A 72,089-nucleotide genomic window follows, 5' to 3' on the forward strand; every position below is an offset into this window, starting at 1 on the left:
CTAAGTCCACAATCAAACAAGAACAGGAAATAAGGTGAGCTATTAGTCCTAAGTCCTTCAAGTCTTATACAAATATATTAGTGTAGATATGGTTTGAAGATAAAAGTAGTTTAAAAGAGTTTTAGAAATAGTTTTATAACAATTTAATATGAAATGAGTTTGATAAACATTTGAAACGGTTTTGTTGGCAAAGCGGTTAAAAACATAGAAAATCCTTTTTGATTGTAAGTTATAAATCACATGTGATTGATATTACAACTTGTTCGATTCAACTTGTATTTGTTGGATAAGGTGTCTAAGTCCATAACTATTTCTGGTAAATACTTGACCCGACCCGGCATGGTCCATTTGGGTTGCATGGCACCATGTAATTGGATAAACTAAATGAGAGAAATAAAACATATGGTTTATTAATATATTATAAGTTCTAATATATTAATAATATTATTTAATTAGTTTTGATCAAGAATTAATTTAGAATTAATTAAGTGATCAAAAGAATAACTAATTAAATATATGGGTAGATTATGTAAATCTTCCATATCTTATATAGTGGGCTAAAAGGCTCCATGGATCATCAAGTTGGGTTCCACCCATAGGATGCTCCATGGATGCTCCATGGAGTTAACCCATGGATTGAGAAATGAAGAGTCATGTTACATTAGGGTTTTACCTAATGCAACACACTATATAAGGACCATGTCTCTCCCCAAAATCGGCTACACTAGTGATACACGAGAGAAACAAGTGGGCTTGGCCGATTTTGAGTGTGTTAAAGTATTCTCTCAAGTTTATACTTTGCATTTGGTGTTTTGTGAAGCATTTGAGGCATCACACTTGAGGTGATAGGCTCACAAGGTTTCAAGGAACACTTTCAACAACAAGGTATGTAGTTCTATCTTTTATACAAAGAAAATTGTACCCCATGTATGCTAGATAGGTTCATAACCTTGGAAAACAACTTTGCATGATTATTAGACTAACATAGATCCAAGGTTATTAGGGTTGCATGTACACTTAGGAAGTGTTAGAATGCTCAAAACCCATCAGTGGTATCAGAGCCTAGGCTTGCTTGTCTGATTTTTGTGCAAACTGCTTGAAAAATCGAGTTTTCTGTTTTCTGCCCGTATGAACTCGCCGAGTCCATGGGGGGACTTGACGAGTCCATGACCAAATGCAAGCTACTCGTCGAGTCAGTTCATGCACTCGACGAGTAGAGGCTGCGGTTTTCAGAATTTCGGTTCTTGTTGCTGGAAATGGACTAGGAATATTACCCTAAACTGTTTTGGTGTTTTAAAACTTGTTTTAGTTGGTGTAATGTTCATGTTAATCCATCCACAACAACAAGTTATCAAAATTACAAGTTTTTAAGTGTAATTTTTGATTCATGAAAGTGTTCATATTCATGTTCTTGATCTTATGATGTTTAGATGATCATAGGAATTATTTGTAACCTATGTGGTAGTTTAATTCTTGATCATAATGTGTTTTAATGGAGTCCATAACTTGTCCTAAAGTTATGAAAAACCAAGAGTCTCACTTGAATTAAAACCATTAAAAGAACACAAGAGTTAGAAAAATGAAGAGTCTTCATTTTTATTACTCTATTTAACTCATAAGTTACAAGAAATGAAAAGTTTTGAAAGTTTACAAAACTAGACCTCAAGTTTTGGAACAAGTAAAGTCATATTAAAAACTTTAGTTCCAACCCTTAGAGTAATATGACTTTACTTAGTTACTTTAGGAAAAATGTGAATAAGGTGCTAATCCATGAAATTACACTTTACACTTTGTCTAAGTCGTTAGTGGAGTGTGTGTGGTTAACCGGCACACTAACTTGGACTTAACAAGGTAGTTAAAGGGTGACTTAATATTTATCATAGTATCGATGGAGCGTGTGTGGTTAACCGACACATCGATTGTGGGGTAATTTATTAAGGGTACCAAGTAATTTGCATGGTTACTTCACACCTCGTTTTGTGATCCTCGGCATCCCAGTCACAAAACTTGGAGGGCACACTCGAGATTGAAACATGCCTTTGAAAAGTTCATTGAATCTCAAAAGAATCTAGGAGTTTCTAAGAACCAAATTAAATATTTTAATATTTCGACTTTGGTGGAAATTGGTGAATCGTCATTCACCTACCTTTCAAATATGTTATTACTTAGATGACGACATACCTCTTCTAAGTATAATATATTGTGATTGGGTCCTAGCCTTAATACTACATTTGGGTGTTTTATTAAGGACTATCTCTTTTTCTAAACTAAACTTTTCTTCTCTTCAGATGTCTGCAAACACTGCTGCTTCTGGCTCTAATCCTAATGGCTCCTTTTCTCTTATGAACTTGTGTGGGAAAGTCACTTTTGATGGATCCAACTTTAATGAATGGATCAGAAACATCCGAATGATTACCCGTTACGAGGACAAAGAATATGTCCTCGATAAGGAGCTTAAGGAGATTGATGAGACAGTTGCTACTCCTCAAGAGATCGCTGACTTTAGGGCACATGAAAGGGATGCCACCAAGGTGGCATGCATCATGATGGCCACTATGACAGCCGATCTTCAAAAGTCCTATGAGGACAACTACCCTTTTGAGATGCACCAATATTTGATGGAAAGATACCATCAAAGTGCACGACAAGAGAGGTATGAAATCATCTCCTCCATGATAACAACTCGCATGAAGGATGGAGAACCCATCACGGGCCACATGCAGAAAATACAAAGATTTGTGGACCGTTTGCTGAAGCTTAATGTGAACTTCCCCGAGGAGCTTGCAATAGATATCCATTTGCACTCCTTACCTTCATGTTATGATCAATTCCGCATGACATACCACATGAACAAGGAAGAGGTCACACTCAGCAAACTTCAAGGACTCTTAAAGACCGTGGAAAGTGGTCTTAAGGGTAAGGCGGTTGTTACTACTCCTACTCCTATCAACTCTGCCCCTGTCTTGGGAATCGGGAAAGGACGAGGGAAGAAGAGAAAGAGTTCTTCGAAGGGTACCAAGGTTAGGACCCTTGATGGCTCTTCTTCAAGTGGAACCAAGAAAGGTTTTGTCACTCCTTCTTCTGACCCGAAAGAGGCTGAATGCTTCTATTTCCATGAAAAGGCACATTGGAAGCGGAACTGCCCAAAGTACCAACAAGATGTGCAGGATGGGAAAGTTAAACCCAACCATGCAGGTATTTACACTATCTTATCTAATAACTCACCCCATTCTAATTCTTGGGTCCTTGATACCGGTTGTGGTATTCATATCTGTTCTAATTTACAGGGACTAAGAAGAAGTGAGAATGTGGAGCAAGGAAGGATAAACTTGATCATGGGAAACAGGAAAGCTTCACCTGTCACCAAGATTGGAGTTTATACTTTATTGCTAAGTAGTGGGTTTAGTTTAGATTTGAATAAGTGTTGTTATTCGCCAGAAATGGCAAGAAATATTATTTCCTTTCATGCATTGTATAAACAAGGTTTCACCTTGTCATTTGATAATGAAGTTGGTTCGATTAATGCTTTCTTTAAAAATGTTCTTTATTTTAAAGCATTACCTTGTGATGGCGTGTATGAAACAGTATCCGTGGTTGATAACTTAGGAAATAATGTATTGTGTATTGATTCTGTTAATAATAATAACTTGGATAAAGCATCATTATGGCATTGCCGTCTTGGACGTATAAGCAAGAAACGCATAGGCCAACTCCAAAAAGATGGAGTCTTGGAGTCGTTTGACCTAAAGTCAGATGATAGTTGCGAATCATGCTTACTTGGAAAAATGACAAAGTCACCCTTCACAGGTTCTTGTGAGAGGGGTGAAGGTTTGTTGGACCTTGTACACACAGATGTGTGTGGACCATTCAAACATGCCACAAGGGATGCTAATCGTTATTATTTGACTTTTACTGATGATTACAGTAGATATGGATATGTCTACTTGATCAAGCATAAGTCAGAGACTTTCGAAAGGTTTAAGGAATTTAAACAGGAAGTCGAGAATCAATTGGGTAGGAACATTAAGATGCTTCGATCCGATCGAGGTGGTGAGTATCTTAGTTCAGAGTTCCTTGACTATCTTAGGGAATGTGGGATTGTCTCACAATTGACACCTCCCAGGACACCACAGTTGAATGGTGTGGCTGAGAGGCGTAATCGAACCTTGTTGGATATGGTTCGTTCCATGATGAGTCGAGCTTCGCTACCAATTTCATTCTGGGGTTATGCCTTAGAGACTGCCGCCCATATTCTTAATCTAGTCCCTACAAAGAAAGTTGCCAAAACTCCTCACGAGATGTGGACTGGTAAAGTACCTAAACTAGACCACATCAAGATGTGGGGTTGCGAGGCTTTTGTGAGGCGTGAGTCTCATGATAAGCTAGAACCCCGAAGCGAGAGGTGTATTTTCATCGGCTACCCTCAAAGATCCTTTGGTTACCTCTTCTACAGACCTAGTGATAATGTGGTCTTTGTAGCAAGGAGAGGAGTCTTTCGAGAGAGAGAATTTATAAGCCAAGGAGACAGTGGGAGGCAAATTGACCTTGAAGAACTTCAAGAGTCAAGCGGTGAAGGAACTTCCAACCCTAGCCCTCAACTTGAGGAGGAAACTCCTGTTGAGCCAATTGACGAGTCTGTATCTCTGAGGCGTTCCACGAGAGTTAGGAATGCACCTGAGCATTACTATGGTTTCCATATTACTGCGGAAAGTGAGACACTTATTAGTGATGAGACACTAGTAGGTCTGGATGAACCTAATAGCTACACGGAAGCCATGGCAGGCCCTGAGGCTGCTAAATGGAAAGAGGCTATGGATAGCGAGATACAATCCATGTATGACAATCAAGTTTGGAACTCGGTTGAGAATGTACCAGGTCGTAAGACTGTAGGGTGCAAATGGATCTTCAAGAAGAAGACCGACATGGATGGTAATGTACACACTTATAAGGCTCGGCTGGTTGCAAAGGGCTTCTCTCAAATTCCTGGAGTGGATTATGATGAGACCTTTTCTCCAGTAGCCAAGATTAAGTCTATTAGGGTTATGTTAGCCATAGTTGCATTTCATGACTATGAAATTTGGCAAATGGATGTCAAAACCACTTTCCTTAATGGAAAGTTGACTGAAGATGTTTACATGAGTCAGCCAGAAGGTTTTGTCAGCAACGAGTACCCTAATAGAGTGTGTAAGCTTGAGAAATCCATTTATGTATTAAAGCAAGCACCTCGCAGATGGAATCTTTTCTTTGATGAAAAGGTCAAGGAATTTGGATTTTCTAGGAGTGAAGATGAATCTTGTGTGTATGTCAAGGCTAGTGAGAGTATAGTTAGCTTTTTGGTATTGTATGTGGATGACATACTACTCATAGGAAATGACATCCCAACATTGCAGGAAGTTAAGTCCTGGCTTGGGAAGTGTTTCTCTATGAAGGACCTAGGAGAAACTGCCTATATTCTAGGGATAAGGATTTTGAGAAACCAGAGTAAAAGACTAATTGGACTTAGTTAAAGTACATACTTGGACAAGGTGTTGAAGAGATTCAGCATGCAGAACTCCAAGAAAGGAGAGTTACCCATCTAGAGTAACGCCAGATTGAGTAAGACACAAAGCCCAAATACCGAGGCTGAGATAGTAGAAATGAGTCAAGTACCTTATGCTTCAGCAGTAGGGTCGATCATGTATGCTATGACGTGTACTCCACCTGATGTAGCCTTTGCCTTGAGCATGGTTAGCAGGTATCAGGGGAATCCTGGCAAGGCACACTGGACTGCGGTAAAGAATATCCTCAAGTACCTACGGAGGACTAAGGACTGGGTCCTTACACTCTGTGGGAGTGATGACTTGAGAGTCATAGGGTATAGTGATGCTAGCTTCCAAACTGATAGGGATAATTTCCGCTCTCAGTCGGGCTGGGTCTTTACCTTAAACGGAGGAGCAATCACTTGGAAGAGTTCCAAGCAGGAGACAGTGGCTGATTCCACTTGTGAATCAGAGTATATAGCAGCGAGCGAGGCAGCAAAGGAGGCAATATGGCTGAAGAACTTCATTTGAGACCTTGGAGTTGTACCAGCTATAAAGGAGCCCATGGAAATTTTCTGTGATAGTGAAAGTGTTGTTGCCTTAGCCAAGGAACCAAGGGATCACAGTAGATCCAGACACATCGACATAAAATATCATTTTATCAGACATCGCATAGAAGAAGGAATCCTCGTGGCAAAGAGGGTATCATCGGATGAGAACCCAGCAGATCCCCTCACGAAGGGACTGAGTAGGGTTAAGCATCTCCAGCATGCTCGGAGCATAGGGCTGAATGATGATATAAGTTTTAGTAGTTAGATAAATTATGAAATTTGTAAAGTGTAATTGACAATTGATTATGAATAAAAGTTGTGTTTATTTATGAGTAAAGTGTTACTATCTTTTGTCAATCGTTTACAATATTTCTTTTGCATGTTTTGACTTCCAGAATAATTATGTTTGGTATATCATATTATTCGAACCTCCACAGTCGGTCATATGTCGGAAGTAGGTATGAATCAAGACTGTCATGATTGGTTGCAAAGGTCTAAGATGTTGGACATGGCTAAAACAATCATGAGTGCTCATAAGTTTTGAGTATTGGAATCAACCCACGCTCGCTGGAATCACTTCATGGAATTTTATCTTGAGTGATCGTGAGACGGTAATATCATATAAGTCTTCAAACCTAGAGATATGATTTGTTACTTACGAGTTGGTTATGCATTGATTGTATGAAAACGCATTGGTAACTCGATGTTATAAAACGTGCTTTTGTGTATAATTCAATGAGTGGTAGAACAAACATATGAGTCGAAGTTTATTTGTTCCTTATTGGATTAGAAGCTGATATCTGGGCCCCTCGATGATTTTGTTTTGACCTATGTATCAGGCCCGGTCAGAACTAAGTTGATGTGTTAAATTAAGTTCTTAGTCAAACAAATCGGAAATCGGGAAACAAACTGCTGGACAATAAGTAAGACATTGTTCCATGTATTTTTCCGACTGATATCTAGAACAGAGGATTATATGATCACTTATCTTAAATGGCGTAACAACATCTTCTCAGTTTCGAGAGACCTTGAAAGAGCTACGATTGTCGATCGGTTCCTGAAGTATTGCAGTTATAGTTATTAGACTTATCCAAGTGGGAGACTGTTGGATAAGGTGTCTACATCCATAACTATTTCTGGTAAATACTTGAACCGACCCGGCATGGTCCATTTGGGTTGCATGGCACCATGTAATTGGATAAACTAAATGAGAGAAATAACACATATGGTTTATTAATATATTATAAGTTCTAATATATTAATAATATTATTTAATTAGTTTTGATCAAGAATTAATTTAGAATTAATTAAGTGATCAAAAGAGTAACTAATTAAATATATGGGTAGATTATGTAAATCTTCCATATCTTATATAGTGGGCTAAAAGGCTCCATGGATCATCAAGTTAGGTTCCACCCATAGGATGCTCCATGGATGCTCCATGGAGTTAACCCATGGATTGAGAAATGAAGAGTCATGTTACATTAGGGTTTTACCTAATGCAACACACTATATAAGGACCATGTCTCTCCCCAAAATCGGCTACACTAGTGATACACTAGAGAAACAAGTGGGCTTGGCCGATTTTGAGTGTGTTAAAGTATTCTCTCAAGTTTATACTTTGCATTTGGTGTTGTGTGAAGCATTTGAGGCATCACACTTGAGGTTCTAGGCTCACAAGGTTTCAAGGAACACTTTCAACAACAAGGTATGTAGTTCTATCTTTTATACAAAGAAAATTATACCCCATGTATGCTAGATAGGTTCATAACCTTGGAAAACAACTTTGCATGATTATTAGACAAACATAGATCCAAGGTTATTTGGGTTGCATGTACACCTAGGAAGTGTTAGAATGCTCAAAACTCATCAGTATTCCCCCCCCCCCCCCATAAAAGCATTTAAAAAAACATTTAAAAGGTTAATTAAGGGTGTATGAACTCACCAGATGAGGATGTGCCGGGGTAGGACTCTAGGTGTCAATTTAGGGCTTGCACACGTGCGAGGATCCTACGTAACATGAAGTGATACACAATTGTATCTAATTAGACATTGAACCACTAATTAAGTAAGATAATACACTCCGATGCGCGAAACACTTTATCTCAAGTGTTGGAAGTGATACGGGTTGCATCTAAGGAGTGTAGGGCCTTGATAAGGAATCTACTCTTCAAGTGTAAACCCTTAGGGGTGTTTACGGCCCAAAGACCATATCCCCACATGTGTTTACGGCCATAAAATCTTGGGTGGGGTGTTTTTGGGTGCTAAGAGGTCTTATGCTTCACAAAGGAGGGTCCTAGGGTTGATTCAAGGGTTATGGAAGTGTTTGGAGCTTGGAAAGACCCTTGGATAGAGTTTACAGTTTATGAATGTGTTCTTGGTGAGTTTACTGCCGTAAACACATGAGTTTATGGCCGTAAACTCATGCTTGGCCCATTCTTGCATGATTTTGGGTTTCAAATGAAAGGGTACAAGGTTCTAGGCACTTATGCAAGCTTTTGGAGGTGTTTAAGGGCATTTTAACACCTTAAAAAGGTGTTTACGGTTCATGAATGTTCATGGACCATAAACTCATGTTTACTCCCATAAAGACATGATTTTGGGGTTCTAAGTTCATGCATGCAAGTTTCTAAGTCATATAAAAACATTAGAAGGGTTTTGGAGGGGTTTTGGGGCTTCAAAACCCCCTTATGGGAGTTTCGGTTTTGGGAGGTGTTCCCCTACCGTAAACACAAGTTTTTAAGGTATTTGGATTATTCAAACCCGAATTTGCATGGATACAAAGTTAAACAACAAGCTAGGAAGGATTACTTACGAGTTTGGAGCTTGAATGAGGTCTTTCTTGACCAAAATCCAACTTGTAGAGAGAGTGTAGAGAGAGAAAGCTTTAGGAGTGGGAAAAAGGCTCAAATGAAGGTCACTCAACCCTTATATAGGGTTTGAGTTTGCAGCCAGGTAGGGATCCACCCAATACCAATGTTAAACGGAGTTTATGGTCGTACCCGATTAAATGGTTGTAAACTAAAAACTTTTCCAAATGAATTCGAGGGTGTTTCACGTGTTTTTATTTTGTTTCGACACATATGAAAATGAAAATAAAATAAATTAAAAACATTAATTGATTTTGCCTAACCCAAAAGTTAACGGAAAATTTCAATAAAAATAAATTTTATTAACGGAAAAGGGTTACAGTGACGGAATAAATTTCAGGTTGTCACATCATCCCCCCGTTAGAGGAAATTTTGTCCCGAAATTTAGAATTAAGATACAAATCATGGATTTGGAAAGAGATGCAGATATTTCTGCTTCATTGAATCTTCGCGCTCCCAAGTGAATTCGGGTCCCCGCTTAGCATTCCAGCGAACCTTCACAATTGGGATGCGGCTTTGCTTTGTTTGTTTGACCTCCCGATCCATAATTTCCACAGGTTCTTCCACGAAGTTGAGGCTCTCGTTGATCTCGATATCATCTAGAGGAATTATGAGAGTCTCATCGGATAGGAACGTTTTCAAGTTCGAGACGTGGAAGGTAGGATGTATGTTACTGAGTTCGTGGGGTAGATTGAGTTTGTAAGCTACAGGGCCGATTCTAGCGATAATCTCGAAAGGTACTACGTATCTTGGATTCAGCTTTCCACGCTTCCCAAAGCGTATCGTGCCCTTCCAGGGTGAGACTTTCAAAAGGACTCAGTCTCCCACTTGGAACTCCAAGGGTTTTCTCTGTTTGTCTACGTAGCTTTTCTGTCGATCTCTAGCGGCTTTTAAACATTCACGAATCTGTACGATCTTCTCGGTCGTTTCACGAATGATCTCCGGACCTGTGAGAGAGCTATCTGGAACTCAACCTTTAGCTAACTGAGTGTCACCCACCTCATCCCAGCACAAAGGGGACCTGCACTTTCGGTCGTAGAGGGCTTCGAATGGAGCTGCTTTGATGCTCGTGTGATAACTATTGTTGTAGGAAAACTCGACAAGGGGTAAGTGAGTATCCCACGCCTTACCAAAGTCAATCACACAGGCTCGCAGCATATCTTCCAACGTTTGGATAGTTCTCTCACTTTGTCCGTCGGTCTGTGGATGGTAGGCCGTACTCATATCCAGCCTCATCCCTAAGGCGTTTTGTAGTGATTGCCAAAATCTCGAAGTGAATCTGTTATCTCTATCGGAGATTATAGATATAGGAACACCATGTAGTCGTACGATTTCCTTGATGTACATTCTTGTGAGTTTCTCCATCTTGTCTGTTTCTTTGATGGGCAGGAAGTGTGCGGATTTGGTCAATCTGTCGACGATGACCCATATGGTATCAAGCCCACCTGTTGTCTTGGGTAGCTTGGTTATGAAATCCATAGTGATCTGCTCCCACTTCCATTCAGGTATCTCCGGTTGCTATAGTAGACCTGACGGCTTCTGGTATTCGACCTTGACCTTTGCGCAAGTAAGGCATTTACTCATGAAGGTAGCAACCTCTGCTTTCATGTTAGGCCACCAATATGACTTTTTAAGATCCAGATACATCTTATCTGAACCTGGGTGAACGGAATATCGAGTGTTGTGGGCTTCCTTCATGACCAAGTCTCTGAAACCACCGTGTCGCGGTGTCCATATTTGGTCCATGAGATATAAGGCTCCGTCACCCTTAACTTCCAGGTTCTTATCCATTCCTCGCAGGAATTCTCCCGTTACATTTTCAGGTTTCAAGGCTTCGAGCTGAGCCTCTTTAATCTGTGCCGATAGATGCGAATGGATAGTCATTGTTAATGAATTGACTCTACGACCCGAATATTCCTTCCGACTTAGGGCGTCTGCTACTACATTGGCTTTTCCCAGGTGATAATGAATCTCGCAGTCGTAATCATTTAGTAGCTCGACCCACCGTCGTTGTCTCATATTGAGCTCCTTCTGGTTGAGTATGTGTTGGAGGCTTTTGTGGTCAGTGTATATCGTGCTCTTCGTACCATACAGGTAGTGTCTCCAGATCTTTAGAGCAAACACCACCGCACCTAATTCGAGGTCGTGTGTGGTGTAGTTAACTTCATGTGTCTTCAGCTGTCTCGAGGCATAGGCGATGACCTTACCTCGTTGCATCAGGACACAACCGAGCCCCCAACTGGAAGCATTGCAGTATACCACAAAATCTTCTGTCCCTTCGGGGAGGGATAGTATCGGTGTGGTGCATAAGGCTCATTTCAGGGTTTGAAATGCCTTCTCTTGTTTCTCTCCCCAGTCAAAAGCCACGCCCTTCACGGTCAATGTTGTAAGGGGTTTTGTGATTCGGGAGAAGTTCTGTATGAACTTGCGGTAATAGCCAGCGAGGCCTAGAAATTGATGAATTTCTGTAGGCGTCTTTGGTGCTGACCAGTTCTCAATAGCTTCAATCTTGGATGGGTCCACGTGGATGCCTTCTTCGCTAACCACGTGTCCTAAGAATTCGACTCTTCGGATCCAAAATTCACACTTGGAGAACTTCGCGTATAACTTCTCGGATCGTAAGGTTTCCAGGACTTGTCGTAAATGATCGCTATGCTCCTCCTTACTTCGAGAGCAGATAATTATGTCATCAATGAAGACGATGACGAATTGATCCAAGTAAGGACGACACACTCTGTTCATCAAGTCCATGAACACTGCTGGTGCATGGGTCAGTCCGAACGGCATCACAACGAACTCGTAATGTATGTAACGAGTTCGGAAGGCTATTTTCGGAACATCCTCCTCGAGCACTCGTAACTGATGATACCCGGACCTTAGATCAATCTTGGAAAAGTAACTCGCCCCTTGCAGTTGGTCAAATAGGTCATCTATACGAGGGAGAGGGTAGCGATTTTTGACGGTCAGCTTGTTGAGCTCCCTATAATCGATGCACATACGGAACGATCCGTCTTTCTTTTTTACGAACAAGACCGATGCTCCCTAGGGTGAGAAGCTTGGTCTTATAAAGCCCTTGATGAGCAATTCGTTGTGTTGACCGGACAGTTCTTGCATTTCAGCAGGAGCTAAAGGGTAGGGCGTTTTGGCTATAGGGGTCGCTCCTGGAATTAAGTCGATTTGAAACTCGACTTGACGTTGCAGAGGTAAACCCGGTAGTTCCTCAAGAAAGACGTCGGGGAAGTCGCATACTATGGGGAATTCTTTTAGATCTTTCGTTTTCTGACTCGTATCGACGACGTGTGAAAGGAATGCACGATATTCCTTATGCAAGTACTTCTGGGCTTTTATACTTGAGATGATGTGAAGGCTCGTACTGGGTTTCTCTTCGTAGATCATCAATGTTTCGTTATTCGATAGGTTTAGACGGATGGCTTTGTCGAAACACAGGATATCGGCACGATGGAGACTCAACCAGTCCATGCCTACGATGGCATCGAAGCTCTTGATCGCTACGGGTATGAGGTCAATAGGAAACGAATGATTATCTAGCATGAGGGTACAACCGATGTAGATCTCGTGAGAACTCTCTATCTTGCCATTAGCCATTTCCATGACAAAAGTTTCTTTCAGTGATCGGTGATTGTTTGACTAAGTGTTTAAAGTTCTGGTTCACGAAACTTCTTTCTGCCCCACTATCGAATAGAATACAAGCATAAGATTTATCGAGAAGGAACGTACCCGTGACTACGGTGGGGTCTGCCATGACCTCATTGTGGCCAATAGCAAGTAGTCTACCTGCTCCTCCCTTGTTTCCAGCCTTTAGACAGTTTCTTTTGAAATGTCCTACTTCGCCACAGCCGTAGCAGGCCTGGCTTGCTCCTGAACTAGGGACCTGGGAGATGGGTTTGGGAGGTGCTCTGCAAAACCGGGCAGTATGGCCCTTCCGGTCGCAATTGGTGCAGTGCATCTCACGGCAGGGGCCGTTATGATGGAAAGAGCACTTATTGCACTTGGGTAGATTTCCAGCATATGTTTTGGCTGGTACAGGGACAGTGGGAGTAGTGGCAGCATGGACAGCTACGATTTGTTGGTTTTTGGAAGAGGATTGAGTTGATTTGCCCTTCTTTCGATCCCAATGCTTCATCTTGTTGTCAGTTGTTTTGGGCAGTGCAGTGGCAATCGTCGGGGTTGTTGATGGAGTGGAGGGAGTTTCATGATCAATCAACCTTTGGGTCAATTCCTTGGCGCTGTCGAAGGTTGTATGGCATGATGCTAAAACGTTCCCTCGATACGGGGTTACTAAACCCCAGATGCATCGTTCAATCTTTTTGCCCTCAGTGGGGATGATGTTAGGACACATAGTTACCAGGTCGCAGAACCTGGCCATATAAGCCACTACGTCGTTCCCTTTCATCTTGAGGTTCCAGAGTTCTTCCTGAAGTTTCTAGATTTCACCCTTAGGGCAGTACTCCCTCGTCAGAAGGTCTTTTAGTGTATCCTAGCCCATGGTGTTGGCTGTTACCAAGGAGAGTGATTTGACATGGCCATGCCACCATGTCAAGGCCCTTTCGATAAAGGTGGCAGCAACGAACTTTATCTTGCTCTCCTCGGGGCACGATCACATTTCAAAGACGGCTTCAGTTCTTTCGATCCATTGTGACAGTGCAATGATCCCTCCGGTTCCATTGAAGAATGTTGGTTTGCAGCTCATGAAATCCTTATAGGTGCACCCTTGTGTACGTGCATGGATTTCACCATGTCTAGAGTTGGTGCCCATTCCGGCTCCACTTGCATCGCCATAATTCATTTGGGTCATAGCTGCAGTTACAGCTGCGGTTACAGTTGTCTGAAACATCACTGGATTGAACTACAGAGGAGGAGGTGGTGGAGGTGGAGTTTGAGTCATAGGTCTGCCTTTGTTTGGGCGCTTGCGAGGAGGCATCTTTCGCTAAAAGTTTACAGAGATGATGACAATAGTAAGAATCAACTGCAAACATGATGAGATCATTTCTTGGACTAAATCGATATAGTCCAAATATCAGAGAGAGTCATAACAACAGAGTAGGGAAAACACGAAAACATAAACTTTCCCATGAAGTAGGTAACTGCCAATATTACTGGTATTACTGATGCAATATGAGTTTCAGGAAAAGTGACCTAACAGCAGGTCTTACATCAAACATAAAGGGAAATGTTGGCAGTCTAGGAGCCTAATTAGAGTACTTTTAGGAATGTTTACAGAAAAGTGCTCTACCGAGCATAGAAAAGAAAAGGCTATTCCTTAAACAAAAGGGGAAGATAAGTTGGCATCTTCTACTGGTGACGGGTATCCCTTGGGCGAACCCTAAGATCAGCCAGTTGGCATACAACTTCTTGAAGATGTCGTTCCTGAGCTCTCTGACGCGCTCGGAGTTCCCTAACTTCAGCTCGTGATGCAGCTAGCTGTTGTTGCAGAGCCTCATTGGTTCTCCTAGTCCTATCCATGGCTTCTTCCAGCTGGCGGATACGGACAGTGTTAAGGTTAGAGTTGGCATCAATTTCCACAACTCTATCGATGGTTGCATGGCTTTGCTCGACGTTTCTAGCAATCCTCCGGACCATGACGGGTAGGGCTCGATAATCCTAGTCACCCTCGTTTATGTTGTAAAAGCTTCGGTCTCCGTTGAAAGGTAAGGGATGACCCTGTTCATCGCTCCATCAATCCAAGGTTGTTGCCTACATGGGAGTAGGACCTTGGAATGTCGGACGGGGGTTGGGGTTTGGAGCTACAGGGGGTAGGTTGTTGACTTCGGGTTCGGAGTCGGAGCTATCCGAAAAGCCTTCTGCACGGTGATCATCCAAAGGGATCGGGTGATCATCTTCTGGCTCTTCATCAAGCCATCCTCCAATGCCTTGGTTCGGGTAGTACGGATCGTCGGGAAGGTGGAAGCCAGCCATGCTATCTACGCGAGAATGGGGAAAGAAAAGTTAATAGACGTGCTAATCTAAGATACTTATAAGATGATCGTTATTACCCGACCTAATACTTGCATAGTGCATACGAATTACATGTAACCGAAGCAGGATAGACCTTCGAATAAGTGACCCTAACTCTAAGTCCACAATCAAACAAGAGTAGGAAATGAAGCAAGGGTCACAGATTCTAAGTCTATAGCGCCTTAGTCATATGTAACCATGGTGTATCCACTTAGCAACTATTGCCCTATTAGTAGCGACCCTTTTTAGTTCTCACATATGTAGTTAATAGAATGCAGAATACTCCTATAGTATTCTTGTTCAGATGTTCTTGTAGTAGTATTGATAAGTTTTAGGCTTGTTGCAACACCACAACCATTCTTAGGCACATGCTAGTCACTCCTAGGACAATGTAGTTGATCAGGCTACATCCACCCAGATTTGACTATATGTCTCTAAGTCTAATCGTGTTGTTCAACCATCTTAATACTTTTGTTCAGTTCTAGCATGATACTGACTCTTTGTATGAATGAATGTACATATATACTTAGTTAAATATTTTATTATTTAAAAGTATATATTCTTTTTCAGAGTGTTTTAATCCCGATGTGTTTATAGTTCGTATATCTTTTATGGGTTGATACACTTGATTCACTATAAACAATGTTCTGATACCAATCTGTCACACCCCAAAACCAAGAACGGCGGAATACGTTCTGGGGTGGAGGACGTCATGTACAGTATCATAACAATGCATAATAGTAAATACAAGTAACAACATCCATTGCATTAAGATAATAATTATAATACAAGCGTGTTCTGTACAGTTTGTTAGACACCAAAAGTATAATAAAAATAAAGATGAGTCTTGTATGTGTTCCATCTTCTAAAAAGTTGCATCTGTACCTGCCTACTAATGACCTGAGAATACAAGTTATTTTGAAAGAGTTTATCAGCATAAAGCTGGTGAGTTCATAAGTATTTAGTGTCATTGCTTGTATAAAAATGTTCATAACAATGTAGTATAAAGGAGAAGTTCGATCTTTAAAAAAATAGTATAAACCCTAGAAAACCCTATGTTTACCAGTAAAAAGTAGTCTTCTATCAAGACCCGGTTGTTTGTTTGTTCCTTTGAAAATGTACAAGTTTTCCCAGTAACTATTAGTGTGAAAATACAGTTTGACTTTATTCATGTAAAGTGATGGGAAAAAATAATGTTTTACCCCAACAACATCGCTGTCGGCTATATGTAATGAAGTGCAGGCTCCAGGTAGTATTAAATGTACAATACACCTCGGGGAGTCTGTTTTGCCTTTAATTCTTAATGTATTAATTAAAGGTTTGAATGTGAACTCGTATGTAACCATGTTGATTGACAATCGAATCCAGTTGACCCTCCGAGTCATATGTAGTAATGACATTTGTCACCCTTTGGCCTTTCGGCTCGGACTGTAGCTAGCAGTCAGGATGTGGGAGTGTCTGTCCCGTATAGATCTATACACACAATGCCCGCTCTCCCTCCAGGAGACTCTGGTTACAAAGTGATATCACGGTGACGTGTCGTATCGAGAAATAGTATGTCACATCCTAGTTATAGTATATTCCATTGTATAATGTATAATGTATCTTTCAGTTATAATGTATGTAGAGTGCTCTTCTTGCATAGTATATGGTATTCCCTTTATATAGTATTTACTGTTCTTTTTGTATAGTATTTAGCATGTATTAACTCATAATTGTACTGACTCTTGGTAGTTACCCTGGCAATAGTACTAATGAGTAGTATTCCTTAACTATACCTATTATAATTAAATAGTAATGTTGGTTGCATGCCTTTAATGCACAAAGGCACTGAGCTGAAATGAAGACTTTTATATCTAACACAATTATATATGATGTATAAGCAAGAATTCAACGACATTTAGACTAATAACAAAATACCCTAAGTCCACAATCAAACAAGAACAGGAAGTAAGGTGAGCTATTAGTCCTAAGTCCTTCAAGTCTTACTTATACAAATATATTAGTGTAGATATGGTTTGAAGATAAAAGTAGTTTAAAAGAGTTTTAGAAATATTTTTATAACAATTTAATATGAAATGAGTTTGATAAACATTTGAAACGGTTTTGTTGGCAAAGCGGTTAAAAACATAAAAAATCATTTTTTATTGTAAGTTATAAATCACATGTGATTGATATTACAACTTGTTCGATTCAACTTGTATTCCCCCCCCCCCCATAAAAGCATTTAAAAACATTTAAAAGGTTAATTAAGGGGGTATGAACTCACCAGACGAGGATGTGCCGGGGTAGAACTCTAGGTGTCAATTTAGGGCTTGAACACGCGCGAGGATCCTATGTAACATGAAGTGATACAAAATTGTATCTAATTAGACATTGAACCACTAATTAAGTAAGATAATACACTTTGATGCGCGAAACACTTTATCTCAAGTGTTGGAAGTGATACGGGTTGCATCTAAGGAGTGTAGAGCCTTGATAAGGAGTCTACTCTTCAAGTGTAAACCCTTAGGGGTGTTTACGGCCCAAAGACCATATCCCCCCATGATTTTACCGCTATAAAATCATGGGTGGGGTGTTTTTGGGTGCTAAGAGGTCTTATGCTTCACAAAGGAGGGTCCTAGGGTTGATTTAAGGGTTATGGAAGTGTTTGGAGCTTGGAAAGACCCTTGGATAGAGTTTATAGTTTATGAATGTGTTCTTGGTGAGTTTACTGTCGTAAACACATGAGTTTACGGCCGTAAACTTATGCTTGGCCCATTCTTGGGTTTCAAATGAAAGGGTACAAGGTTCTAGGCACTTATGCAAGCTTTTGGAGGTGTTTAAGGGCATTTTAACACCTTAAAAAGGTGTTTACAGTTCATGAATGTTCATGGACCGTAAACTCATGTTTACTCCCATAAAGAAATGATTTTGGGGTTCTAAGTTCATGCATGCAAGTTTCTAAGTCATAGATAAGCATTAGAAGGGTTTTGGAGGGGTTTTGGGAGGTGTTCCCCAACCGTAAACACAAGTTTTTGAGGTATTTGGATGATTCAACCCCGAATTTGCATGGATACAAAGTTAAACAACAAGCTAGGAAGGATTACTTACGATTTTGGAGCTTGAATGAGGTGTTTCTTGACAAAAATCCAACTTGTAGAGAGAGTGTAGAGAGAGAAAGCTTTAGGAGTGGAAAAAAGGCTCAAATGAAGGTCACTCAACCCTTATATAGGGTTTGAGTTTGCGGCCAGGTGGGGATCCACCCAATACCGACGTTAAACGGAGTTTATGATCGTACCCGATTAAATGGTCGTAAACTAAAAACTTTTCCAAATGAATTTGAGGGTGTTTCACGTGTTTTTATTTCGTTTCGACACTTATGAAAATGAAAATAAAATAAATTAAAAACATTAATTGATTTTGCCTAACCCAAAAGTTAACGGAAAATTTCAATAAAAATAAATTTTATTAACGGAAATGAGTTACAGCGACGGAATAAATTTCAGGTTGTCACAGTTGGTGCATGAAAACCAACATGATTCGCAGAAAGGTTCATGGCAGGCACATTGAAAAAACCACAAAGTTGATCTACATGAAGTTGGTAAGTGTTGCTAAATCAATGGAACGTGAAGTACCCGTCATGAATAACTTCACTAAGAGTAGATAGAAACTCTCTGTTTAACAGAGGTGATGTCGGGAAGTCAAAGTCCAAAAGCCTCTCCCAACCAATGTTAGCAAAGAGAGTGTGAATCCCCTCAGAAATGTGCAGCTTCTCAAGAAGAATAGGACTGGAAGCCCAGGTCTGAGCATCGACTTATCTGGAAGGAAACCGATTGTACTATTCTAGTGCAGCATGGGAGTTTAGATTTACCACTACACCTTCCTCTTAAATGATAAAGGGCTCGTCTAGAATGTCAGCGTCATGGCGACGATGTTGGGTTCTTGGAGGCATGTTTCAGGTAAGTGGGGAATAGGGACAGGTCTGGTACATATTTTCTCAGATAAGTTTATATCAAATAAAAATAACTAACTAACTACTCCTAAGCGAATACGCAAGGCCGCACATATATATTTTGCAGAAAATAAAGAGTCTTGATATCAAAACGAATATACCTGACCGCGCGCTGAGCAACAATGTATTTTTCGTTTCTGAAAAAATTTTGATTTTTCGATTTTTGATCCAATGAAACACTTCTGTTTAGTGTCTAAAACAAACGATCCAGTTTCTAGCTCCTGATATGCTCTAAAAAGGTGTAGACCTGAAAAAGTAGTTTAAGGAAAATTCAAAATGAAGAACAAGGAAATGTTGGAAAATTTCGACCTTGGAATCATGTTTTCAGAAGCATAGAAGCTTAGTAGAAGTAAAAAAGGAAGATTTAAATACCTTTTATGCTTGATTCGGACAATAAACGAGAATTTTATGACTTTTTGAGTGTATTTCGAGTGATAAGGGAATCCAGAGAGAATTTTCGGTTTCTAAAAGTGTGTGAAGTAAGGAGGAAACGCGAATTTAAATGCTTTTTTTTTCAAACTGTGACCATTATGCGGTCGCATTTTTTTGGTTTTCTTCCATTTCCGTTTTTGCGAGCCTCAACTTTAAATGTGAACGTTTTTTTTTATAAAATCTGCGATTGCAGATATGTTTATGCGATCACATTTTTTACTTTTTTTTTTTTTGAAAATGAGTTTAGCAATCCTTGAATAACAAATGCGAACAAAAAAATGAAATATGCGATCGCATTGTTAAGATATTCGATCACATTTTTTATTCTCCGATCACACATTCCAGCTTTTCTCGAAAATCAGTATTAAAAACCTCGACACATTTATGCGATCGCATAAACAGAAAATACGATCGCATTTTTGAAAATTTGACCTGATTTTTGAAAAAATTAATATGTAAACTCTCTTTGTTTCCTACGTTGGTAAAACACGATTTAATTTGAAAACCCACCTAATAAAGTTCTAAAATAACACACCAAAAATAAAGAAAAGTTGCAAAAGGAAATAAAAACTTCAAACACCCGGGTTGCCTCCCGGTAAGCTGCCCATTTTTACTGTCGTTGGCTCGACGTTGTTACTTGATTCCTCCAATTTTGGTATGTCGGGATCTCGAATACCTCCACTTCTTCGTTCGTGACTTGGAACCCTTCATAAAAAAGTTTGAGCCGATGAATATTAACCTTGAAAAATCTTCCGTGTTGTTCGCTTTTGATTTCTATGACATTACAAGTATTGTTTTGGATCATACATGGTATCGGTGACGACCCTAAGGGTGTGCGAGTGGTGTGGTCGTACGGGGCCTTCGATTTTAAGGGGCCTCCAAATTTAGGGAAAAAGATATAGTAATGGTGTTGGTATTTTCATAAAATATATTTTTATAAGTTTTTATTAAAAAAAATTAGCAGCTAACTATATACATAATGTGACATTTGGTTGCAATCTTTAAGTAATTTTTATTTTGAAAAAAAAGACAAAGAAAATCAAAAAATCAAAATATTATCATAAATTCTATATTTATAAAAAATTTAAGGAAAGTATCTATATAAAAAATACATATATGTTTCTAGTATAAGTTCACACAAATGTTATAGGTTTGATAAAACTCACCAAAAGATCAAATCCTAACAAACTTAACAACAATACAAGTAGATTGTCGATGTTGCTCGTCTCTCTTTAAATTTCTCAAATCCCACCGGTGCTTAATTTCTTTCTCTCCTAGGCTAAATGCTCATTCTTTGAATGATTTATTTATGAATTCATAATGAAGTTAAAGAATAATAAAGTAGAGAAAGTAAAAAAACAATGTTCTTGTTTTTCCTTACATATAGTATAGTGTCTTGTGAATTTTGTTTATCATTATATCACTTAGCTTTATAGCTTTAGCTTTTTAATATTTGGTATAAAGGGGTTAGAATAGAGCATTAGCAAATTTTAGGGTGGGGATGGGAGAGGGTGGCAATGACCATCCCATTTTTTGTATTTTAATATTAATATAATATAGTCTAATACTTAGAACGGTTAGAAAACAAGAATTTTGTTTGTTGCTCGAACTATTTTAAACATTAACTTTTGATAATTATTACAAATATATATATATATATATATATATATATATATATATATATATATATATATATATATATATATATATATATATATATATATATATATATATTGTTAAGTTATTAACAATGATTTTTTTTGTTAAAAAAAATTGCCTCTAACTAGAAAATTTGAGTCGGGTGTTCTAAACGTAAAAAGAAAACAAAAAGAATAACAATTTATTCATAGTTAAAGAGGATCTATAAATTGATTCATCGTTAAACAAATGTTAAAACACCATTGTAATGAGGAATTAGTTATGTAAGAACATAGAGAAGAAGAGTTGAATTACATGTGCTAGAAAACATGGATGAAGTTCATGAAGTTGTGGAGAAACCTAGAAAAGAAGTTCATGATGTTGTGGAAGAACCTTGAGAAGAAGAATTTGAACTGCAAGTTCCAGAAGAAATGCCTTGTGTAGATGAAGACATAGCCACCTTGAATGATAATGATGATGACAAAGAAGATACTCCAATGAACATGTATGATCCTAGAAACTATAACATCTAATGAGTGAATACATGATGTTATGGTCATGAATTTACGAGATGTTTGATAGTAAGTTTGATTTTTGAATTTAATGATAACAAATTTACTTAATAATACTTTACATAAAAAATTATAGGTTTCATTTTGATTTTTGCATAAGACCTTCGAAATGTCAGGATTGAGCCTACATGGTATGATCATAGTCTCGTTCTTCCAAGAGAATTGGTAAATGAGTGTGGACCAATTCTTTTCAAGCCTTTTTAGTTACTTGGTGGAATGTTTTAATGAGGAGGTTGTGACAACTTGGGATGATATTGAACTTGATGAGAATGGAAGCAAGATCATTGTTTTTAAGAAAAAAGATCAGTGTTTTTAAGAAAAAAATTACATTTTAAAAGATAAATAAAAAACGGCACACGAGTTATAAGAAATATAAAGGAAGTAAGAAAAAAGATTTAAAGATTAAAGTGGATGATTTTAATATACACATTAATTTGGGGACGGCATCACGTTATAACATAATTTTACGACTCGAGTGATATCAAAGAGTTAGGTGAAATTGAAAACGTAGAGGATTTGGATGTAGTTAAAAAGGCTATATTACTTGGGATGAAGGGTGATGAGAGTTCTAGGTTCTTTCATGGTATGTTGAAATATAGAAGAAGGAAATTATCATCTTTGGAAATCATGGTGTATGGAAATTGGGTTATCGATTTGGTTGGTGTTAAACATGAGTTTTTTTTTCCATTTTTTTAATTTAAAGTCTGAAGAGTTGGAGAATTAAGTCTAATGTTCTTATTTGCATGTATGGCCACACCCACATGATATTGACATGATGTTCAGTTAAATCTAATGTTCTTATTTATATTTATAAATCAAGAAACATATATTGAACTAATATGAGAATGATTTGATTTATACCTCATGTTTAATGATATCCGAACGAATGGGAGATTAACATAACAAATAATTTACCATTAAGTAGCTAATGAGTGTATTGTGAAGAACAAACATACATGTATGATTAGGGGCAACGACGTGTTGTTAGACACTTAACACTAAATGTATTGTTTATTACTTTTGTCCCTTGCACAAGTTGGAGTTTGTAGGTTCTAATGTGCAAGAATAAGGAATTTAACGTTGATGCTATGTGACATCTTGGTTAATTAGTAGAAGGAAATAAGCTTCCTCCTGACTTCTGGGTAAGTAGTAACGTATTTAAAATGAAGAGAATCTGGGTCAAAAACATTACCGAGACTAGCCCTAATAATCCCCTTTAATGCCCAAGTTAGAACTTGGAATCATATTGCTAAGATTTTTGAGAGGCAGGTTATCCTTCCTGTTGAGGTTGAACGGATATTTAAACAACCATGAAAGACAGGTAGTTATTTCTCGTGCCCTCACATTAAATCTCTCACAATACATTCCAAAGTGCCAATAACTCTCTTTGGCACTTTAAAGATTGGAAAAATAATAGATAAGAAAATTACCAAGTATTGATTTTAGGAATCTCAAGAAAAGAAAAAGAAAGCTTTTTCAGGATCGTCCTTCTTTCATGGAATCCTTAAATGGCTAGTTGATGGAGACAAAACTCACACTTCTTCATGGAATCCTTAAGAATAATCACCGCAAAAATAAAATTCACGGGTTAACCATAAATGGTGCTTGGAACATTGATCCTATCGCGATTAAAGAAGAAGTACACAACTTTTTTAGTTTGAAATTCCATGAGCCCCGGACGAATCGCCCTAAGTTCATTAGTGGTCTATTCAAGAAACTATCCACTGACAAGGGCCTATTTTCAGAAAGTAATTTTGAAGTAGATGAAATAAAACTTGCAGTTTTCGATTGTGGAAGTGAGAAAGCGTCGGGACCGGACGGATTCACATTCAAGCTCCTAAAATCCAAATGGGAGACTATAAAAGATGATATAATTAGATTTGTGAAATTCTTTGAAGAGACGGGAAGGATTTCAAAAGGCTGCAACTCATCTTTTATTACTCTTGTTCCAAAGACCAAAGACCTTGTCACGCTTGGAGACTATAGACCCATCATCCTCAGTGGTTGTATGTACAAAATCATCACCAAGGTTCTCGCTTCTAGGCTAAAGGTGGTGATTAGTAGCATTATAGATGAGACACAATCAACATACGTGGATGGCGGGAACATTCTTGACATGCCTCTAATTATGAATGAAGTAAGTACTTGGGCAATAAAGTCGAAAAGGAAAACTTTTTTTGTTTAAAGTTGATTTTGAAAAAGCTTTCGATTCAGTAAAATGGAGTTTCTTAGACTCAATCATGGAGCAGATGGGGTTCAGAATCAAATGGAGATTATGGATTCGGGGATGCTTCCAATCTGCTAGGGCCTCGATTATTGTTAATGGCTCTCCCACCTGTGAATTCCCGCTATCAAAAGGAGTCTGACAAGGTGATCCCCTTTCACCTTTTCTCTTTATTATCGTAATGGAGAGTATGGATATTGCCATGAAAACCGCATGTTCAAAGTCCATTTTTAGCCGCATCAAACTTCCAAATAATGGTCCTTTGATCTCACATCTACTCTATGCCGACGACGTTATATTTGTGGGTGAAGGGTCTCATACTAATATCAAAAACATTTCCAGAATTCTTAGATGCTTCCAAGTCTCATCGGAGCTGAAGGTCAATTTTCACAAATCAAAAGCAATTGGGTTATGTGTGGAGAAAAGTGAAACAAGGAGTTGGGCGATCGAACTGGAATGTCTAGTGGAGTCACTTCCATTCATGTACCTCGGAGTTCTGGTAGGGGCAAACATGTCACGCAAGAAATATTGGTAACCCGTTATTGAGAGATTTCAGTATAAGTTATCGGACCAGAAAGCTAGACATTTATCTTTTGGTGGAAGAGTGACATTGATCAAAGCGGTTCTTGGTAGCCTGCCAACCTTTTATTTCTCATTATTCAAAGCATCTACATGTGTTATTGAGGAATTAGAGAAGTTGGGAAGAAATTTCTTATGGGAAGTTCAAATGCTGGGAGGAAGATTAATTAGATAGCTTAGGATAAGGTTTTATCATAAAAAAAGAAGGTGGTCTCGGGATTGGGTCGCTCAAAACAAAATTTGGCACTGTTATGTAAATGGGCTTGGAGATTACACAATGAATCAGGCTCTCTATGGAATTCAGTCATTTGTGGTATCCATAATCTAGAAAGAAAACCATGGCAGAACTTCTCGAAAAAACCTTATTAGGTGTGTCGCATAACATTTCCAAAGTTTTTGACGATCTTGTTGTGATGAATATTTATGCTGGCGATATCTTTCAAAAACGTGTCTTCTCGGGGAACAAAACGTTGATGTGGAAAGACAATTGGTTAGCCCACAACACACTTCAGGAACTATTCCCAAATTTATATGCTTTAGAATCCCGAAAATCTTGGTTCATTTATGAAAGGAGAGAGGGTGGAGTCTTTAAATGGAAGTGGAAATCAACTCCAAATTCTGATCAGGGTAACCAAGAACTGGTCAATTTGAATTTAGTTTTATGTGGTTATAACTTTTTGCAGGAACATGATAAATTCTGGTGTAAGTTTAACCCAGACGATAAGTGCATAATGGAGGCTTTGCGGAGACTTGTGGATTCAAAAATCACGAACAAAGGAGGCGAGCCATTTATATGGTTCCAAATAGTCCCGATAAAGGTGTCCAACTTTGCATGGAGGGCGAAGCAAGGGAAGATTATGGTAGCAACTACTCTATCAATGAGAGGTGTTTAAACTGACTCACTGATCTGCAAACTTTGTAATATGGGTGAAGAATCTGTAGACCATCTGCTTACGAGCTGCTCTTTTGCTTCAGAAGTCATTAAAATGACTCTTAACCGGTGTGGAATTTCTCAAGGGCAATTTACAAAGATGGCGGAGTTGCTAGATTTTGGTCCCCGATGGGGAAATTGCCCTAAAAAATGCAAACGACTATTAGTCATTCTATATGAGCTTATTTGACGAATCTGGAAGGTTAGGAACAACCAAATCTACAACAACATGGTTCAATCCCCTGTGACGTTAGTTGATACAAAATGTACAACAACATGGTTCAATCCCCTATGACGTTAGTTGATGATGTCATCTCATTGGTTTTCTCTTGACAAAAATTTAAGAGGTTGCATAACTAATGTAAATGGATTAAGTGGTGTTGCTTTCCTTTCTTATGGTGTAACTTGTAAACTCTTGTTTTTGTCCTCTGTCTCGGTCTAATTTCTTGCTAGTTGCTAGATCTTTTTATATATTATTTGCCGTTTAAAAAAAAAAACAAATTTGTTTAATTAAGAACCTAACAAGAATGTAAATCACTTCTAAAATATCGTATGTCATTATACCATTTACATGGAAGCAATACATTTCCCAACTCATACAAATTAGACTAAAAATATGCATCCATTAACAAATTCCATTCGTTCATTCATCAACATCGTCAACGCCACCACAATCAACCTCCCTCAATTTCAACAACACAAATAACACAATCCCACACACAAATCCTAACGCAGCACTCGATCCCGTCAAAGATACAGCCGCACACACCAGCATCACAAACGACTCTTCTTTCGTATTCATATCCTTCGACGCCATTGCCAATTCTACTCCGGCAAACAAAAGCAACGCCCCCAAAATCCCCACCGGAAACTGATTCAAAATCCTCACAAACGAGTTCCCAAACAACAATCCCAAGATCAATTTCCCTACTCCCAAAAGCACCACCGAAGCTCCGGTCCGGCCACCGAACCGGTACTGACCGGCTAACCCACCTGCCCCATGACACACCGGCATCGCTCCGAACCAACACCCTACCAGATTCATTAATCCCACACTCACTGATACAGCTGTCACCGATGCTTCATGCTCCGGGAACAAATCATTCGACAATTTACAGACTGCAATCACGGAGTTTAAAACGGAGAGTGGGATTTGAGGCACCGCTCCCCGGAGAAATCCAGTTTTCATGTCGTCCCAGGTGATTTTCAAGACGTGAAACTTCGACGGACCTAACTGTAAATCCTTGAAAATTGTAGGGTCTATAACGAAACATAATATTATTCCGATCAGAAACACGATCAGGGCAGCAGGGATGGATGAAAGAATCTGTAGCCTCCGGCGGACACGACGTTTCCCGGAAACAGATTCGGGGTTTTCATAGGTTTCGCCTGAGCCGGTGGTAATGATTAGAAAGATAATCGCAGAAAGTGCTAGTATAAGTCCGTCGAGGCCGAGCCATGATCGGGCGTCGCCCTGTTTGTTCGCGGCGAAGTCCTGGTTATACCGAACGTATTTGATGGCGGTGAAGGCGAAGGAGAGGCCTTGAGAGAGCTGAACGCCACGGACCACCGGAAGAGGGATGAATCGGTAAAGGAACGACATGAGACCTGTGGCACCGAGGAAGAGGAGAACAGAGGCGGTGCCGATTCCGGCGGCGGCGATTTGGGAGAGAGTTAGAAGTGGGGCTTCGGAGATGGCGACGGCGGCGATGGATTTCATGGGTTGGACGGGCATCGGGATGCCGAATAGAAGACCGGTGGCGATGTTGTATAAGGCGGTGAAGATGAGAGTGGTGCCGAGATCGAGGTTGGAAACGAGAGTGAGTGCTAACACAATCGGGATGTAGGTGCCAAGGTCGCCTACTGAGCCGCCGAGTTCTGACCATATGGTGGTTTTGTGGAGGCGGAGGGAGGAAGAAGCGTTGGATGGGATTTGGCGCCACCATTGACGGCGGTGACCGAGGAGTGGGACGGTGGTAGTTGGCGATTCTTCATCCATATTTTCCGGTGACAGATTTCCCCTTTGGAGAGATAGGTTGTAGACTGTTGCATAAGCACTTTTACCCGTTTATAGTGACAGTCACATAAATGACCCTTGGAATATTTCATAAATAACAATTATTTGCTTTCAAGTTTTAAAAAATACAATTATAACCCTCTTAGTAGCATCTCATCCACTTCCTTTGAAAAAAATTGGAGAGTGCATATTTTTTTAATGGTCCGAGATACACAAGAAAAAAATGAGCAGCTTTAAGTTTACAAAAAAAAAAAAAAAAAAAAAAAAAAAAAAAAAAAAACACCAAATCAATTATATTGAAAATAATTAGTTATTATGATTTCAAATCATTGTAATATGCAAACAATCCTAAACACAAACCAAGGTTGTATTTTAGATTATAAGAGAACGTAAACTTACAAGTTGAATGTTACCAAAGAGGATCTTACTTTTTACATCAAGGAGTAAAGTGTATAAATAATAAACTTTGATGGGTCTATTTTGGTTGGTCATAAAGACTAAGGGGTAGAACAGAACTTAAAGATGGATAACGTCTTATCGATTAGAGCAAACATACATAAATAGCTCCTTCATTGTATGAAGAGTCAATTGGCTTTTGGGACACGAAAGTATAGTTTATGCCGACATGCAAGCCCTCGATGGAGTTAAGGCAAGGCTCATTAGGCTTGACAGAGTGGAGTTCGGCGAAGCTCAACACATTCGATGTGGCTTTGGTATACACACCATCAATTCGGCATGCCGAGTTCGTGGTCAAACTCGATGACTAACTCAAGCCCTTTCTTCTTTACCTTCTTCTCTTCTCCACTCCGTACCCACTCCCTCATATCTTCTTCCTTCCTTCTTTCCTTAGCCACGTGCAGTCGGCATCACACCCCTCAACCTTATGTCCATAACGTTGCTCAATGTAGAACCTTTTTGAATATTTGACCATCTCTAAATATTATTAAAAGATAAACCTTATGTCTCTAAATATTATTAAAAGATAAACGTTATGATATCATCTAAAACAATATGGACTGTTGATTGTGTTTTCTTTATAGGTTTAACACCCTTAGATCAATTTGCTTATGTCACATTGATCAAACAATAAGTCAACTCGTTTGTTTTGAAGCCTTACGCAATGATTTTAAAGTTTCCAAAATCAGATTTCGTTACCAATATTAATTTGCATCCGTTATATTAGGAAATTAAATTTAGGAATTGAGTGAAAATAATACTTGAATTCTTTTCAAACTTACAACTAAAAAACTGGTTCATTATTAATGTAAACCTTAAATTTAGGCTCTATTTCCATTCAAAATTGTTTTCCAAATATATTATATGTTGAAATTTCGGAAACTATTAATTTCAAATTTCAAAAGTTTCGGATATTACTATGAACCGATACATTTTCAAGCACGATATCTTCTAATTTAAGTTTAAATGGGATTTCAATTGATTACATGTTAATTTTCATCATATTGACTTGTATATATATTTCAAATCTTTTAATAATTGATTTACACAAACATTCTGTCATAATCCCTCTGCAGAAAACAAATGCAAAAAAACTTCAACCTTCCCATCAGTCTAATTAGTCGAATAAGTGTATCTACTTCTTCCTAAAATCCTTTTAATATGTAATTTTGATATTGTTTTCGAATTTATATGTTTTTACTCATTCATATGGTTCTTTGTCGAATACTTATAATTGGGATGTAAAATGTCGTTTTTGAATTTATATTTTTTTGATGTTGTGTTTGTTTCTTGGTTCCATCTTTTTAATCGGTAAGTATGATCCTGTTTTCAAAAACAGTAAACTCAATGTTAAACTTGGATGTTATATATAATAAAATTATGATGTTACATGTATGTATACCTTTGTAAAAAATCAATAGACAAGACAAGAGATGACATGGTATAATATAATAGACGGGTTGTACAAAAGACATGAACGCCCTCATTAAAAAAAAATTGTGTCCGGTAGTAACAGAATAAGAATAAAAAATATACATTCTCAACAACTAATGTGAGCTTTAGAGTTAAATATAAGCATGTTGTCAAAGATGAAAAGAGGCTCCCATATTCTTTGTTCAAAAAGAATTGGTACCATACATGGGCATGTAAGAATGCACGGTATAATAAAAGTGTGTGCTCAACGGGCGTCAGCATTTGACCGTAAAATACCAAAAACGCCCCTTAGAACCTTCTGAAAAAAAAAAAAATCAAGTATACTCAAGGACCAAAAATGTAATCTACTCTGAACTTAAGTAAAAAAAAAAGAAAGAAAAAATATAAATTATGTTGTTGTGCTATACTTTTTTTTAGTTTTGGTCCAAGGGCAAAATGGTCATTTTTAAAAATAAACTAACAGCTAGGCTACTAACTTAGGCAATCATAAAAGTTTTATGAAACAGTGAAACAAGGTCCAAAAACTACAACCTGATTTTTGTAGGGACCAAAACAAAAAAAAATCAACTAAACATAGGGACCAAATATGTAACTTACTAAAAATAAATGAAAACTTTGGTTTATAGTGATCGCACCACCACAGTTTTGAGGTCATGGTGGTGGATTGATCTTCATCAATTCTGCCTCTAATTTGCTCTTTGCTTTGTAGTAAGGAATTTTGTTTACTACCACTGGATCATTTTTTGCACCTTCAAGATCCATTGATATAATCCATGTTGTATTTCAAATTCAATAACAAAACTATAATTAATTAATTTCTCATTGAAGTTAATAAATTATAAATTTATCTCACTTCTTGCCCATCCAAGTTTTCTCATTGCTACAGCATCACGAAGTTGATCATATCGCATATTTTTCTAAATAAGAAACACTAATATCAACAAAAGAAGCTATTTAAATTTCGGAATAGAGTTGACTTAAAATAAATAAATAAATAAGAAAAAGAACCTTGTATTGCCACCATATTTTATGTTTGACATCGTCATCATATTTAAATCCTCTCATAATTTGAGACATTGTGATTAACCAAAATGCAACAATGTTTGGATCTTTCATGCTATCAATAATATGTTGAAACACAAAAACTAATGTTTTGAAGTTTTGAAGTGAGATAATTGTTACAAGAGGAAAAGGGGTAGAATCGTAATCGACATTTACCTCATAAGGGTTTTTTGTTTTTTTTCATTATGTTGTAAGCTTTGCATGGAGAGACGAAGTAGAGGGAAATGATTAGCTTCGTTGCATATTTATTCATTAGAGTTTCATTATATTTAATATTGTGGAGGTTTTATGTGGTTCATTTTGAAGGAACATAAATAAGTTGTTATTTTTTGAAATAAAGAGTTCTATTTCGCAATATAACCATAAAATAACAATGTATTTTGAAAGTACATTGTCAAATGTTGGATTATACTTGTGTAGACCTATTTTCATGCATGGTTGGTTATATGTAGTTGTTTCCTGTGTCACAAGTAAAAAAATGTTTGAAGGTACTTATATGTGACGAGCAAATGCATTGAACTAATAAAAACAAAAAATGTTGTTTATAAAGAGGTCCTTCAACGACTATATATTTATCGATTTTAGTGTAATTACTACACATTTCAATAATACTAATAACCCTGCTTTTTTTTAATAATTATTTTGTAATATCTATATAAAATTTTATTTTATTTATGCGTTCCCCACGTTTAACGCGGATCATAATCTAGTTGAATGGTAAAACGCAATAAAAAATTATATATTTTTATTATAAATATAAAACAATCTTGTACAGTTTTTACGAGAGAAAACTTCATAAATGTTCTTATATTTTAGTCTCATAATCAATTTAAATTTTATATAATCTTTTTATTCAGTTAAGTCCTAAAAATAAAAAATTATATTTTGACCATTTTACATGATCTACGGGTCATCTCATTTCCAAAATCTATACTTTTGGCCTTTAAATTTTATTACAAAGTTGGTCCAAAAGTTACACTTTTGCCTATATTTCAAACTTTTGTTACGATTTAATCATAAATTTAGTCTTTTGCATCTTTTTTTTCAAAATTCTGTATGGAATATGTGTTTTTTTTTTTGTATAAAATCATATTTACAAAAAACAAACATATTTTCACTTAAAAACCTTATTTTTTCTATATAAAAACCTTTTATAAAAAAACAAAATATGCAAAATACATATATAAAAACTTTTTTTTTCAAAAACATATTTATATGCAAAATATCAATTTATAATTTTTTTTTTTTATTTTTAATACTTATTTATGAAAACGTGGTTATGTGAAAATAAGTGAAATAAAATTATGTAAAATACATTATTATACCCATATATATCCTAAAAACTTTTATAAAATAGGTATTTATTAACTACATAGAAATATTTTGTGCATATAAATACATAAATATATATAAATATGATTTTATAAAAAAAAAAAAGTATACAAACACGTATTTTATAAAAAAAACAGTGAATACAAACACCTATTTTAAAATAAATGTTTTTCTATACAAACACGATTGTATAACTTTTTTTATTTATAAAAACATGGTTGTATAGATTTTTGTAAAATACGAGCTTGTATACTGTAACGTCCCAAAAATACCAATAAAATTTTCATTTATAAACCATCAAGTTCATAAAACCATTTGTTCCGAAACCAATCAGAGTAAAATGTATCTTTCAAACATCAGAGAAACAACAATAATCAGTGTTGAAAAAGTCATCATGAGATGTCGTGCAGTCAAGCTGGACCATTTTCTTTGGAACTGGAAGTACCTGAAAATGTTTAAACCACAAAATTGTAAGCACAAAGCTTAGTGAGTTTCCAAAAGTACCACATACCATACATATCAATGGGCCCAGCCCTACGTGAAAGCTATGATCCAATCATAGTCTTACAGTCACTCAAGATTAAAGCCTATCCGTAACCTTTATGCCATGATATAACCATGGTCTTCCATGAAAGTCACAAAGACAAACAAGTGCTGTGATATGACCAGAGTCTTTCATACAAGTGTTGTAACCCAACTATAATATTTCATACAAGTGTTGTGATCTAACCATAGTTTTCCTACAGGTGTTGTGATCCAACCACAGTCTTTCATGCAAGAGTCACAGAGGCAATCTAGAAACCTATATAGTATAGTGAAAAGACTCACTTTGTCGACGTAATCAACAGCTAATAGCTCTCACAACCAACAAACTGGTGATATACACCTCCTAATCAACTACATAAAGTAAACCCTTAGTTTACCTTCTAAAACTAGAAATTTGACCAAAAGTCAACCCATGCCAAAAGTCAACGGTCAAGGTTAAAGTCAACAGTCAACATCACCAACATATGATTCTCACATCATGACCAGCCTATGGTTATGTCATGGCTATCAAACTCATCCCCGATCCAAACTTCCATATTCGAATAACTAAGCTGCAATCAAAACCGTTGTCATGTCGTGATGGCCATACCACCACATCGTGACAAAACCTATTTAAAACAATAAGGAAATCTCATCTTCACGTCGTGACCTCCATATGGTCACGTAATGACTACTACAATTTGGGATAACTTACTACATTCAACCCTTAATCCCTTAAGCCATCCATTTCAACTTTCCAAAAGGCCTTCTTACTCAAAAACATTCTAAACCTGATACTTTATAGACACACATGTCTATGCATGTCTTGACACTACTAGAAAAACAGCCTTTTACGACGCTCATTGCGCGTCGTAAAGGGCTCAGACAACGCGCAAATGCGCGTCAAGGAAGGCCCTGTCATAAAGAGAGACGACGCGCATTTACGACGCTCATTTACGACGCACGTTTATGACATGCAATGCGTATCAAGAAAGGCCCTGTCATAAAGAAGACGACACGCATTTGCGTATCGTAACCTTACGACGCGCGTGTTAATGACACGCAATGCGTATCAAGAAAGCCCCTGTCAAGAAAGGTCATGTCATTAATGCAGATGACACACATTGTTGCGTATCATAATTTTAACTATTTAAAAAAATTATTTATAGATTTACTAATTTTCAAATTAAATTTCCATTTCATGTCTCATAATAGAAAATAAAATACCATATACAAAAATATATAATACATTGCACAAAAGTTGATGTCATACAAATAATCATTCCAATAGTAGACAAATGGATAAATCTCAAAGGGATCAAAAATATGTTTGTCTTCTAATAGAACTTATACACAAGAAAGTAATGAATTTGCTATTGAACTTATACACAAGAAGAAGGTGTTTGAATTCAGAAAATGCCGCAGCAACTGAATTGGCCCCGGAAGCTTGTGATTTGACTGAAACTGAGATAAGGATACCATGTTTACTCTTCTTAAGCTTACTAAACAAACTTGACAATATGATAATATAAAACTGAATTATTATTAAGATTAAGCCATAGATGCACTCAAGCTATACAATAAGATAATTGGGTAGATTTTTCAAAGTACAATGTTCTAATAAGAAAAAATGAAATTAGGATGTTATAAACTTGTAATAAATAAATAAATCAATGAAAGTGCATTGTTACTTTATGAATCTAACCCTAAAAAAAGCTATAGAACTAAGGAGGCGAAGATTACCACAACTTTATTTTGCAGCATGAATGTCCCCGTTATGATGGATACCTGTTGATGACAAGAAATCAAATTATCAAGATAAAAATAATTATAACATTTCTTGCATTTTGCATAAATATGTGCAAATATTATCTTATATTAAGTAATAAACTAAAAGTAGCATGCAATTAATGAAGTAGACAGATTTAGTCCCTGAAAAACTTACAGATAAAACATTCTTTATAATGGATGCACAATTTAAAGTCAACGAGAGAGCAAATCCAGTCAACATGGCTATGAATGGATAACTTGTGAGTAGTGGTATAGACACAACCTACACAAAACATATTCAAGACCTCACTTATCAAACAAACATCCCCTTTTTCAAGATTCATATATAAAACTTTTTTTCTCTCATGCAAAATCAATAATTACATCAAAAATGAATAATTAAATTAAACAAATGGTAAAAAGAAAAACTAAATTAAAGAAAAATTGCTTACTCCTGCAAACGAGCTACTACTATGGGGCCAAATATCCTCTCCATAATTGGATACAATGTGAACTGGAAGTGTAAATCATATTCATACCTGTTTATAACCAGGGAGCACCTATGAAACACCATTATGTAGCTCCTCGCTTCTAATTTCCTGCAAGTGTAAATCAAAATAATAAGCTAAATAGTAAATATGCATCAAGCCAAGGGCAAAAGGTGGAATTTTTAATACCTGACTTAGGAGCTTTGGTATGTCTATTGTTGAAAATGTGATCTCATTCAATAGATTAGCACTATCCCAGTTTAAAAGGTACATTTAGTTAGACGATTGTGTACAAAAGCTAATAACTGTCCTGATGTCTAGTGGCTTGGGATTAAAGGACTTACAACAAATCTTGTAAGAGCATACATAAACAAATAAAATCCATAACAATAATGGAATAGATCATTACATTCCATTATCATGTTTGGTTGGCTAGAGGAAATGGAATGAATTTCAGTCAATTCCATGCATATAGTTGCACGATTGCTATAACAGAAAATAAGAGGTTGTATACAAACGCCACGTGTCTCTGTATGTTGTATTGAACTAATACCCTTTGAATAACATACTTCAGCTTCTGATAAATCTCCACTCTTATAAGCCTCGTTTCCCCTGCACAAATCAATTTATTTCAGAAATCAAAAGCATATTAGGTTTATACAAATGTAAAATATCAAAAAAAGGGGGGGGGGGGGCGCTAAAACAACACCTTTTTCGCCAACTGTCACATGTTTCTTGAGCTGTAGCCTTTGTGTGCTCCCTATTACTAGGTTTATGAGAATGGGACACATTAACACAGCCAGTTCTCAGCTTATACATCTTCTGATGTGGCTGTTGTCTCACTACCATGTCAGCACTAGCGAAAGATGTAACAGAAGGTGAATACATAGATTTTCATGTAAAAAAAAAACTTACAAGAACAACTAGCGGATCACGAGTAAGAGCAAGGCCATTGATCATGTTAATAGGAAGCATGTTCCCATCTCGATCTATTGTGTTCACTAGAGTCTCATCAACACATTCTAGCTTTGAGTCTTTCATCCTTGGTATATGGCTGACACTTCACTTGATAGACCACATCCTAATTATGTATCACAAATAAACATATTTTATGCTAATATTAAGCTAAATCTGTTTCATGTAAGAAAAATAACAGTTTAATTATATACCTCCATCTACAATTTCTCCTTCAGTATTTCTTGAAATATGGAATGCCAGAGAAAATATGGTTCCATTTGAAAAAGATTATGTTATCTCACATCCCTACATCATATCAAAAAGAAACACTTTCACTTTGTGAGAATCCATAATTACAAGATATTGCCATTTATCTTATGATGATGATTCATGAAAATGAAATCCAAAAGTCAAACAACAAATGGACATATATATTGCCATTTATCTTATGATGATGATTCATGAAAATGAAATCCACAGACATGTTGTTGATTGCAATATAAGAATCATTGTCCAAACATATGCCTCTAGCATTTAAATTAGTTGCATCAACATTCTCCTTGCTATCCTTTAGATAGGTGGCTGCTGCTAGTTACAAAAGATATAGATACATAAAGCATCCAAATTTATAATCCTCAGTGAACAAAAAGTAATAATAATGTCAAAAAATAAAAAAGGGTAACCAACTAACCTGGTTTTTTTTCTAGCAGAGGATGTAATCATCTGAGAGGCTTTGTTCTCTTGGTTGTTGACATCTTCAGGCACCTTCTTCTGAGTTTTTGAAACTTTTGGACTAGCAAGTGCTTTAGAAGAATTTCTTCCCATTACTACTTTCTTGGTTTGCATCTCAAACTTGTGAAAGAACCAGATTCAGATGCTTAACAACTTCAATTTTTTGGTAGATATGTTTAAAAGTTGTGATCTTCCACAGATTGTCTGACTAGCATAAAGTTGCCTAACAGATTGGGAAATTTTATTTTAAGTTTGAACAACAACATGAATAATAATAATAAAGAATAGAGATTGAGATGTAAAGAAACATATGGGTGGGGGTGTGATGCTTGCCTGGATTGTATAGTGTGCAAGGTATCTTTGGTTACTTCCTTTAAAGCTGAAATCAACCTGTTCCCAGCTTATTTGACTCAATCCCTTAATCATCATTTCTACATTTTTAATTGATGGTATTAGAATTCATATAACTCAGCAGTTGAATAATGAATTGGTTGCTACCTTCCATGCTGGCAGTGGCTGTCTTAGTCTTGTGGGTTTTGGGCTGTGGGTCTAGAGAGGTTTCTTATTTTGTGATATTTTCTGCATCTTCCTTGAGAATATGGGGATATCTACCACTTCTCACAAGATTTTTAATCTATAAAAATACTGAGATAAATTAATTACACTATACCCAGTAGTATTATTTTATTTTATTTTTTTACCTTAGGCAGCTGAATCTGATGACGGATTGATGACGTGCTCCATCCCACAAGATCTATTTCAAGTGCTTGAGTTAAGGAAAAAAACATCCAATACTTAATGGTAGATTTTTTCAGGAAAAAATATTAGGATACGGTACGAATGGACATTTGCATAAACAACACGGCGTTTGAACGACTGCAATGCGGATCTACAAAATCAACCACAAAATTCATGCAAACAGATCTCCAAATTCTCCTTCTTTTCTACTGTGTTTAGCTGAAAAAGGGGGGCGGGGGAGGATGTCAATGAAAGACTTACATGAGCTTTAGGTGTTCTGAATCATTGGCCATCTGAACCAAGAGAGGGGTCTGTCTCTATCCATTATCATTGTCTTTCAAATACAGATGTCTTCCTGTTCTTCTAACCACCACTGAACTGTGGTACCCTACTTTCTCAAGGCCTCTGACTCCACAAAACATTGGGACCTGAAACCACTAACACTTCCATCAACTATTTCCAAATAATTAACTCACAATTTACAAACCTGTCTGTGTCCTCTTGAGTCAAGGTGTGGAGTCGCAATTGTAATAAAGTTAATAGCCTCAACTCCAGCAATTTTTCCAGATCTGTCTTGGTATGTTTGATTCTGTGTGTAGAGCTTAGCAATAGCATATCTTGATATCAGGCCACCAAGTGAGTGACCTATAAATGATATCTTTTCAACTTTAGGATTGCGTTCTATCACAGATATCACCTGCAACCAAAACCACCACTTTTACTTCAAACTACAATGTTGTGTCATAGCAGAAATGAATATTTCTAGGTCTTGGATTTAACCCTAAAAATGATTAAGGAGGAGGATACTCACCTCATGTGCTAATCTGCTTCCCATCACATCAATTCCATCAAGTGTTGCTAGTGTAGAGTTACGTCTGCTGCCTGTAGAGCATATCGATACACAAGATATAGTATGGAAAATAAAAATGATAATACCAATAATACAACCAAAGTTCAACAACAGTTTTAACCAACACTAATTCTTTTTCTCAGCTTCCAGTAATAACATCAAGTTCATAAACATTTGGTATGCACAACTGAGAAGTATCTTCTGAAAAGAGGAAAGGAGTGCTATAGAAATGATTACAGTGAACAATAAGATTCTTGGGATACTTATTTAACAACTTCTAATAAAAATTTTTGGTAGATATGTTTATAAGTTGTGATCTTCAATTTTTTGCATCTCAAACCCCAAGTCTCTATTAGAGTTCGCTGCACAGCATTCACCTGTTATGAAATCAAATTTTACCAAACCCATATAAGCAATAGATCGAACACCTTATCTGCACGACCCAAACAAACTACTAAAAAATATGATTGAACTGAAAACCTACCTCATGAGTACGAGAAGCTGGGAATGCTATTGTCAAGGACTCGACAAGAGTTGGCGAATCTAAACAAACAGAGACTGCAGCAGCGAGCCCGATCAAACCGTTAGCGATTAAATCAATCAATTTCTTATTGGATTCAACTGATTCGTTCGAATTTGCCTTGGGTAAAGCTTGAGGTGGTGTTGGTACTTTACACTTGCTATGGTAACCATTGAAATTGGAAGAAGATAATCGGTACTTATAGGGAAAAGTTGAAGAGGTTGGTGTTTGAGGGGTTTTGGTGTAAATTGATGAAATGGGTGAAGAACTACTAAGATCGAGATTAGGTCAGCGTACAACATCCATGGTAGATACTCTAACTGGGGGATTTAGGGGGTTTGTAGATCGTAATCAAGATGAAGGGATTTATGGGGAATGAATGAGCAAGTGTAATGGTTGGATTTAGGGGGATTTATGGTAATCCCTAAAAATCGGACCCAAAAATCTCTATATCGGGTTTACAAATACACAAACCACGCTTTTTCCTTTTCGTTAGAACCAAGTGAAGGTCAGATGACGGCGACGATAGTGGTAACTGATACACAAGGAAAACCTTTTCAACCACCATGAAACAATTAAGACAAAGTTACAATGTTTTCGTTGCTTCAGCCTTCGGTGTGTGATTCGCGGCGACGACGTGATTAGGGCAAGAGGGAAACAACCATCGAAATAGAGAAACAAAAGGGGAGATTCGACTGTGAAGATGAAGAAAAGAAGGTAGAAAAGAAAGGCGGGTTTTCAAAATTTTAGGGTTTCGTTTCCCCCCGTTATCTTCTCAAGGCGCATTTCCTTAAAATTATAAAGCGACACCTACAGAAGACGCACGCTTAAGATAAAGCACCCTCCGTGTTTTTAATTTTTTTTCTTGAAACACTAATTTAAGGGCACGCAAAAATGTGTGTCCACTATCCTTCAAATTTTGGAAGTCTGACAATATTTTTAAGGACGCCCAAAAATGCGCAACGTGAATCAGCAAGTGTCATTGTTTGCGCGTCATTAAAGGCTATTTTTCTTGTAGTGTGAGCTCTTATTAGGTCAAAATGATGAAAAATGGAACCACAATCACATAAATTTCTCCAAAACTTAGCTAAACTTCAGATCCAACATATATAACACTCAACGGACCTCAATGACCCATAAAGTTGCCAACTTTATGGAATCCATCCATCCAAGCTTCCACAACAAGAAGAAAAGAGACAAGGAGCTTGGATCTAGAAGCATGAAACATAAAACTTGGATCTTGAACACTTACAATGGTCCATAAATTGCTCAAATGGAAGCTCCAAGCTTTCCAAGAGGTTATCTATACTACAAGGGCCTTCTTCTTACTTCCAAATGCACCAAAACACCAAGGGTAAGCTCATAAATAGAGAAGAGGGTATTAGGGTTTGCTTCAAGGTTCTAGAGGGTGATGAAGGATGGAAATGAAGCCCTAAATATGAGATTAGAGGTGTAAATACGAAGGAAGCCCTAAACGATCATGGGCTTAACCTGCATCTATTGTCATGTCGTGACAATACCCTTGTCACGTCGTGACATCCATCCATAAACGTGTTCTCATATTTGGTATGTCACGTCATGACAACTTTCCATTTCACGTCATGATATATGGTTTTCCTCAAAAACAATGTCTTTGACTCCTTTATGCCATACACTGATCCATTATGGGATATGTATGTTGAAAAACGTATTTGTATACATTTTTTTTAGAAAAATATGTTTGTGTACATAAATATATACAAATATGTTTAATATGAAATATGTGTTTGTATACATTAAAAAAACGTGTTTATATACATTTTTATAAGATACGTGTTTGTATATATATATATATATATATATATATATATATATATATATATATATATATATATATATATATATATACACACACACACACACACATGTTTGTGTAGAAATGCATTTATTATAAAATATGTGTTAGTATATAAAATTGGTATTTAAAATAAAAAAATGTTTATATAAATAAGTATTTTGCATACAAAACTATCTTTAAATAGAAGGTTTTTATATATGTATTTTTCATACAAAAAGATTTTAATAAAAGATTTTTATATAGAAAAAGAAAGTTTTTTATGTAAGAATATGTTTTTTTGTATAAATATGATTTTATACAGCAAAAAAACATATTCGAATTATTTTATTTATAAAAAGATTTAAAAACACTAAATTTAGGATGAATTTGTAACAAAATTTTGAAATTTAGGCCAAAAGTGTAAATTTTGGACGAAATTTTTAATAAAATTTAAAATCTTGGCGAAAACTGTAAATTTTGAAAGTGGGATGACCTATTGGGCAGTTAAAATGGTCAAAATAAGCACCTCAATTTTTATACCAAAATTTTCATTTTTAAAACTTCCAAAAACATAATCTCACAACCAAATATCAAGTACAAGTCATCCCAAAACCACAAGTATCATAGTTATCAGAGTACATAAAAGAACATGTCCCAGTAGTAAATTCCCTGTGCATGTGTACAATCAGACTTTCGCTTTCTCGTGGTCATGCGAAGTACCTGCCACATAAAAATCAGCAACTATAAGCACAAAGATTAGTGAGTTCCCCAAGATATCACATACAACACAACACCAATAACATTTATGGCTTATCAGCAACCCTGGGGACTATCAGCAGTCCCAGTGGACTAAGAACACGCCATGTGGGTTATCAGCAACCTTGGAGACTATCCGCAGTCTCAATCACATAATTACAACACAGTATAATAACATCTAGACCCAGCTGGTCGTTCCTGATACAACTATTCTACCACATAGGTAAGGATAAGTGAGGAGACTCACCTGATACTGATGACACGAAAAAAAACCTAGCACCCGAACTGCTAGATCTAGACTCCACATAGTCAACGAAATAGTTAACCTTAATTAATAATTAAGGTCTAGAACAAGTCACGAGTCCAGAGTCCGTGGCTAAATCTACCAAGGGAAAAAAGGACCATTTTGCCCTTCCCTTGGTCCCAAAACCCTAAACTTTGACCCAAGGTCAAAGTTAACGAAAGTTAACACCCAACGAGTATGTTTGGTGTACTACACCTAACGTTGGGGGTACAAATGACCAAGCATACGACGGGGTGAAATCCGGCTACATTGTGCGTAGCTAGGAGTACGCACGATGTATTCCACAAACATCCATTTCAACTTATTTGTTGTCTTAATCCGTTAAGACAACCATTCCAATTACATATCTGACTTATTTAAAATCTCTTAATCCATTAAGTCGTGGCTTTAAGCCTTTGCATGGCTATGCAAGGCTAAAACATCATTTCATCCATTCTAAGCCACTTTACTCATGCATGAGTCAAAATTAAAGATCAAGCAAGCATTTTTATCAATCTAGAAGCTTTAAGATGCATGAAAGGATAACTTAAACTCTCTGGAGAGTCACAACTCAAAAAGGTCCAAACTTAGGGACTTAAGCTTATAAACCGTAAACTAAAGAGATCTAGAAGAATGCTAGCCAAGGTGTAAGCTTTATGCCTGAAAATGATGCACAAAGGTGGAAAGTTCCTGGATCTCTAAGCTTGATAGCACCTTCTTCTTCTTATCTAACCTCCTTCTTCAACTACAAGGGCCAAGAACACTCAACACTTTGCAAAAACACCCACACAAGCCACACATACGAGATTAGGGTTTAATTGAGGGTTAGAGGCTGATAAGGGTGGCTAGAAATGAGACCATAATGTTCTTTATATAGGGTTTAAATGAATATTAGGGTTTTCCATCAGAGCCTAGTACGCCCAATGTACCATGGGTATGTCGAGCGTACTAGGTGGTTATGTCCGACTATGCATGGTGCATGAGTATGATGCGTGTACTCATGTGTATGCCCCATGTCACACCTCCAAACCAGAACGACGGAAACGTTCGGGGGCGGAGGACGTCATATTCAGTATCATAACAATTGCATAGTAAGGAAAGTACACACCACCAAATATATAAATATTTAAAAGTGTTTACATAATCGTAGTTATTACATATTCAAAATATAAATACAATAACATGTTTCAAAAAGAAGTCATTAACGCCAAAACGTTAATCCCCAAAAGATGATTTCCAAACCTGTTTAATGGTTCCCTGAGAATACAAGTTATTTTAAAGAAAAAGTGTCAGCAATTAAGTTGGTGAGTTCATAAGCGGTTTTGAGAAAATGTATGTCATTCCAAAGTTCGTGTGTTCTCCAAGAAAATCCCTTATTTTCTTATAAAAATATGAAATGCATCTGAATGTTCGTGTTCTGAATTGTAAATAGTTGCACCAGGAAAATCCCTTATTTTCCAATTAGTTGATTGTTTTAGATACAGGAAAATCCCTTACTTTCCTAAAGAAAAAGGCAGTTTCTAATGTCCAAGACCGAAAATCGCAAGTAACTGACATGCTTAAAAGGTTGAGGCATAGTTTTATATAATAAAGCTATAAGAAGATTGCACTTGTTAGATGAAGAATAGTTTTAATAACTACTCGTTCATAAAATCAGAATACCATAGTAATTGTCTATCTGGTGAGTTTTATAACCATACTAAACATAACATGCCTGTGGCAATGGTTTTCAGGCGTCGAAACGTTTATGAAAAACCGTCACCCAAAGGACTGTAGCTAACAGTCAGGGTGCGGGATCATGACTTCCCGTATAGATCTATACACATTTGACATGCTCTCCAAACGGGAGACTCTGGTTGTAATAGACAGGACTTTAGGTAGTACCTTTTAACAAAAAGGTAGCATTGAAGATGTAATCGTCTCACGGATTTTCAACTAAGTCTGTATTAAAGTGATAGTTTTGTATGCAATGTTTATCCTCTTTCAAAATGTTTGACAAAGCATAAATCATAAGTTCTTTCAATGCATAAAATGGTTTAACAAGGATGGCTTCCTTAGATACTATGCATTTTGTATAAGTCAAACGCATGCAAAGTATAACAAGAGTTTTCACGTTTTCACTCGGGATTAACCGGGTGTTTACTTGTATTCTCCCCCGAAATGTATTAAAAGTACATTATAAAGTATTTAAAGGTGTATAAAAGGGGTATGAACTCACTTGATTGAAAGTGGTTGTTTTGAAGTAGTCGAGAGAAGAATCGAGCAGAACTCCGACTAGAGAGAGTTGAAATCTCGGGATCCTCGGGGATCTCGGAAGTGTGGAACTTCCTTCGGAACTCGAGTATGAAAAACCGGGGCTTCGGGAAGGCTTAACGAGGTAATCACGTAGAGTAACAACACTTAGAAGGAAAGAAATGAGAACCAAACCCGACACCCTTAAGCTTCTATTTATAGGGCCTGATTTGGGGTCTCACATCGTGAGTTTGGATTGCTCACGTCGTGAGGCTTAGTCAGCATTATCCTCTTCGATGATTTGATGTGTCTGACACTCTGGAACCCATCAATCATGAGCTCACGTCGTAAGCATGGTCCCCTCACCTCGTGAGGCTGAGTTAGCCTTGGGTTTTGTGTCTCGAACTTGTAAAATCCATAACTTTCGCGTACGAGCTCCGATTTCAACGTTATTTATATGCACGCGTAGGTGTGAAAAGGATCTACAACTCTCGTTTAGACTCCGTCGGCTAATTTTGAATTTATTTTTATTATATTATTTTTAACAGACCGGACCTGGAAAAGTCCGTTTAAATTTCGTAACTCCTTCATCTGATGTCCATTTCCGTCAGAATTTTTACTGTTGTACTCCTTTTGATGGGGTCTTCAACTTTCGTTTAGGTTGTATCGGCTAAAGACCGCTCGATCTCTATTTTGAGTTTTTAGCTGTCCACTGCTAGGTCAGAAACTTCGAAAAATCATAACTTCCTCATACGAAGTCAGATTGGGGCGTTCTTTTTATGTATGCTTGCGGTTTAAAGATATTTACAAATTTCATTTAGATGCCTAAGGCTAAAAAGTATTTTATTGAAGTTTCTCGTTTTATGCTTAACAATGTTTTACCGGTATTGCTGCAGATCTTTGATTGGTTATAACTTCTTCGTTATAACTCGGATTTTAGTGTTCATAACAGTGTTTTACCGGTATTGCCGCGGATCTTTGATTGGTTATAACTTCTTCGTTATAACTCAGATTTTAGTGTTCTTTATATTTTTGGAAACCTCGTTAGGATATATACAACTTGGTATATCCCAATTATTATTTTATAAAAGTTAAATTTTGACCCTAATTTTGCTGGTGTTACATTATCCCCCCGTTAGAGAGAATTTTGAACCGAAATTCGCATTTGAATGGGACATCGATGGTTGGGGAAAGGTAAGCGTACTTCTGTTCCATTTGAATCTTCTTGTTCTCTACTTAATCCAACTCTTAGCGTGGGTGTTCCGACGGATCTTCATTATTCCGTCTATCGCTTCGACCGATGGGGATCGTGTGGTTTTGGGTATATTTACTTATGTTCTTCTAAATGTTAGCATATTCACTCGATGCTTAGGACAACTTCGTTTTGAAGTTCATAGTTGAATTCACTCTTAGTTTCTGCGTTTGAAGTTGACTCGTTGTACGCGTGGTATTTCTAAATTATCTGTTGGGGAATACTACGGGAAGGTTGTAAAGATATAGTACTCTTAACATGAGTACCTCGGGGTTTTGAAACCTAACTATAATTTTGGAAATTGTGTTGGGTTTGTCGTTATAGATCAAAAGGTTTTTGTGTTAGTCCATGGCGAAAGTGAAGGATCTTTTCATAGCACATGCAATTGGTATTGTGAAGACCAAGCCAATCCATTTCTAGTAGCTATTTGGGAACTCCTTATCATATTAATAGTGAAGCCGATCAGTAAAAGTGTTCGTTAGTGGGATAGTGCATTCTACTTATGTGTTTTCAGTGCTTTCAGTCTATTGTTATTACTACTATGAAGGTTTTGCTTAATGATTGGGTTGTTTGTCTGAGTAGATTTTTAAATCTATGGCTTACGAAACTCATCTCCTCTCCACTATTAACCAAAACGCATGTATAGGAGTTATCGAGGGGAAACGTACCCGTAACAACAGTGGGATCTGCAACGGCTTCCTCTTGGCTCATTACGAATACTCGACCTCTCCCGCCAACATTTTTGTTGTTTGCTTTCGGCGAGTCTCTTCGGAAGTGCCCCATTGCTCCACACTCATAGCAAGTATGGCCAACACCGACATTCGTGGTTAGAGCGGGTGGTTGGATTGGTCCTCTACAGTAGCGGACAGTGTGCCCCTTGCTGTTGCACCTAGCGCAATACATTACATGGCAAGGTCCGTGATGATGAAAGTTGCATCGGTTGCACTTAGGCTGGTTGCCGTGGTACGACCCTAGGGGTGTTGGGGTGGTAGGAATAGTAACAATGTGAGCTATCACTATATTTTGTCTTTTAGGTGGCCCTTGATTCAAACTGTTCCCTTTCCTATTCCAGGACTTTTGTTTCCTGTTACGAGGTTTGTGGGTTGGAGTATTCTTACGGGTTGGCACTTGTTGGTTTCCTTGATTGTTGCATAGATTTGAATTGTCGACACCATTCCCATTTTTACTAGCATTACTTGCACTGATATAAACCATGATGGCTGATATGGCAATTGTGACTGCAGTGTGAAGAGTAACTGAGTCTATATGCAGAAGTGGTGTGTCGTTGGTTGGTTGATTACTTCCAGGTGAAGACATGATTCTGTTACATGATGTGAAACGAGTTGGTTAGATAACTAGGATCGTTGTTAGTTGGATTATATACGTATAACTTCCTCACTTTGTTATTCGGTTTCTAATGTTCCGACTTACATTCCTTATGATGTAGTTATACTTGAGGGTTGAAATAGGTATCACATTTAAGTTTAGTTTTAGCAATTTAGGGTAGAAATGTCGAAATCTCAAGTTGAACTAGTTTCATGAGTTTTGTGAGAGGGTATATCGTTTACTTTTCCGAGTCATGAAGAAGGATGTGATGTACCCATCTCATAGCGTGAGTAATATACTTACCAAATCATTAGGTAATAATAATTTTTACTTAATAGTCTGACGCATCAGGTTCTCTACCACCTCTCATGCTTCACAAGTGGTTCCCTCTGATCTCTGTCCTCTCCTCGGTGGTAACGATTTGTTATATCCTGTATCTTATAAGCACGACGTCCTTGCTTTTCCTCAGGCACGTTTTAATCTCCGTCGTTGTTTCGATTTCCCTAGTTGAAGTTATAAAGGGTTGTTATCCTATGATAACCGTTTCTCTCTCTAAAGGGTGTAAGTGATAGAAAAATTGGGTTTATCGAAGGGTTTAGTCCGTTTGATTAGCGAGAAGGCATTTTCCAACTATAGGGTTACCGATGAAATGGTGGCAAGACTTCGCTAGTGTTGTTGAGTTCAATAACATTGAACTACAATAGATTAGATCGATAGGGACAGTGTAGTGAGTTGCTATAACAGTTTATGACATGAGCTGCTTACATAGTCAGAGTATGAATTGATAGCGAGGATCTTTAAAGGAAGAAAGAGGTCTTTCATATTAGTTGGTATATAGTTACTTAGAATTCGGAAAATACAACCTTAGGGTAGGTCTATAACATACCACACAGGGAAACCTGACAGTACAAAGAGTTAATGAGACAGTACTTGCTAGATAGGAATGATTACATGAAAAGAGTACTACTTAGAGTACATACTAAGGTTATTTCACAGCCCAAAGGAAGGAGTGAGTAGAGTATCCTCTACTGGCGGCAGGAACTGTTCTGCTGAGCCTTTGACCTGCCAACTGACGTTCCATCTCGAGCAAACGCATTTCATACCTTGCCTGGCGTGCTCTAAGTTCCTTGACTTATGTTTGATTTTCAGTTAGCTCTCTCTGCCAAGCTGCATTTTGATTTACAATTCTCCCATGAGCTAATCCTAATTGTCGGATGCAAACTTTATTGAATCCAATGTTCGCATCATTCTCCTCAGTTCGATGGATGGTTGTCCTTCCTTGTTCATCAATGCGAGCAATTCAGCGAATCAATAAAGGAAGGAATCTGTCTGCTGAGCCTCCCTCGCTTAGATTGTAAAAGCTTCGGTCTCCATTGTATGGAAGGGGTTGAACCTGTTCGCGACTCCACCTATTCAGGTTGGTTGCCCATAGAGGTGTCGAGCCATGAAATTCTGGTCGAGGATTAGGATTTTGAATTGGAGCCGCTAAGGGTAGGTTATTGTCTTCGGGATCTGAGTCTGATTCTTCTTGCATTTCTTCTTCTGGATCATTCTCTACCCCTTCTCCACTGTCTTGGTTCGGGTAGTAGGGGTCTCATGGTAGGTGGAATCTAGCCATTGTGTCTGTACAAGAATAGGGAGATAAGGATTGTCTAGAACTAAGGCACATAAGGTTGAACATCAAAGTTAAACTTATTGTATGCATAAAATACTTCTATAGTATTCTAAATATTATGTTTGATTCTAAGGTTGATAAGTTTGGTAAGTTTTAGATTTGTTGTCCATTGTAGCTATCCCCTGGCATATGCTGGTCGGCTCTTGGACAAATATAGTTGATCAGGCTATATTCATCCCAGTCCCGATTACATATCAAGGCATACATGTATTCTACAACTCATCTATAATACTTCTACATTATTTTTAGTTATGATACTGACCCTATTATTAATATGAAATGAATGCATGCCTACTTTACAACAAAATTAAATAAATTTTATTTTAAAAGTATGACTCTTACTCAGAGTGTTTTTGCCCAGTTGTGTTTATAGTTGTATACCAAAAATGGTTTTGATATACTTAATTCACTATAAACAAAGCTCTGATACCATTCTGTTACACCCCAAACCAGAACGGCGGAAACGTTTGGGGGCGGAGGACGTCATATTCAGTATCATAACAATTGCATAGTAAGGAAAGTACACACCACCAAATATATAAATATTTAAAAGTGTTTACATAATCGTAGTTGTTATATATTCAAAATATAAATACAATAACATGTTTCAAAAAGAATTCATTAAGGCCAAAACGTTAATCACCAAAAGATGATTTCCAAACCTGTTTAACGGTTCCCTGAGAATACAAGTTATTTTAAAGAAAAAGTGTCAACAATTAAGTTGGTGAGTTCATAAGCGGTTTTTAGAAAATGTATGTCATTCCAAAGTCGTGCGTTCTCCAAGAAAATCCCTTATTTTCTTATAAAAGTATGAAATGCATCTGAATGTTCGTGTTCTGAATTGTAAATAGTTGCACCAGGAAAATCCCTTATTTTCCAATTAGTTGATTGTTTTAGATACAGGAAAATTCCTTATTTTCCTAAAGAAAAAGGCAGTTTCTAATGTCCAAGACCGAAAATCGTAAGCAACTGACATGCTTAAAAGGTTGAGGCATAGTTTTATATAATAAAACTATAAGAAGATCGCACTTGTTAGATGAAGAATAGTTTTAATAACTACTCGTTCATAAAAATCAGAATACCATAGTAATTGTCTATCCGGTGAGTTTTATAACCATACTAAACATAATATGCATGTGGCGACGGTCTTCAGGCGTCGAAACGTTTATGACAAACCGTCACCCAAAGGCCTGTAGCTAACAGTCAGGGCGCGGGATCATGACTTCCCGTATAGATCTATACACATTTGACACGCTCTCCAAACGGGAGACTCTGGTTGTAATAGACAGGACTTTAGGTAGTACCTTTTAACAAAAAGGTAGCATTGAAGATGTAATCGTCTCACGGATTTTCAACTAAGTCTGTATTAAAGTGATAGTTTTGTATGCAATGTTTATCCTCTTTCAAAATGTTTGACAAAGCATAAATCATAAGTTCTTTGAATGCATAAAATGGTTTAACAAGGATGGCTTCCTTAGATACTATGCATTTTGTATAAGTCAAACGCATGCAAAGTATAACAAGAGTTTTCACGTTTTCACTCGGGATTAACCGGGTGTTTACTTGTATTCTCCCCCGAAATGTATTAAAAGTACATTATAAAGTATTTAAAGGTGTATAAAAGGGGTATGAACTCACTTGATTGAAAGTGGTTGTTTTGAAGTAGTTGAGAGAAGAATCGAGCAGAACTCCGACTAGAGAGAGTTGAAATCTCGGGATCCTCGGGGATCTCGGAAGTGTGGAACTTCCTTCGGAACTCGAGTATGAAAAACCGGGGCTTCGGGAAGGCTTAACGAGGTAATCATGCAGAGTAACAACACTTAGAAGGAAAGAAATGAGCACCAAACCCGGCACCCTTAAGCTTCTATTTATAGGGCCTGATTTGGGGTCTCACGTCGTGAGTTTGGATTGCTCACGTCATGAGGCTTAGTCAGCATTATCCTCTTCGATGAGTTGATGTGTCTGACACTCTGGAACCCATCAATCATGAGCTCACGTCGTAAGCATGGTCCCCTCACCTCGTGAGGCTGAGTCAGCCTCGGGTTTTGTGTCTCAAACTTGTAAAATCCTTAACTTTCGCGTACGAGCTCCAATTTCAACGTTCTTTATATGCACGTGTAGGTGTGAAAAGGATCTACAACTCTCATTTAGACTCCGTCGGCTAATTTTGAATTTATTTTTATTATATTATTTTTAACAGGCCGGACCTGGAAAAGTCTGTTTAAATTCCATAACTCCTTCATCTGATCTCCATTTCCGTCAGACATTTTACTGTTGTACTCCTATTGCTGGGGTCTTCAACTTTCGTTTAGGTTGTATCGGCTAAAGACCGCTCGATCTCTATTTTGAGTTTTTAGCCTTCTACTGCTAGGTTAGAAACTTCGAAAAATCATAACTTCCTCATACGAAGTCAGATTGGGGCGTTCTTTTTATGTATGCTTGCGGTTTAAAGATATTTACAAATTTCATTTAGATGCCTAAGGCTAAAAAGTATTTTATTGAAGTTTCTCGTTTTATGCTTAACAGTGTTTTACCGGTATTGTCACGGATCTTTGATTGGTCATAACTTCTTCGTTATAACTCGGATTTTAGTGTTCTTTATATTTTTGGAAACCTCGTTACGATATATACCACTTGTTATATCCCAATTATTGTTTTATAAAAGTAAAAATTTGACCCTAATTTCGCTGTTGTTACATTATCCCGCCGTTAGAGAGAATTTCGACCCGAAATTTGCATTTGAATGGGACATCGATTGTTGGGGAAAGGTGAGCATACTTCTATTCTATTTGAATCTTCTTGTTCTCTACTTAATCCAACTCTTAGTGTGGGTGTTCCGACGGATGTTCATTATTTCGTCTATCGCTTCGACCGATAGGGATCGTGTGGTTTTGGGTTTATTTACTTATGTTCTTCTAAATGTTAGCATATTCACTCGATGCTTAGGGCATCTTCGTTTTGAAGTTCATGGTTGAATTCACTCCTAGTTTCTGTGTTTGAAGTTGACTCGTTGTACACGTGGTATTTCTAAATGATCTGTTGGGGAATACTACGGGAAGGTTGTAAAGATATAGTACTCCTTACATGAGTACCTTGGGGTTTTGAAACCTAACTATGATTTTGGAAATTGTGTTGGGTTTGTCGTTATAGATCGAAATGTTTTTGTGTTAGTCAATGACGAAAGTGAAGGGTCTTTTCATAGCACATGCAATTGGTATTGTGAAGACCAAGCCAATCCATTTCTAGTAGCTATTTGGGAACTGCTTATCGTATTAATAGTGAAGCTGATCAGTAAAAGTGTTCGTTAGTGGGATAGTGCATTCTACTTATGTGTTTTCAATGCTTTCAGTCTATTGTTATTACTACTATGAAGTTTTTGCTTAATGATTGGGTTGTTTGATTGAGTAGATTTTTAAATCTATGGATTACGAAACTCATCTCCGCTCCACTATTAACCAAAATGCATGTATAGGAGTTATCGAGGGGAAACGTACCCGTAACAACACTGGGATCTGCAACGACTTCCTCTTGGCCCATTGCGAATACTCGAACTCTCCCGCTAGCATTTCTGTTGTTTGCTTTCGGGCAGTCCCTTCGGAAGTGCCTCGTTGGATACTGTTCACGCATCTCGGACTCCGGTTCCCATGTCTACTCTGATCCTTTACGATGTTGCCATTGAACTTTAATCAAGTTCACGACCTTGTTCCTCAAGGCCTTCACTTTCCGATCCAAAATAGCTACATGATTTTCCACATAATTCAGGAGATCATCGACCTGAATGTCCTCCAAGGGAAACACAGTTGCCTCATCGGCTAGACACTTCCTCAGCTGGGATACATGGAAGGTATCGTGGATCTGACTCAGCTCCTCTGGTAGCTTTAACTGGTAAGCCTCCTTTCCCACATGGGCCAACACTCGAAAAAGGCCAATTGCCTCGCTTCCTGAAGTGGATAACACCCTTCCAGGGTGGCACCTTCAGGAGCACAAAATCCCCCACCTGAAACTCTAAGTTAGAGCATCACCGATCCGCATAACTCTTCTGGCGGCTCTATGCGGTCAAAAGCCTCTTTCAAACCTGTTGTATAAGCTCAATCGTCTTGAGCATGACCTCCTTGCTCCCCATGACCCTCTGCCCCACCTCGCCTCCGTGCCCCACCTCGTCTTGAGTTACTGTGTCTGATTCCATGACTATATGTAGTGGTAGAAAAGGAAAACGAGGTGGTGGCAGTGGTAGTTTTGGAAGACGGAAACAGAAAATCATTTTTCTGAACTCCAACTTAGAAGACTCAGAATCAATGGGCATGGAAATATAAGACATGAAAACACAAAAAAACCCTTCACCCTCTTTCTGTCGGTCCTTCATCCTTCTCCTATAGGTTGGTTTCTATTTTGTTTAGATGAGTCTTGTAACTTATCAGATACCTAAACGCAACCAAAAAAATAAATACCTGCAATTTTGCGCCTAAAACTAGATGGTTTTAGAAAGCGATGGATATGAGGATGTTTGGTTTCAGAAATCAAATCAATGATTTAAGAGTCTTCGAAGTGGAGATATGGCAGAGTAGAGATATATCAAAGTGGAAAGAGGAAGGTTTTCGTCGAGATTGAGATGTCACGGAGTAGGGGAAGGTTTCAGAAAATGATGATATCAGTCTTGATGTTCTCCTTCTACATCTCGTTGAAGGTTTCCGAATGAACGTGGTGATGAAAGTGAAGACAAGCTGGAAAGGGTAAGAGATAAATGGAAGTGAAAAAGATGGGGTGGGATATAATATAGTTAATTTTTTAAACGTAAAATTAGCAAAAGAAAAAGGTAAATATAATAAAAAGGGTATAGAAGTCTTTTTATGTGGGTGAAAAACTAACAACGATAGAAATTGAAACCCATAGGACCTTCCATAATTTTTTTTGAAGTTGGAGTGTAAGTCCCTAATTTGCCCGTGTATCAGTCAGATCTGTTTGATGGTGTGGAATCCCAATCAAATGGATGATGTCAGATCAAATAGAAGAGAAGGAGAAGAAGAATAATATGAATCTTTGTATGTATTGATATGAATGAAGATCTGGATACAAAATATTCACACACACATGAAAGCTTATGTTTCTCTCTGGCCGTAAACTCCTTAGGGTTCATCAATCTGTACTCCTCACCCTAACACCTCTATTTATACTTGGAATATGGGCCGGATAACACATGGGCCGTAAATGAGTTTACGGTCGTAAGGTGTTTACGGCCGTAAACTAGACCATAAATTCATAAAATATTACACACAAATATAATTGCCCAGAAAAGCAAAGTATAAACCATATTTTGACCTAACAATCTCCCCCTTGGTTTATAGCTTTCTTTTCTTAATTGACCCAACAAGCTCCCCCTAAAAAGTAGCTGGCTTTCTTGATAATCTTCATTGGGAACTTGGCTTCAACGTTAATCTTCAAATTCTTCACGACTTCAAGATGAACTTAATGAATCTTCAATGGATGACTTCATCTTGAGCAGATGGGCTTTTCTTCAGAATTTGACATTGAACGCACGTTGGGTGAGGAGGCTTGATGTACTGATTCTTGAAAGATTTTGCTTTCAGCTTGAGAATCTTCAGAGAGAACATTAGAGAGAACAAATCTTCTGGATCACTTCAGCAGGTACAAAGATAGCAACAGACTGATTGAGGAGGCTTCAATGCAATCCGTCACATAATCTTCAATTGCAGCTTCACCTTGCTTCTGGGATTGAAGGATTGAATGTTGAAAGAATAATATTCATTTTTTGCTCCTTCGAATGCGAATTCTTCGATGCTCACAGATAAGGCTTTGGCTCAGAAATCTTCAACACAAACTCCATGAGTCTTATCTATACCTGAAATCACTATTCAAGACAAAAACAAAACTAAAGAAAACTTAGCACACAAATTAAAATAGAAACAAAAATATATATATTTTTTCTGAACAAGAAATAAAACAGAAATAACACTATTTTTGGATTTTTAATTTTTTTTTATTTTTCTTTGATTTTTGAGTTTTTTTTATTATTTTTTTTATTTTCATTATTTTTAATTTTTAATTCTCCCCTAATATTTAAATTAGAAGAAACTATGACAAATTTAACAAAAATAAAAAAGATATCTAACTTTAAGAGTGATTTGGGATCAAAGCTTTTAGATAGCCTTTATCCACTTGTCGGTACCTTCCATATTCACATCTTTGTCTGGTCGATCGTCGGTATTGTTGTCCACTTAAACACGAAAAATTATTACAGATTTAGGACATACTATTTGTTACAAGACATGATGAACTTAAAAACCTAAAATTTATATCTGATCCAAATTTCTTAGATACTATATCTTAAGGTCCATTCATCTGACGATGACCAGGGATATTGTTGTCCACCTAAATTGAGCAGCGACATCTATAGACAATATGTATGAGTTCAATTTTAAATTTACTAGAACGTGTTTCCCGCTTCCTGATATGCCCCAACCATCAAGAACTTCCAGAGTACTCCTTACACCGGGTGAGCAGACAACCATTCAGAGAGAGAAGAGATTCAAAATTCTATTGCTAACTACTTCAGAGGGGTTGAGAAAAAGAAGGTTGCATATGCTGTGTACCAGGTCGGATTAGAAGTCGCGCAAAGGAGACAACATATGGCTAACAGATAAGAAGTATTTCACACACACACACACACATATATATAGCCTGCAGAGAAATAGAGTTGCACATGTTGTGTACCAGGTCAGATTGGAAGTCACGCAAAGGAGACAACATATGACTAACAGACGGAAAGAAAGAAAATGATATTATACAAACCTAATTTATCGGAATTTACCAGTCGCCCATCCAACCGGAATTAAGGACATAATCTGCACATCAAGGAAAAGTTAAACCACGGTTCCAAGTACGGGTTCAATTAATGTGACGAGTAGATTCCCATATATATCTCCCTGCTCAACCTATCCGAGCGTCGTATTGTCAGGCTGAATGGATCTAACTAGGTCAAGATTTGTCAAGTCTATAAATTTCCTAAGTTCAACTCTGTCTAGTCAAGTCAATTTAAAACTTTTCGTGCCTACCGACGCATCAAACCAGAGCATAGACCCTTCAACTTCGGGTACGTTACGCAGACTCAGGTTGCCTGTTATCACTTGATAATATCACTTCCCAAAACATTTTTTTGATTTTTTAATTTTCTAATGTTTTTGGATTTTTGAAACTTTTCTAATTTTTGTTTTGTTTTTTTTTATTTCTCCCCCTAAATTTGTGCATACGAGAGAAACGAAAGTACATGCGCAAATTTAAACTATCCTAAAACAAAAATTAGTCTTTAAAGCGAATCAGCTTAAGAAAAACTCAGGAGTATAGAGAAGATAACGCAAACCGTAATTCACCGATTGAATCTACATCCAGAAGGTCTGAGAACAGCACACGTAATCTCAGAACAGATCCGAAAATTCCTCATGTCATTAAGCACTAACCCCGTTTGATCCCTTCTTTTCTTCCTTTCCCGCAAAATGACACATACTCTCAAACAGAGGTCTGAATGTTGTATAGTTGAGAGATGTCCAATATCATGTGCCTGGAACAGCCACTACCAACAAACCGAAGTTTGATGATATGCCTCCATAGCTGCTCCGACACAGAGCGGGATCAGTTGGTCTTTGGAACCCAGTCCATTTTGAAACTGGGTCGACCTTTATCATCCTTGCACGGTACTCTCTCCGATGACATATCCTGCTTATCACAAACAGAAGATGATGAAATATTAGAGTCATTAGAAGATTTGGGAGATTGAGCCTTTGGTACCCATTTGTAGTTGGGTTTAACCCATTTCTTTTTCGATCCGATGGGTGCCTCGGCACCTGGTTTGGAACTTGAAGCCGATTGCCGAGATGACTTTGACCTAGCCGGTCTTGGTTTTGTTGGGGCATCCCTTGGATTGGACTTCTTGGTTGGCATTCCCTTCTTGCCCTTGGAATTTTGATTCTTGGCCTTGGAAGATTGATTCTTGGCCTTCTGCGCGTTCCAATCAGCATTGTCTGAACGTGACCTTGAGGGGTTTCTTTTGGATTATCTCCCTGTTGGCGCGTTCTGCCACCCTTGTGCATAGTAGGGAATGTATGCGTGATTAGGACAATTTCGGGTAATGTGACCAGGTGTTCCACAGTGAAAACAAGCCCTTTTTTTCACTGGGAAATTGTTTCTACCTGCCCCTGGTGGCGTATCCTTTCCTTGTCTCTTATTGATCCCAGATGCACACTTGCCACAAGAACTCTGTTGCGTTGGAATTGGTGGCCTGTATTTCTCAACGACAGGTTGATCAGAAGTAGTTGAGTTCGAAGCAACAGATTCAGAGTTCAAGGAGATGTTGGTTTGTTCAATGGTTTTCTCCTTGTTCTCATATTCTGCTACTTTACCTGCACATGAAGTAGCAACATTAGTATCTTCAACATTAATAACTCCTCCTGACACAAATCCAGCTCGTTTGCCATATTGAAGATGTGGCTCCCTGTCAGTTTCGTCCTGTGTCATAGGGATGGATGTGTAGTTATGATTGTAAGGAGGAGGTACGCTATCATACCCTAGACCATTGCTTTGATTTTCTTTGAATTTTAACTGGGTTTCATATAAGGACTCGACTGTCTGACTTGACACAATATAATTTTTGAAACTGACATCAGTTTTTCCACACTTAATTTTTAAAGCGTCAAGTTCTTCAGTTACAGAAGCAAGTTGTCTCTTAACATAATCATAATTTTCACACTTGCTACTATACTCTTCCTGAAGTTTCCTAAAGTCCTTGGTTTTAGCTTCTAATTCAGCATTCAGGGGTTTCTGTCCTTTCCTGAGTTGATATCCTTTATATCTCAGGTCCTCAACTTCCCCTTTTAATAAATTAATTTGTTCCCGAAGAAATTTGATCGTATCTTCACATGATTGAGAACATGAAACTTCACATGAATGAGAACATGACACTTCATTGACCGGAAGGTTTACAGAACTCTTTAAAGCGTCAAGCTCTTCAATTACTTCAGCAATACTAAGACGATTGAGATCTTTTGTCTTCTTGATGACAGCTACATTCATATCCCATGATTTTGGAAGTGAATTCAATAGGCTTTTGTTTATCTCAGATTTAGACAAGAAGATCCCAACTATATTCATCTCAGTAGTAGGTGTGGTAAATCGTTGCAACTGAGCTTCCAGGGTTTTTCCAGGGATATAATCGAACATGTTGAAATTTTGTCTTAAGATATCATGAGGACTCTCTTTCATGTTTTCAACTCCCTCGTAGACCTTAAAATCAATTAAAATGCACAACTAGAAGCTAAGATAAAAATTAAACGTCAAATTTAAAATGCCTTTTTTTTAAAGTCAACCTTAAAAGTCAAATTTTAAAAAATTAAACTCAAAAGTCAAACTTAAAAGTCAAACTTAAAAGTCAAACCGAAAAGTTAAATTTGAAATTTTAAAAGTTAAACGAAAAAGTCAAAGCTTAAAATTAAAGGTCAAACCTGAAAGTCAAAATCAAAATTTGAAATAAAAAGTAAAAAATAAAAGAAAAAATAAAAACAATTTATTATTATTATTATTATTTTATTTTGGATGAAAAAAGAATTTAAAATTAAAGAAAAATCAATTTTGGGCTGAAAATGACAAGAATGCGAAAGTTGTATGCGACTGGAAGTGTTTAAGTTTAATATTTCGGAGTTAAGTCACAAGAGGTTGGCTAGCCGAGATGATAAAGGGCTTGGCTATTGAAGTAGAGGTCGCAGGTTCGATCCCCTGCACCTCCGAAATCCGTACAAAATTTTTGAGCTGCTGAACGAGAAAGAAACACTGCTGAATGTTGCTGAACTCTGAATTCCCCAGCCGTCCAAGCCGAGCCGCACACAATCGATCCGCAAGCCGCCGAGCCGAGCCGATGTCGCAAACTCGGAAACCCTAGCCGCAAACATGAACTCCACCGCCGGTCGTGAACCCTCTAACGATTACGTGAAAAACAACGATTTTTCGACTTTGAAGCTCCAAAACTCGATCAAAAACTCTTTTTTATGAAAAACACGAAGAACAAACCCCCTTTATTTTTGCGAGATCTATCCAAAAACGCAAAAATATTTCGAAAATAAGATCAAATAATGCTCCAAAATAGGGTTTACGACCCAAGAAGCTAGACTTCACGGTTGATGAATTTGACTGGTCTGCGGCCGTGAACTCAGTGTTTACGGCCGTAAGCTTGGACCTAGAACACAAAATCTTTGATTTTTGGATGAAACAATAAATCCTTTTGACTGAAACAACCAGACTCTGATACCAATTATAAGTCCCTAATTTGCCCGTGTATCAGTCAGATCCGTTTGATGGTGTAGAATCCCAATCAAACGGATGATATCAGATCAAATAGAAGAGAAGGAGAAGAAGAATAATATGAATCTTTGTATGTATTGATATGAATGAAGATCTGGATACAAAAGATTCACACACACATGAAAGCTTCTGTTTCTCTCTGGCCGTAAACTCCTTAGGGTTCATCAATCTGTACTCCTCACCCTAACACCTCTATTTATACTTGGAATATGGGCCGGATAACACATGGTTCGTAAATGATTTTACGTCCGTAAGGTGTTTACCGCCGTAAACTCAGCCGTAAACTAGACCATAAATTCATAAAATATTACACAAAAATATAATTGCCCAGAAAAGCAAAGTATAAACCATATTTTGACCTAACATGGAGACTATATCCTAAATTCTAGAAAACACAAGACTCATTTATGAAGTTTTATCTATTTTTATAACGATATTAATGTTATTGTTTTTTTGAATTTATAGGATTATATTAACCATTGCGCAAAGTGCAGGGACAGGGAAACAAAGCAACCAAACAATTACAAAATGTCAAAAGGGTTGCAACTCCAACTAGGTTACGTACAATTTCCAAATTTACCTCTATGAACCATAAAACTAAAAACCAAAGTAACAATATTGTTCACCAGTTTGAGAGAATAGCAACAAATCTTGTTAAACACTGAGTCATTCCTTAGGTTCCAGGTGCACCATAAAAAGCCATAAAAAATTGCAAGAAAGATCTTCCTCCTTTTAGGGCAGTGACCCCAATTAGCTGCAAAGTTTATGAATTCACAAACATATTTAAAACTTTGCATAAGAACTCCACACCATGAGAAGATCCAATCCAAAGCATTTCTCAAGAAAGAGCAATTAACTAGGATGTGATCCGCCTTATCCGTCCTCGCGTTACAAAGAAAACAGGAAGTATTAAACATCTTAACTTCCTTGTGTGTTAACGCCAAAGCTGTAGGAATTTGGTTCAAACAATCCATCCAAACAAAACAAATTATTTTAAAAGGCACAATAGATATCCAAATAGTGGGATTGTACTCTTGAAGCGTGATATTGGCGTCAATTAGATACCTCACATCATGCACGTAATAATAGCATCAGCGAAGAGTTTGGACCTCCATTTATCAACCTCACGAGATTGAATTAATGATCCCGCCCAACTCTGAGATTTCCATGTGGTACTTGGGAAACCTTTTCCAAGCCTATGAAGTAGAATTGCCCACAAATATTTTAGAAACGTAACATGATTTCTTCTTTTCTAACTGAAATAAATAAGGGAATCTGGATCTAAGCGGGCCTCCTCCTACCCAATCATCGAACCAAGTTAAAGTTCTCTCACCAGAACCAATCTATATCTCAAAAATGGATGAAAACTTAATACCAATGCCTCCAAGATCAGGAATGACACTCAAGATTCCGTGCCAAACCCCAGGAATAAACTTTTTAGCTAACAAAGCAACAAGTTTTTTGCTGCCATTGTGGATCCCACAAATAACACGCCTCCAAAGAGCATTAACCTCCACTTTGAATCTCCAAACCCATTTTATCAAAAGATCCATATTCAAGGATGTCACAACTAGCATTTTTAGCTAGGAAATTCTATTCTCATATAAACATCATCCATTGTAAAAGCATGTACTCTAAGTGAATACAATACTCTATCCTCATTCAAAATACACCTCATATGTTCAACTAAGGGTTGGAAACCTTAGTAATCCCGGTCCAAGTTCCTTATGAACTAAAATTCTCCTATTGGGCCTAGAAGCCCTAAGTGGGCTCTAAATAGACCACATTCATAAAACTTTAGCATTTTGGGCCATGTGGGCCTAAAATAATCCATCTTACCTCTAATGAGCCTTGTTGGGCCATAAAAGATTTCGTTTGTCCCAATGGGCCGAAAATTTATATTTGGGCTTCATAAATTCGAGTATGGGCCCAAGATGATTCCTTTCCTTTCTCCTTAGCCCAAATCAGCCCATGTTTAATAAAAATAAAAATAAAAGAGAGAGAAAAGAATGGATAAATGAAGACTAAACATGCATGTGACAACTCATGTTTAACCACCATGTATCTATGGTAGCATCTCATGTTTCAAGACAAACTATTACCTCACAAATAACAAGGTTATGATCTCTCTCTCCCTTCTCTCCATATTCTCGGCCAACCATCTCACCACCTTCATTTTTCATTCAAAAACTCTCTTAAACACTCTCAAATACCTCTTCCCTTTTCCATCAAAAATCTCGAGTTGGTGTGTGCTTTCAAGAGGATTCTCCACCAAAAATCATCATCCTAGGTAAGTTTTTACTTATATCCATGGTTTAGCTTCTTGATTTCTTCAAAATCTCCTCTTAACCCTTTCCATTTCGTGAATTATACATCTTAGAGCCATCTAAGTTGTAAAGCTCCTCAAGAAGCTTGCTAGGGCCAAAAACCTCTTCACATCTTCATCAAAAACCGAAACCTTCAAACAAGGTGAGCTTCATACTCCCTATTTTTCTGTTTTATAAGTTTTGTGTGTGGGGGGGGGGGGGGAATACAAGCAAATGTGTAGATCTATATGTATTTGTATGCCATGTATGATTTCTATGCTTATATGTGTGTTTTTGTGTGATTATGATGTTGGATCTAGTCATAAGCCCCTAAAAATCGAGATATACTTTATGTTAATTGATACTAGCATCAATTATATTTCTACATACAAAGTATTTCAAGAAAAATAGCTAAGTGGCTTAATAACATCTTCTTTGGGCTAAAAACTCAATTTTTGGACACAAAATGTTAAAAATATAAAGTTAAAGGGCCCAAAATGACATATTACGAATTCTGATGGATGAGAGGAGTCAAAACAGTTTCAATAAAATATTTTGTGGAAATATACTCATTTGGAGGATTAAAAATATAAATTTCAAGCTTAATGGGCTAAAAATGACATTTTCGGCCCAATAGGGCCCAATATGCGAAATTTTCTGTTTTGGAGGGCTGAAACTGTGTTTTTGGTAAAACAGTGGACTATTAGTGTTCTAAGTCCTTTTCAAAGGTTAAAAATGTTTTTCATAATTAGAAAGGACCAAAGTTGCAAAATTTTTCCAATTTGGGCCAAAAATGTAAAAGTTGCAAAAAAGAGGGGTTACAACCGAGAAAACTGTATTTTCAGGGACTAAAACTGTTTTCAACTAAAAATGTGCTGAAAAATATCAATTTCAATAAGTTTTGGTGTTAAATTGCCAAGAAAAATGGTTTAAGGACTAAACCGGAAATTCATTTATTCAAAGGGTTGAAAAAGTAAATTTACAACATAAAGAGGGGCTGTAACAGAAAATTTTCAATGTTAATTCAATACATCCGTTGTGATCAAATATTGACACTGCGACTACCAACGAATTTCAATACACAACAACACCAAAAATCGTTATCAAACGAATTGATTCGGTCTCGAATCAATAACAAATCCGAAACTACTAACACGACGACAACTCGATTCATACACGGAAAATTTGGGAATTCAATACACACGCGAGAGTGCACCGACATCGATACACCATCTTTGGGCCCAAAAGTGTAAAATCTTGATTGTTAGGCCTAGCTAGCCCAATGACCTGATCTTTAGGCCCGAAGACATCAACCTTACGAGTTGTTGGGTCTTATATGATCCAACACAGCGTAAAAGGGCTTTCAATGGCAAATGTGCTGCTGCTCCCCAAGGGTCATTCGGTACTGCTAGCAAAGTCGAGATTTCTCCAATGCGAGTTGGGCTAAGGGCCCTTCGCATTCACTATAGCCTTGAACGACGTAGGGAATTACCGGGGGCTTCGCACCTTCTATTTCCTCTCGGTCGTGGGGTACATGAGTCTGGGGGGTTGGATTATGTGAATAAGTGCGAGCGACACCTAAGGGATCATTTGTACGGTTGTCAACTGGTCGTTTTCATTTACGTACGTTACAACAGTTCACAACCCACTGTTAATCCAAGGTATTCGGAGCTCAATGCATACACCTGTCGTAACGAAGTACCAACACATGAACTATTTAAAGTAAAGTGATAGGAAAACGTCGGGCTTTCCTAGGGTTTCAATTAATACATTTTTGAACTACATACCGAGTCTTACAAATCGTATTCTTACATTTATAGGAACGAACAAGCATGCTTATGGATCTTCACTCTTTTTATACTAAGTTCTTTTCAGAAAATATCGGATTTTCTGGTGGTTTTCAAACAATACAAAACATTGGATTTAAAACATTACTTATGAACTCACCAACATTTCATATGTTGACGTTTTTCAAAATACTTGTATTCTCAGGTAACAGATAAAGTGAAGAAAGAATTGTACTCTATGATGTCTTGCGGTTGTTTAATTAACAATGAACAATTTATTTTGGGGCATGTAATATTTTGAGACCATGTAATGGATGTAAACACTATCAGTTGTAATATTTAAATGTTGGTGATGAATGATGTTATGTTTCATGTATATTCATTGTGATGGTATTCAATTGAGTCACAACAGCCCCCGGACGTTTCCGCCGTCTGGTTCGGGGGTGTGACAAAGGAGTAAAGTGAACCAACTCCAAGACCTCCCCAAAGGAAATTTCTTCTCAAACTCTCAAGCAAATTAAGGATTGATTTTGGGGCTTTAAAAATGGAAAACTAAAAACAGAGCCAGGCTACCTAGGATAGATTTAATCAGCCTTAGCTGGCCTCTAAAGGAGAAAGTCTTTGCTTTCCAATATGAAAGTTTGTTCCGAATCCGATCAACAATAGGCTACGAATTTCTTTTAAGAGACATTTTAGCTACGACAAGCACTCCAAGATACTTGAATGGAAGGGAAGAAGCTTCGTAACCAAGAATACAAGCACATCGTGCAATTTCATTATTGGAGACACCGATGCCAAAGACCTTAGACTTATGAAAGTTCACTAAGCCTCGATGAAGCATTGAAACATCTCAAAATACAGGCTAAGTTAACAAAATTGGAGTTCGACCACCTTCCCACAAACACCGCGTCATCGGTGTGACATCTCCAATTTTCACTGTCAGAAAAGGCCTTTTTATTTATGCTTATTTTAAAACAAAATATTCTTTATTTTGTGGAATTGGTCCCATAAAAGTATTTTCGAATACACATTTTTTATTGATTTATCAAACTTGGGATGTCATAACTGATACTATAAACATAAGCATAAACATAGTCATTACACGCCTTACAACATCTTTTATACTATGGCCTATATGCCCTCGAATCTATCATCAGGTTTGAACTTCATTATCTTTGTACTGCTTCCTGTGATACAAAGAAACTAAGTGGGTCAGGATGGGAAACATAGTGAGTACATCGAGTTTTCAACCCACAATAATATAGTTAATTTGTTTAATTATCGATTTCATATCAAGTAATTAACCTGATTACCCATTCCTATTTTATTCTTTATTCATTTATAGAGACCTATCTTAAGGACCATCATTGTAATTATCGTGGTTGTCATCTATATTTTATTAGATGACTACTTCGTTAGTATAATAGTACCAGTTCCTACATCGTTATTACATTAGTACTAGTTCTTACATCTTTGATACGATAATACCAGTCCCTACATCGTTAGTACAATAGTATTAGTTCCTATATCATTTGTACAATAATACTAGTTCCTACAATCATTAGTACAATAGTGCTATTAAAGTCGTGATATCCTATCGTCATTTTCATTTTTCATCGTACTATGGAATCTTATCATTTTTACCCTTCATTACCTAATGTATTATATTCATAAAAATACATATACGCTATAGATCATATAAATTTATCTTTATAACATTTCACAGAACATCTTTGCACATAAGCACATATAGAATTCAATTATCTAAATACTTCATATTTATGTGTAAGATGAAAGTAACTATGCACTCACCTGATAAAAGTGGATGCCTCATAATTTGGGCAGAACTTCACCTCAACACTTAGATTCTCCTTTGATGTGACCTAGGTTCATATCACTAAGTCTTATTCTTATATTCCTAATGACTAATGATAGTCTAGATTCCTCACTAATCCTAATGTCTACATCATGATCTATCAAGTAAAGAGGTAAGGTCCATTTGGTATACAAAGTATACTGTTTAGGAATCTAACTTTAAACACCTCACTAATTCCAGCCTAGACATTATCCCTGTATGTAGATCAATCAATATAATGACTTGGAATCACTTATAAATCTTATTCGTAGGTTCATAATAACGAATGTGAACATAAATATAAGTTAAACTTGAAATATATTAGTGTAGCTTAACTTACAGAGATTTTAGCGAAAACCAAGAAATTACGCAGGCAGAATCTCGACCCGAGAGATTCTATTTTTTGGACTCTCTGATGATTCAGAGCCCCACTAAAACACTCTAAAAACTTAAGAAAAGTCATAGCCAAAGAAGGGGAAATGTTTGAGAGAGAATGAGTATGAAATGTGTGAGAAATGAGAATATTTCAAGGGTTTTTATAGGGTTATGGTGCAGGTGCGTCGTGCCCTTTGATGACGTGTCTCCTTTTTATCCTGCCACGTGTCGCCGCCTCATCCATCTATATCCCATTCTTCTAGAATGTGAAACATGTCACATTCTCATGGAACCATGTGTCTTGTCCGTACCTTGCCATGTCGCCTTGTCTCTTAGAGGAGTGGGCGGCCGACCATGGCATATGGTGCACTCCGGTGCTGCCACGTCACCAACGCAGATATTTTCTCCTAGATCTTCAGACGACCATAACTTCCGAATACAAGCTTTTTTTTCCCGATGTTCTTTATATCCTCGGAATCCCTCGACGAGCTCTACAACTTTCATTTAGGTCTTAACATCTACTTATCATTCTAACTAAAATTCATATTTTGACCGGTTTAAACTGTTAAAGTCCGTGCGAAATTCATAACTCTTTCATACAAAATCCGCTCTCGACTATCTTTATATCGATGGGTTCATATTCAAAAGATCTTCAACTCTCGTTTATATTGTTTTTGCTAACAATCAACCGATTTGAATTTCAATTTTTGTGTCCGCACTTCTACGCTAAAACTTCGAAAAATCATAACTTCCTCTCACGAAGTCAGATTTGGACGTTCTTTATGTGCACGCTATCATTTTTGCAATTACTAAGACTTTCGTTTAGTTTGCTTAAGCTAATTAACAACCCATCTAAAATTCACGTTTTACGATGCGCATAGCCGTGTCCGTTTAATCGTGAAACTTCGAAGAAGCATAACTTATTCACACAAAGTCGGATTTTCAAGTTGTTTATATGCACGAAATCCTTGTCACATATACTATAACTTTGGTTAATATATTTATCCTAAATATTCTTCTATAAAAACATCATTTTTATAACTTCTTATATTTTAATTCTTTAGCTCAAAGTTGCAGGCATTACCATCGGTGTAAAACATATGAGAAATTGAAGGACCGGAACTCAGAATATTAATACCCTTGAATAAATACTTTTGGCATGTTGTTTTCATAACCACATTTATCCATTCTATTGCAATAATGAACATGAATGGGTAGAGGGGATCTCCTTGCCTCACTCCTTTGGTGAGATGGAATTCCTTTGAAGCGGAACCATTGATAATTATAGAAGCCATGGAAGAATTAAGACAACAACTGATCCAAAACCTCCATTTATCTCCAAAACCCATCTGTATCATGTTAGAGCCCAAGTAGTTCTAGTCGATAGAATCAAATGCCTTATCGAAATAAACTTTGAACAAAAAGGATTGGTATTTAACCTTTTTAACCCACGTGCTCACTTCGTTGATGATCAAAGGACCATGAGGAATACTCATCCCCTGAATAAAAGCAGTATGCGTCTCATCAATGACCGAACCGATAACTTTCTTGATCTAGAAGATAGCGTCTTAGAGATGATATTGTACATACAACCAATCAAAATGATTGGGAGTGAAATTAAACAAAAGTAAGGGGATCTTTGACATTTGGAACAGTGAAATAAAAGAAAAGTTACCCCCCCCCCCCCCCGAAAAACAGGCCAAACTCTTCAAAATATTTCATGAATCTCATAATATCTCCCTGCATGAGATCCCAGTAACGCTTAAGGAATTTAAAAATGAAACCATCCGGGCCGGGGGCCTTATCGCTGCTACAATTCCAGATAGACTCTTTGATTTCCGCAATGTCAAAAGGCGAGTCCAAGAAATCACGATCCCTGGGAGAAAGCATACAAAAGTTGTTACTGGTCAGAGGAGGGGGACTAACACAAACTTCATGAAATTTAGAGTCAAAGAACCTCCAAGCTTTAAGTTTAATGATATTACAATCAGTGACCTATGAGTCATAAATCGTGAACCTATGAATATTTTTTCTACTGCTTTTAACCTTAAGAGAGTTATGAAAGAACTATGATTTCTCATCACCATCACTTGTAACACCCAGAATCAGAAAGACCAAGAAAAGAAAGGAAAAGCTCTAAGTCATGAGTCAACTCGTCGAGTCCAGGGGGGGACTCGACGAGTCGGAGTGGGACGTGGGGCATAGAGTAAGTGACCGACTCGGCGAGTCGGCTAGTGGACCCGATGAGTCTGGTCTGGACGAGAAAAACCCTAATCTCGGGGGTTGTACCCTATTTAAAGAACACTACACCCTTTCCCCAGCCTCTTTACTCCCCTTTTGAGATCCAGAAACCCTAAATCGTGAGTGAGAGTCCTTGGAAGCAATTTGGAGCTTGGATAAGGGGGTTTTTGTGAAGAGATATTGAAGATCAAGAAACTTGGAGCAAGGGGCTTTGTAGAGAGTTGGATTATTCTTCAGTGGGAGGTCATCCTCTATGTAATAAGCTATTGCTTTGCTTATTTTCAAATAGATCTATCTTATGTTTGAGATTTGGGGAATTTTGGGCATGATTGAGATCTATGTCGAGTTAGAGGCCTAGATCTGAGGTTGCTACCTCAGATCTAGACTTGTGATGGTCTAGAAGGTCATAAAGTTTATGTCAATAAGTTTTTGGTGAAGCCCATTTGTATTAAACCATAGCCCTAGAGTGTTTTGGGCCTTTATCTCCTTGGTTTCACATAAAGTTTGCAACTTTACATGGGGGATAGACTGTAGAAGAGTGGATCTATGGATTAGAGCCCCTGCATGGCTCGAAAATCCACTATATGGATTGAGATCTGAAGAGACTCGGCGAGTCACATGGGTGTACTCGGCGAGTTTTATCAACATGAGCGTGGAATCAACGAGTTTGTTGAAGATTTCCTTTGACTCGGCGAGTCTGGTCGCAGAACCTCAACCTTTTCTGGTTAAGACGCAGATCAGTGAGTTGAGTGGTGACTCAGCGAGTTAGACAGGATGGGACTCAAAGATCGTTGAACTCGACGAGTCTTGGGGTGTCTCGACGAGTTGAGTCGTATTTTGAGAGTTTCTGAGTTTAAGAACTCGACAAGTGTATGAGTTGACTTGTCGAGTCGAGTCAACTGGAAGGTTGAATTTGACCAGGACTTTGACTTTGACTAGAGTTGACTTAGTTTGACTTCTAGAGTTCAGTTTGGAACTAAGTGTTATATTGATAATAGTAGCTCGGGGAGCTAGTGGAGCAGCGGTTCAGAGAGTTGTCGGACAGCGGCCAGAGGGTTATCAACAAAGTTCAGCAGTGCAGGTGAGTTTCCCTTTTGTATGAACGGGTCTACAGCCACAATGCCGGCCCATGTAGTTATGAGTAGGAAGACCTGGGGTTAGCCCTAGACACAATATGCTAGTATGACATTCGGGACTAAGGTCCAATGTTAGCGGGCGGGTGCCTAAGGAATGGTTTGTATGATAGTTATACTTGTTGTCTGTGTGATACATGTATGTGCCTGGTAGGGAGGTGAGTGTGGGCGAGGTCCCGTATCTCACCAATAGCAGAGTGTGGATGGTGTTCCATACCTCATTAGCAGTAGAGTAGGGGTGAGGCCCAAGTAAGGAAAAGAGTGAGTGTGGGCTAGCCACGTATCTCACTGTCAGTAGGAGCGTGGACGGGGTTCCATTATTCATCAGTAGTAGGATAGGGGCGAGGCCTTAGTATAATAATCCAGTAGAGTATGTTAGTTATGTGTTGTGATATGATTGTATGCTAGTATATGTTAGCGGGCGGGGCCCGGAGACAGGCGGGGCCTAAGGAAAACATATATTTACACCGAGCGGGGCTCGAAGCCAGGCGGGGCCTGGTAACGGACGGGGTTGTATAGCGGGCGAGGCCCAATGCAGCAGGTGGGAGCCCAGTATGTGGTTATGTGCTCCATATTATGTATGGAATGTATGGATCAGTAGATATGTATGGTATGCGGTAGGTTGGGGAACTCACTAAGATTCGTGCTTACGTTTTCATTTTTAGTTTCAGTTATTCAGTTTTCAGAAGAGGAGCTCGGGAGGGTTGCAGTGCACACACCATGGCAAGTTAGCCTGGGATGTTTACTCTGATAATTAAGCAAGTGTTTTGGAAATGAAACTATGATTTGTCATATAAACCCTTTTTGTATGTTTGAATGACTTAACGCTATGAATTAGTAATATTTTTTATAAGAAATTTTTGGACTCGAAATTTGGGATGTTACATCACTGAGCCACTTAACACATGATTTCGGAATCATATCCTGTTTTTCCATGTTCTCCATTTGAATAATTTTTTATTTCCCTTCCATCCAATCCGTCCGCTCGAGACTAGTGAGCAGACTTCCGCCTCCAATTCCAGAAGCTCAACCTTCAATTTAAGGTCACGAATCACTTTATTTTCTTTTTCAAATTCAATGCTCATCTAAGTCTTGATCGCCTCCTTAACATGTTTCAATTTGTTCGAAAGGTACCGATCCGGTGCCCCGCCTCTTGAGAAACTATCCCATGCCATTTTAGCCACCTCATCAAAACCATCCCGGGATAACCATGCATTGAAAATATTAAATGGAGGATGTACAAAATTCGAATAATCCATGTAGAGAACAATAGGAGAATGGTCAGAATATTGTGTAGGGAGAGCCAAAACAAATGCAGATGGAAAATATGAAAATAAGCTTGGACTAACCAAAAAACCAATCCAATTTGCATAATTTGCACACATCATCGCAAAAAAGTGAATTTCCTTCCCCCCATGTTTAAATCCAACAATCCAACATCAAAGATAAACTTGTTGAACGCCACAACAGTGCTGCGGCAAAACACCGAGTGTAATCTCTCATTGTAAAACCCAATCTTGTGATGTATCAATCGATTTCACTATGATAGTGCGAAATCCCAATCTAGTGAATGATGCAAGCTGTAATGTGGAATAAGAACAAGATGATTAACCTTCAATGCACACTATTATTGATGATAATCTAGTACATAAGATTCAGATTACACTTGGTTTTCTCTCTGTTTCTCTATAGAACGTGTTCTTAGCTTATGGCAACACCCAAAAACGTCTCTCTCTATTTACAAGGCTAAAATAACACTATATATACCTAGACCTAATAACAAAGGCCCAATCCAAAACCCAAACAAGACAACATTAAGTCTAACCGAAATCACATGTGATTTCGGTCCAAACAACACTAAAACATGGTGTTTTTGGTCTTAGACTGAGAACTCTAATAGCTTATGAAAAGCAAAGTATAAACCACAATTTATGACCTAACAATCTCCCCCTTGGTTTATAGCTTTCTTTTCTTTTCAATTTTCTCTTTGTTCTTGACTTCAGCTTTTATCTCCGATTTCTTCACAAATTCAAGATGAACATATGAATTTCTACATGAATGCCTTTGTCACACCCCCAAACCAAGGATGGCGGAAACGTCCGGGGGTGGAGGACTTCATGTAGAGTATCACAACAACGAGTATAATAGTGCTCAAAGTAAATACAACCATCATAAATATAATTGAAAAAGATACACCAAAGTATATGTTTACATGATTCGAATCAATTACATTATGATACAAAATGAACTGTTTGACGATTTATCGTCCCATCCTCAAAACGTTGTTGATTTCCTGTTTTCACTGAATTCCTGAGAATACAAGTAGTTTTGAAAAGTGTCAACACAAAGGTTGGTGAGTTCATAAGCTTTTGACAGTAAGAGTTTGAAAATTGATCTTTGTAAAGAGATGTATGTTACCAAGAAAAATCCAATATTTTCCTTATAAAAGTGATGTGGTCCTAAATGCCAGGTCCGAAAATGAACAAGTATTTATCATACTTAAGGATATAAATGTGGTTTTAAATTGGCGTAAAACCCCTTTCTGATTTGAGAAAAAATCCCGAAATGAATGATGTGTAGTCTTAAATACCAAGACTGAAAATATACCATAATATCTGTAGTTATTGATATAAAAAGTGATTTTAAATTGACATAAAACCCCTTTTGATATGAAGACGCACAAGTATTTTTCCATACTTAAAGAAATTTCAGTGAGCTAAATCGACATAACTCGCTAATTTAAAGTTAGAACCCGTAAATCTTATGATTTTTTAATACCACATGTGAGCTATCATAACCATACTTGACTTAGACGGCCTCGTAATACGACGTCCTTCAGGCGTCGGAACTGTTATGACACTTGTCACCTCAGACCTGCTGGTCTAGCTGTTGCAAGTAGCTCTGGTGTGGGTTTGTCAAGCCCAATATAGATCTATACACAACTATCATGTTCTCCCTACAAGAGATTCTGGTTACAATTTATAGGACTTTTTGAATTGGTTACTTTGGAAGTAACCTGAAGTGAATGACTCACAAATTTATTCATTAACAAATTTATGTGAACTAAACTAAAAACCTTTGAAAAATAAGTTTGAAAAGTAAATGATACATAAACTATACCTATTATAGTTTATCCAAAACGTTTGTAATGTATAAGAACTCTTTCATGAATATGCATTTGTGCTATGAATCCATAAACTATGCTTATTATAGCTTAATATATGTGTTCTAAATGAATGAGTAATGTAATCATGAATGACTAAGTTTCAGTTTATGATGATAAACTAACAAGGAAACACATTCAATATTAAGAACTTATTGTTATACACTTTGCTCAACATAATACAAAGTGTTATGAAATTTATATGCTGTTAACTAAATATAACCTTTCTGCGCTATTTTAGAAAAGTCATAGAAAAATCATACAAAGTCGAAAACTAAATCCGTAAATTATGAGAGTTCCCAAAATGTTTCTAGTTTACTCATAATTTTTATCATGATTTTTAATGACCTCCAACTTGGGTGAAATAGTCCATAATCACATACTGGTCCGGATTGGTGTTTGAAATGATAGACAGCTTTGTAAAAATCACCATAAATTGTAGAAAAATCGCATGGAGATGTGCAAGTAGTCATTTTAAAGCTAAGAACTGGAACTACTTACACATAAAACAGTTTTGAAAACAAAAATGTTTAAGTTGTCCAAAACAGTCCGTGAATGGAGTTGAAATTTTCTGATGAAGGCTGTTAGAAAAGTTTAATTATGTTCTTGGTGTTTTAACTTGTATTTCCCCCCTAAAAACTTGAGAAAACATGAAAATTTAGGGGTATGAACTCACCTTGAGTGATTTCAAAAGATGAGTGTTGAAGAAGAGAAGTGTTCAACCCAAGAACACTTGAAGAATCACTTGAAGATTCGAAGATCTAACACAATTATGATGGAGTTTGTGTAAGATATCCATGATTTGAGTAGAAAGAAGTGAAATAATCATAAGGAGAATGGATTTTGCTTACCAATTGTGGAGGAAAAACCCAAGATCAGCCCTTGAATCTCGAATTCTAGAGAGAGGAAGTGAGAGAGAAAAGAGTTTGATCTTTTTGGTGAAAAGAGAGAAAATGAGAGAAGTGAGGAGAGAGAATGGTTTGTTCCAGATCTAAAACATGGGAAAGGGTGATAATTGAGTGGAAAGGACATTGAAGTGACCTAGGTAAGGTGGGGAGGTGTGGCTGGTCATAGAGTGGGTGTGGGAGTGGTTGTTTGTGTCATATGGTAAAGCTAAGTCAACACTCTACCTTTGTACTTCACCTACTCTCTTGTGGATAAGGTTTTATCCTTAAAACATGTTTAATTAATAATTAAGGGTCCTTATATGTTAAAATAAAGTTTTGGGTGAAAATCCCGTGTTAAAACAATTAAAAACCGGCCTAAAACGCAAAATTAGTCGAAAACCGGGAGAAAAGGGACTTCCAGCGAGACCTCTCGGTCCTAGGCCGAGGTTCGGTCCCTAGGCCGAGGTTCGGAC

The 72,089-nt window shown here is 37.4% G+C and overlaps 2 protein-coding genes across 2 annotated transcripts; both read right to left on the reverse strand.

The window, feature by feature from the left end:
• Positions 1 to 25,820: 25,820 nt before the first annotated feature.
• LOC111877128 (molybdate transporter 2) lies at positions 25,821 to 27,453 on the reverse strand. Its single transcript, XM_023873660.3, has one exon. The coding sequence runs from the start codon at positions 27,283 to 27,285 to the stop codon at positions 25,930 to 25,932; it is 1,356 nt and encodes a 451-aa protein (XP_023729428.1). The 5' UTR covers positions 27,286 to 27,453; the 3' UTR covers positions 25,821 to 25,929.
• A 9,661-nt stretch (positions 27,454 to 37,114) lies between these two features.
• LOC111877147 (putative lipase ROG1) lies at positions 37,115 to 45,823 on the reverse strand. The gene is made up of 4 exons (XM_023873679.2): positions 45,625 to 45,823; positions 37,609 to 37,679; positions 37,285 to 37,494; positions 37,115 to 37,225 (listed from the first exon to the last, which is right to left on the reverse strand). Exons 1-4 carry the CDS (start codon positions 45,821 to 45,823, stop codon positions 37,115 to 37,117), a joined length of 591 nt encoding a protein of 196 aa, XP_023729447.2.
• Positions 45,824 to 72,089: the final 26,266 nt, after the last annotated feature.

Source organism: Lactuca sativa, chromosome 4, assembly GCF_002870075.4.
Source record: "Lactuca sativa cultivar Salinas chromosome 4, Lsat_Salinas_v11, whole genome shotgun sequence".
Classification (NCBI taxonomy): Eukaryota; Viridiplantae; Streptophyta; class Magnoliopsida; order Asterales; family Asteraceae; genus Lactuca; species Lactuca sativa.

Coding starts and splice junctions, on each gene's coding strand:
- LOC111877128 (XM_023873660.3), bottom strand. CDS start 27,285: ATGGATGAAGAATCGCCAACTACCACCGTCCCACTCCTCGGTCACCGC.
- LOC111877147 (XM_023873679.2), bottom strand. CDS start 45,823: ATGTCTTCACCTGGAAGTAATCAACCAACCAACGACACACCACTTCTG. Junction 37,680..45,624: donor AAACCAACAAGTGCCAACCC/GTAAGAATACTC, acceptor TATGCTCTACAG/GCAGCAGACGTAACTCTACA. Junction 37,226..37,284: donor ACTCAAGAGGACACAGACAG/GTTTGTAAATTG, acceptor TAGTGGTTTCAG/GTCCCAATGTTTTGTGGAGT.